Here is a 72089-nt window from a genome sequence, read left to right on the forward strand (position 1 = left end):
GAGGCTCACTAAGAGGGTTCAACTTAAATTGAGAACGACTCAGCGGGCAATGGAGCGGAAAATGATAGGTGTAATATTGAGGGACAGGAAGAGAGCTGAGTGGGTCAGGGAACAAACGCGTGTTAAGGACATGCTGGTGGAAATTAAGAAGAAATGGGCGTGGGCAGGGCATGTAATGCGCAGGCAAGATAACCGTTGTTCATTAAGGGTAACAGAGTAGATCTCTAGAGAATGCAAGCGTAGCAAGGGGCGGCAGAAAGTTAGATAGGCGGATAAAATCAAGAAGTTTGCAAGGACAAATTGGTCACAGTTTGCACAGGACCGGGGTAATTGGAGAATAATTGGAGAGGCCTTTGCCCTGCAGTGGGCGCAGATAGGCCGGTGATGACGATGATGATATATCTGTAGTTTCGCCTGCAGTGGGAACAGGAAACGACAACAAAAAAAAACTCTATTTACCTTAGCCAGTTTCTTGCATATATCGGCAATATTGGGGTCCCAGCTTAAATTTGATGAAACGTGAACGCCTAGTATTTTATTTTTATGGGCCATTTCAACAAGATGGTTATCAAGATCAATGGTATTTTGTAGGTTCACGTTTTTATTTCCAGCAAAAAAAAATGACCGCCCTAATCTTGCTGGAGTTTATTTTCACATCGTTTCACAGGGCCCAACTTGATACTTTCGAAAGAAATTCGTTGCAAGAAATAATTATATAATCTAATTTGGTTCCAGAAAGAAGCAGAATAATATCGTCCGCATACACCCCCTGTGGGCTTTGGGATCTCTCACAGCCACATCAGTTATGGAAACATTAAATAAATGTGGACCACAATACTTCCCTGAGGTGCACCACAATTCAACGACAAGGAAGATGATTTGGGGTCGTGAATACATACGCACTGGCTTCTATTTCTTAGATAACTATCAAACAATGATAAACATCAGCCACGAATGCCTGTACCGAAAGCTTCTTAATGAGAATATTGTGATTGATGCAGTCAAAAGCTTTGCTCAGGTGTATGAATACACCTACAGTATAAAGAATATTTTGTATATTTTGTAGACATTCACCTTTATAAAAACTAACGCTGTTTATGTACTTTTACCTCTCCTAAAGATAAATTGTAAATTTGTCAAGGTATTAGTTTTTGTTGGAAACGTAGTTACGCGGGTGGAAATAATCTTTTCGGGTCCTTTGGAAAAGACAAGAAGCAGCGATATTTGCCCGTAGTTGCAGGCGACAATTGCCTCTACACTTTTGAAATTACAGAAACTTTGGCTTTTTTATTGTACATGGAAATATTACTATTTCAAGAAATAAAATAAGATGTGAGCCTGTATCCGGGAAATAGAAGATAGTACATATTTTACTGGTTTTATTCCCAGGTAGTCAACATCAGTACTTGTACTATTTCTGATGTTCATAAACGTACTATATATTCCAGTTTCATCAGTTGGGGTCACAAAAATGCTCTGAGGGGGAGCATATTGAAGATATTTTCACTAGGCCTTAGAATATTGACAAAATAATCATTACAGTGTCAATTCGACGGAGTCGTGAGTTATTGCGGTGGGGCAGGAGGAAGTGCAATTTCTACCTAAAATTTTATTGATATGTTCCAAGCAGAAGGTTGGCGCTTTTGACTGCCGTCAGCAAACAAGTTTTGATAGTACGTTGCATTGGCGAGCCTCAATTTTTTTATTTATGCGTTTTCACACTTTTTTGAATTCCTTCAGGGTTACTTCTGATTGTGTAAGTTGAAAAGAATCATATAGATTGTTGTTATCTTTGATCATCTTCAAGTGTTCTAATGATACCTAGGGTTTTCTGACCTTTTTGGAACGTCTTACAGTTTTAGGAGGGAAACATTTCTCATACATACTCAAAAACATTTCCAGAAAACTGGTTTATGCATCATCCACGGTTGTTTTTTTTCAAAAACCGAAGACCAATCGTGCCTTGCAACTTCCAGTTTGAATAGAGCCAAGCCTAGCTTCGTGATTGGGTGAAAAGTGAAGCCATCGCCTAAGTCATTCTTTTTTAATGTCTGTGATGTACACACAAAAAATCGGGCAATGATCACTGATGTCATGAGAGAGGGTACCAACTATGGGAATCTTGGTTTCAACCTTTGTAAAGAAAACACCAATTGCAGATAAAGTAGTGCTCGTTATCCTGGTCGGTGTCGTGATTCGATTTACGAAGCCGCAGGGCTGTTACTGTCAGTTAAGTTCACGGTTACAGTACTTTCTTCTAAGACAGTTTTACTTATTTATTTATTTCAGATACCCTCATGGCTCATTGGGCGTTATTGAGAGAGTGGTACAAAATGAGTACATCAATAAAAATGTAAAAAGCACGGAACCATTCGCGATGAATTTTCAAAGAAAAGTTCATACAAATATACAGCCCCCCTGTGGTGCAAGAATAAAAAAGCCATCATGGCGTATTGACTTGCACGTGTAAAACATTGCACTTTGGTTCAAACAAAAATTGACTTTATTATCAATTCTAGCTAAACACACAATGTTTCGAACAAAACACAATGCAAAAAATTTTAAATTTGGCGCAGCATGTAGAAGTCAGTCAGTGGCTTGTTAAACTGTTCAACTTTCGTTACAAACATCAAGGAAGACGGCAGTTGGTTCCACTCCGCTTATGTTGTAGGATCAATGAATTGAAGTAGGAAGCAGTACGACATTGAGGCACGCAAACTTTTCGCAAATACTCTATGCGGGATGAGATATAACTTAGTGGCGTGAGAAATGCGTTCTTGTGTAAATTATTAAGCTCATATATTTCAAAGGAAAGGCACATGCGCGAAATATTTCTGCGCAATGAAAGGGGAGAAACTGATAGGGTGTTTTTGATGAGCGTTACGCTGGAAGACTGGTCGCAGTTCGAAAGAATAAAACAGGCTGCCCTGTTTCGGACTGCTTAAAAGGTTCGGTAAACAATTTAGGAAAAGGGTCCCAAGCGGAATTAGCGCATTCGAGTTTGGCACGAATTAGTCACGTAGACAAATAAAGTTTAATGTAAGGAGAATTTTTGAACATTTTATTTTCATATACCCAAGCATGTGGTTAGCACTAGCCGTGATAGTAGCGACGTGCATATCGATGACAAGTTTCATGTGAGAATGATGCCAAATATTTATACGGCGTTACCGATTGTAAAGGGAAATTTTTAAAAGGACACTGGTGTGATTTGTTAAAATTACGAGATTACTATCGCAAATTGTAGTCCGCAATCAATACGCCATCTTTTCACCACCCTGAGTGCGTTTACGCGAATTTATTTTGTAGAAAAATCAATTCGAAAAAACTGCCCTCCCCTCTGCATCTTCGCCCATTTCCTGTGGTGTTTTTGTGTGACTTCAGAAGGAGATAGCTTGCCTTGACTGCGCTATTACGCGGCTCACCGACCTTCAGACAGGGTCAGTAGGCCCACTCCAAGGCCCAGCGTTTCGTCCGCCAGCCGCCGACGGGTCGACGCAATTCGTTTGCTAACTTGAACCTAAGCCACGACACGTTTGTGAACGGAAGAATGTGTGGTCCCTTAGTTTGTTAGTTTCTACACTGTATCAAGCTCCAAGTCCTGGTCGCTCCACACAAGCGCTGCGCACATGCGACGCTTCGCTGACTGGTACGTTAGTAGGAAAATCTAAGGCCACATGAAGGCGGGAGAAGTCAGCCAAGCCAATATAGGTACAATGGAAACAAAAAGAACTGAAATGCTTACTGTACAGCGCAAAACTAGGGTGCAGGAAGCACGATTTTGCGCTGGGTGAACAAGTACAGCTGTCAGTAGCTCAAATACGCCTCTGCCAACTCTTTTACTTCTACGAAATGCAATTGCTATACGTGAGATATAGTGAACATTTGTAGGACGCTCACTGCATGAGCGCTATATACTAAAAAAGTGCCTGCGTTGCTTGAAGTTCGAAAACTAAATAACAGGGTAAACTGGTAAAAACCTCGATAATCAATTATACGACTGTCAAGGGACCGCTCGAAAGCGTTGAACGACCGGAGGGTCGTAGGACTGGGGTGCGGGTCAAGGCCCAGTTTGCAGCCCAGGGGAGTGGTTCTTTCTTCACTGGAGCCCATATGCAGTCGGCGCCGCCTGTACTCTGTCCACCAACTGAAGCTGGGTACGCAAAAGGGGGCTAGACAGCAGCATCTCCCATTTCTCATTTGGGTAGTTCACGAAAAGAGAGGTGTGGACTCGGGGTAAAGTCGCACACTCCGATTATGTGGCGGAGTGTTCTACTTCTTAGCAATAATTACATTCAGTGTCGTAGCGATTCGGGTGCATTAAGCGAAGACGCGTCGGGTGTGGGAAGGAGCCGGAATTTAAGTACCGTAGAGTAGTTTGTTTTTCTCTGGAAAGGTAAGGTAAGGCCTATGTAAGGCCTGTCTCGGAAGGCGATAATGCGTCATTATGACCCTGAACGAGACAAGCGGGTGACTGTCCTCGTGCAGCTCCATAGCACGGGGGGTAAAAGCACAGGCTTGTTTTTGGGCGTATTTGTTGCCCTCCATGAAAGCGTGAGCGGGTATCCAGATGAGCTAAATGGAACCATTTGGGGAGTGGGTTTTCAGCACACGCAGTGCATTTCGGTAAACCCAACCCGACTTGTTATTCCGGTAGGCTTGTTCGGAATCGGTTACTATCTTCCGAACCCCTGGTTAAGTGAGAGCAAGGCGATGGTTGCCTCTTCTGCTGCCACATGTCCTGGGTGTTGAGTGAGTAACACGCAACGAGGTTGGTTCTAGATCTGGGCACAATGATTGCGTACTACTGCCCTTGATGTTGGCAGGCGTCAATGTAGATCACTCAGTGATCCCCAGAGAGAGTGGTGTTGAGCGCTTGAGCCCGTGCTTGTCGGGGACCCTCGTCGTGTGAGGCTTTCATATTTCTAAGCAAAGGCAGCATCTTCAGTTCTTGTCGCTAAGAGGGCGAGAGTACATCAAGCGGGGTGACATTCTGTGCTGCCCAGCCAATCTGGAGAAGGATGCGGTGACCCAACACAGTTCTTCTCAGTTGGAGTTTCTAGTTATAAAATGGCCCTCTATCGGAGCCCCGTGCTAAGCAGCCTGACTGCGTGAGTGCTCAGGGGGAGACCAATAGCGTGCTCAACCGCCTGCTTAATCACTATATGCAGCATCCTTATGTAATCATTGCCGGGAAAAAGACAGGTGGTTGACGTAAGCTATTCTCGCGAACACAAAAGCTTAAATTATTCGAAAGGTATCAGATTCGTCGAGGCCTCGCTTCTTGGTGACAACTCGCCTGGTCATGTGTATGATTTGATTGACGCTTTGTTTGAGGTAGAGCAACGATATTTCACTTTTGGTCTTGGCCTCGAGATGTAGGCCTAAGATCTTGATTCTGGAGCTTGTAGTGATGGCCTGGTCATCAAGGAGTATTTGAATGTGTTTCTTGATGTGTCGTTTTGGGGTGTCTTTCTCACATTGGCCTTCGTTTGGGACGCTTTATCACATTGGCCTTCCAGAATTGAGATGACATGGCGTGTGAGCATCCCTTATTCGCTATCGCGTTTCATTCGGCGAGAATGCAGGGGTTAAACGCGTGGATGTGCTTGGTGAGTGCACCACTTGTCTGCCCGACTGCGCGTGGGGTCGTGGCTACATCGATAAGACCGCGAGCTCTGTCCTTGTTACTATATTAGTTCCAGGTTCGATTCCTGGCGGTGCCAGTAAGTTGTTTCAATTGTTCGCGGTGCTGACACCAACGGTCGCGAAAGATCCCTTTGGGTATCGAGGTATAAACTTTGCTTAAATATTTCAGCAAATTTCTGAGAAGTTGGTGGATCCACAGCATTTGTCGCTAGTGACGGAGGGGCAAGACCATGTAATATTAGAAAAAATAACGTCCCCGAATAGATAGATGAGAGTATGAGAAAATTTGGTATGAATGGCGCATAAGGTGTTGTGGAGGTCACTACAGAATTCCACTGGCGTGGAAGGTGTCCGATAGGACTTACAGAAGATGAGCTTCGAGAAGTTAATGGTTATTTACATGCAAATAAACTCTAGAGTACTGGGAATATTTACTTGTAAACACCGCACCAATCCGCTACAGCAATAAAAATGCCACCACCACGCCTTGAGGACCGGTCATGACGGAATATATGATAGAACTCTTGCGAAGAAAAGATTTCATGATATTGAAATCTCCCACACATACGAGTCGGAAATTGTTTTTCGCGACATTCTCTAGAAAACCTCCAAAGAAATCTAAAAATCTAACAATAATTTCATTTGGTGGAAGATATACAACACAAAAAGTTCGTTTTTGCTAAGTAGAACCAGCACTTCATAATCCTAGGTATTTTTAGTAAAATCTAAAACTAGGTTTCCATGTGTACTACATGCAACCACAGCTGCCACACCACCACCTAGTTTGTTAACACGGTTAATACACAAAGCTCCGGTAATCTAACCACGTTGCAGCTGACGTGATATCACGTTTCTGAAAGCAATAATATATCAAATTTAAAAGAAAAATGACCTAAAGAAATTGAAACTTCGTCTTTTTATTGAATGCTGATTGCGCATTAAAATGTAAGGCACAATTTGATGCTCCGCCTGCCTCTTCGATAGACCGCGGTAATGCTAGTTCCTGATAATCTGTTATTGTGTGCGTCAGATATGCTTATCACACCATGTCGGCCATGCGCTGAGAGCACATCTTTGCAAGATCGTTTTCATTTCTGATGGGCACTATAGGGGAGCCATGAGTGCGATTTGCTAACATTTTACCCTTAAATGACTACACAGAATTCCAGTTGTGCTCGTGTTTTTTTTTATTGCCATAGGTAGGAGCTTCTTGAGAGCAGGACAAAGTTGTTCGTTTACGTAGATCAGCTGGGGACTGTCGAGCGCGATGTCGTTGTTCGTACGACGCATCTTTGCATTTTTGAGTACAGTGTCCCGCTTAGCTCGGGACTTGAATGGAACAACGCTGTTCGTTTGTTAGCGTTATGCGTAGGCACAGGATGACATTTCACGAGGTTCTATTCAACAACCGGTTCACAAGTAGCTTCACTAAGCTTGGACATGATGTGAACAACAGATTAGTTTTCTTTTTGAATGACGCCTTGGATTTCTATATAACATTTCGGGAGTACTGTTATGACTAGACCAAACGCGCGCCCAGGTCACGTGCTTTGTTTTAAACATATGAGCATTGCTCACGAAACGCCTTGGTATCTGTTTCAAGCCTGGCATTGTTTGCAGTTTCCACATTGAGCCTCTTTTTAAAATGAATAATTCTGCGTGTGCAACTTGGGGACTTTAGACATGCCGGTTTGTTCATTTTTTAGGTCACGGATTTCATTTCGCAAATCTCTTTCGAGAAGCTTGCGGAATGCTTTTTGTTCTTGCTTAAGTTCATTCTTAAACGGACGCTGAAGTGATTTGTGAACATTGCGGGATTACTAGTGCAAATTGTAGTCCGAAGTTTATTGGCCATGTTTAGGCCATTTTAAACACTTTCACGCGAATTATTTAGTATTTTAATTGGAAAATCCTATCCTCCTCACTGCATCCTCGCTCAGTTTATGTGGCGTTTTCGTGTAACATCAGGAGGGGATGGCTTGGCTTGACTGGGATACTGCACGGCTCGCTGACCTTCCGGCAGAGTCAGTCAGTCCAGCGTTTAGTCCGCCGGCCGTGACGGGTCATCGCAATTCGTTCGGTCATTTGAAACGAAGCCACAACACGTCGGTGAATAAAAGAATGTGACTTTCTTTACTTTGTTAGTTTGTACACTATGTAGCTCTAAGTCAAGCTCGCTCCTCACAAGCGCTGCACAAGCGCACATGCGACACTTCGCTGACTGGAACGCTAGTAAGAAACTCTAAGGCAATTTAAAGGCAGGACAAGAGTCAGCGAAATCAATATAGGTACTTATGAAATAAAATCAACTGACACTTTTACCGTACAGCGTAAAACTAGGGAGCATGAAGCACTTTTTTGCACTGGGAGAACAAGCACAGCGTTCAGCAGCACGACCACCCATTTGCGAACGCTTTTCCGTACAAGAAATTCAATCACTAGAAGTAAGATATTGTGGAAATTTCGGGGACATTTACTGCACGAGGGCTATACAACAAATAGTCACCTAAGCTGCTTGAAATGCTAAAAGTAAATAAATGTGCAAACTCGTTATACATTATATACCTTATATTTCCAATCCTGGCAGCGCGGGTCCGTGGCCGAGTGTTCGGGAGAGCTAGGTATGTTATTTTGCAAGTCTCGAATTCGGATCACCGAGGGTACATTGTTTTTTTTTAAGTTACCTTTTTCATTTCGGGCCGATGTTTTCTATAATGAGTTTACCATTTTTGGGCCGCAACCTTCATTGCTCCCCGAACTAGTTAACCGAACGCGCGCAGGCTGAAACTGACGTGCTAGCGAGTTCTCGTTCGCGGGCTGTTGCCATAAGCACCGGCTGCTTGAGGGCAGTGGGCACAGGCCAGAATCAACAGACCCTTGGCCTGGTGCGAACACGCTTTTCACGATGCAGGGCTGAGTGAGGCAAGCTCCAAATATGGGGGAAAAGCGCATGACATTTGAGTGTCTGCGGTGGCGCGGATGGCATTCATCAACTGTGCAGGCCTGGGCTAGAGATTGCTACGATTCCAAGCCGTCCAGGGAGTCTTATCTTAGGCATTTTACAGCTGACAACATGGCAGAAGCGGTGTATGACGATTACTGCGATATCGAGAATCCCCATCCAATGATGCCGTCGGATGTCAACCATGCTGTATTACAGAACCGAAACTGAAACTTGTTTGAAACTTGTTTGAATGGTAATTTGGACATCGTCCAATCATGGTGCAGCTCCTCCCGACGTCACAGCGGTTGTTTGGTGCGGCTGCCACTTACCGCGCGTGGTATTTTTTCCTTCTTTTGCATTTTATAACATAATTAACAACTTATCAAGCGGATAAGTGATTAAAGTGTGTTAATTTGAGCCAGTCTACGCAGTGCAAGCAAAAACGGGAGCTCGACAAATTCACTTCAGTGTCCCTTGAGGCTTGGTGAACTCAGCTTTCATTTCTTCCTTTAGCTTTGTGAAGTCCTACATGCTGAAAAATACTATACACTTTTTTCAGACAACAAAAACAGCAGCAAGAAACTTGGCAGCAGTGAAAAGAGGAAATAAATTTCACTATCATCCCGTAAGGGAACCCTGAGTAGTATGCGAAGCAGCCATGGGGTCGACTCAACATCCCAGTAGTTCTCTGTTCAATCGCAGCGTTGCGGATGGAGAATTAGGGGAGCGGAGCAGGCGCATGCGTCATTTATACCGCGGAGCTACAGTGGCGCCCCGAGCGGAGTATGCAGCGGCTACCGTCGCGTCTCCAACCCTAAGCTGCTTCACATTAACGCACGCGGAACCGCAGGTGTTGCCATTCATTGCGCAATCCGGGAGAGGAGAGGAGCTTCGCCGAGGAGAGAAGGAGTGCCAGAGAGGAGAGGAGCATCGGAGAGGAGAGGAGGAATGCCTGACATACTACTCAGGGTTCACCTACAGGAAGATGACGACAGTGGTTGAACGCGAAGCTATCTCGTGATGGATACTTTGGTGGCCAATCCCTACGGGCATGCTGCCACGATCAGCATCAGCGGTGCCTGGCCAGGCAAGCGTAGTGGGGGTGCGGATGCCGCAAAGCGGCACTCACACAACGGCCGAGGGGCCAGGCTTGACCATAGGCTTGTTCGCATCTAAAACACCTAAAACAGAACACTGGGCTATGTCCTTTGCACCAACATGCAGATTCACTGGGCCGTCCGTTGGTTGTCACCACTGCCAAATGTCCTTGCCCCCGCTGCCACCGCTTGCCACTGCTGCCAAGTATAGCTCCTTGACACAACATAAACGATATCTGTAGATAGTTTGCAGAAAAGAAACTTTCCCTTTCTAAGAAAATCCCAAAGACGGGTTTGGGTCACATCCAATTTGAATGGATCACCCCAAAATTTGGAACCTTTCCTCCGTAAAACACAAAGTGGTACGCTATTCTAGCAGGTCTTTTTTTCTTTTGAGGCTACGAATACGTTTCAAAATGTTGACTTATTTATGATTTTGGTAAGAAACTTTTTAAATATACAATAGCAGCATAGCTCACCTTCAGAAAGTGCCAAAATATTAGGTTGCGTTTTTCTGTATCTTGAGGAGCTAGGGAGACTAATTGCATTATTCGCCCATAATTTTTTTATTCATCCCATTGCTAGTTTAGGCCGAATAGATGGTTTTTTTTAGAAGTTTTGCATTCCGTGTAAGTCAGAAATTTTCTTGTTAATACGAAACCGAAATAAAACGCCATCATAGATTTTTTCGAACTTTCACAATATCCAGTGTTGTTCTTTATCGTATGCCTCAAAACATGTGGCATTATATATGTACTTCGGCAGCTACAAAGCACGAGGTATGGTCTTTCTGGCTGGATGGCGATGACATAAAAGACTGGTTTGTAACAAAATTCTGACGTCAACGTAAGAGGGAAATGGGCGGTCTAAAGTTGTCGGCTCTACTCCTGCTGATCAACTAACGGTTGCACGAGCCACCGCGGCACTCGCTGCGATCGCAGTGATGGCAAGTTTTGTTATACGAATATTTGGACAAAGGAGGGAGGAACGCCTAGAGACAGGGAGAGCAATATACCCATCGATATTGTGCTTTTTCTATATTTGAAGACAGCAAAAAGGGGGCAGAAGCTGTACCTTTAGAAACTCTATGCGGAGTATTTTAAGCCTAAATGACAGGGGTTTTGCTTTTTCAGGGCGGAGCCTTTTCTCGCCCATTGGTGAACTGAGCCGCGTCGTGGTCGTATTGACTGAGCGGACGATGGCTGGACCAACGAGTGAAAGAAAAAGCGAACAATGAAAGAAAGCAGAGGAGGAGAGTCAGGAAATGGGGAGGAGAGGGTGGTTCGCCATGGAGGCGCGAGCCAGCGCTCTCCGAAGTGTGCGGTGGGGGATGGGATGGGGCAGTATGCTGTGCCCGCTCGAGGTGCTTGACCGCGAGACATTCGGCGAAAACGTCAGTGGGGCGTGCGCGTGACCGTGATGTTCGTTCGCTTAAGACGCAGTTCGCGGTTCCTTCCTGAGATGCACTTCGCACCGCCGCAGCAGAGGCTCATCATCGCTGCCGTCGAGAGAACCCCCGAGTGAGTGCTGCCTCAGCGCACTGCTGCTGCGCTCAAATATTGCATTAGGGAGTATCGTAATCCCCAGCCACTTTTTTTCGCGTACACACTTGTAAAAAATGTTGTGTGTTGGACGCCATATATCTATGCCTATGCTATGTGTCGCGTACCGTATATTGCAGGGCGGATGAAAAATCTTTACCCCCTGTGGATCTTTAACCAGTGTCGAAATATCAACATACAGACGTGTTTAGTTTTTGTCTACACCACAAAAGCAGCGGCCGGGCGTGGCCGTCGAACATACATCCTCACTAGTGGCTCTGCTATGAAATAACTCCTACCAGTAACACTTGTCAGGTATTGACACTTTTTTATATGTAGGACCGCTCCAAGCAAATATGAAATGCAACAAACAGGAACATTTGGGGTGTCAGCCTTCACCTTTGCGCAGTGCAACAATCTTGCAGCTTGAGTGCTGCTATACAATCACAGCGAAGGTTGGTAAACTGAATGTTTCATATTGCCTGCAGTCTGCCGAAACGTGTCTTGTTCAGCCTTGCACACTGCACGCGCGACCCGCAGCAGCATACAATTGAAACACCGCTGGACAAACCTTTCCCCGTGTTGCGACCACGTATATAGTGCTTATAGCGTTGCGACTTCTGCGAAGTTGAAAAGTGCGTGAGACGTTGTGAAGTTGGTCGCGCGTAAAAGAGAAAAGCCCTTAATGACAGTGGCGGCTTATTATCAACAACGGGTGGTCGAACCGTTTCACTGTGAACCGATAAGAGTTTCTTATTTCTTCTGTTCAGTTCCGGTTCCGTCTCGGAGAGCTAAAGAAATAATGATTCTGATTGGGATTCAGTTCCGGCGAAAATACCGGTTCGTTTCTGGTTTTCGGTTCGGTTCGATTCCGGTTCGACATCCCACAAAATGTTCTTCTGGGACTCTCATACACACATTCGGTGGCTGTGACAAACGTATCCTTCACCCCTCTTAATCCTCCACCATTTCACAGAGCTCTGAAAGAGAGCCTCACCAGCTCCGGCCTTGCTGTTCAGCTGCGGTTGATCCCTAGGGCGGCCGGCCTTTACTCGAGATCTGTGCTTCCTTGAAGTAGGCCACCTCTTTAAAGTCTTCCCTCGATTTAATGATTTCTATATTCTCTGTTTCTAATAAACCAATGGTAAACACTTTGTCGTTTCTTCGCACAAAGTTCGTTAAAAAACTGACACTGTGTCCGCATCTTTGTTGCTTCGACAAAATAAGCACGCAAGTGTTGCTCACCAAACAAGGTCTGGCAGCTCTGGTGTGATACTTTGCCGCGCAAACACAACCACGCTGAGTATTGGTGCACTATGGGGTGAGGAACCGGTGGGCTGACAAATCTTTGCGTGCTATGTACCCACACCGCTCACCACTCGAGGCCGCACAAAGTACTCTACCCTGCTGGGCCCTCCAACTGCACTGGATGAGGCAGTTGCTGTTGTACGAAACTCAACGCTGGGGATACCGGTGGCGCGAAGAGTACAATAGAAGGAAGAACGGGTAAATGAATTACTGCGTCGCAACCTGTGGCGCGTTTTCTATCATATTCGCTGCTTAAGAACGCAGAATTTTGCTCTTTTTAAAGTAATATTCTTTGCCACTACGAACACCCGCCCCAGGAGTGTAACGCCCTGCACTTGTACAAAACCGCACCATTGGAAGAGGTACAAAGTTTATTTTTTATAATACTAGAAATAAAGATAATTCTGGTAATGAAATTTAACGCAAACACGACCCTACAAAAAGAAGAAAGCTTGAAAAAATATTGTTTTTTCACAGTAGCCTGAAAAACAACTACAGATATGTGACGAAAAAATCATTCCTATTATATTTTGCGAGGAATAATCCGCGGACAAGCTGAGCGTAGTAGAAGTGCACAAAACGAAACACATTTTAGACTTGCAGTTGTAGATTTTAAACCTTAGCGTACTACCTTGGTAACCACGTGTAAAAAAACTTCCGAAGGATGGAGCTATATACGAATCGACAAATAAGGGGTGCCGTTTCCCTCCTGTAGAGGCCCATGTACTCACAGCGGACAGCAATTCCACAGTATACATAGTGTAAATGTAAAACAACGCCAAAATGAAATGTAGCTGAAACGTCCTGTAATGGGGGAGCCGCCTCACCGACTAATTTGTATTTCGTATCATTTTCGAACTGTTTTGATTGAAGTAGAGTGAGAGCTTATTTTGTAATCGTATTGTCTCCGTAGATGCCCTTTTATTAGTACCGGGCGGTATGCCTATAACACAACTTCACTCTGGACAAATTAGTTCTGAGAAGGAAATGAAGCATGACGTAATGACAGAGTTCTCGGGGGAGGGGGGGCGATTATGGCATGATGTTTTCAACATTTAGGGTAAAATGAGCATTTAGCGAAATTGTGAGTGTAAAAGACAGGCCTGCCCGACAACGATAGCTACGTGGCATGCCCGGAAAGCAGACGGGGCAGCCGACTTGTCTTCGCAGAAGGGCTCCCCCTAAATGTACTCCACGTTCTCTGCCCCTTACTGCACGTCGAATGTAACCACGAGAAAAGCATTTTTGGCGTCGTTTTTTGTTGCGGTGGCCGAAACCGGCTAACTCTGGCTCGTTTCCGAGGCTTGCCGGGGCCCAATTTTTTTACGGAGCGCGACAAGTTTCCTCACAGCAACATGCCTAGACAACCGTTAGGACAGATGGTGGATGAGAAAGAAATATAAATAGCGTGCGAGTTTTCTTCGCACGAAAATGTAAGAAGTTTTGACAGTGTTGGTTGGGTTGTGATCTCATCTCTGATGAGGTGCTGTGGCTGCCCACATCGAGCAGCGGGCGCAGTATCCTTGTGGTAAATGAATACTTGCTATTTGAAAACTGCAAACACAAGAGGTTTCTTTTTCATCTCAACCTATCGTTGTCATCATCACTGCCGCCGCGCTGCATGGCCGAAGCACCGGGGCAAGCAGGAGCAGCCGGAGCAACGCAGCTGCAGGGGAATCGCAGCACCGCGGCACGCAAGAGCAATACCAAGCATCATCACATTCCGCATTGAAGGATGGGGGTGGACGACAACCTGGACGAAAACAGTAGTATTGGTGGAAAATTCACAATAATTTGTCGACGAGACTTCACCTGGACGTATATTTACACTACGTAAACAATATGAAAATGACGCCATGCATTTTCCCAGAAAAGGGTAATTGGTTGATTCAGCGCATTTAATTATTCCAATGGCCTATATGAAAAGCATTGGTTGACAGAAATGAAAAGAAACATCAAATACAAAAATAAAACTGAAAAACAGTATAAAAGTGAACGTACAAAATTTTAAATATACATTCTATATACCTCCCAGAAAAAACACGACCGAAATAAAAACGTTCAAAAAGGAGCGGAGCAAACACCAACGAAAAATTTTCACGACAAAACAATCGTTAACTACACTTTGCTTCTGCGGAAAAATAAACAATTACAGGATATGGTACTTATTTGGTACATTGGTACGTGGTTGGTGAAAAGAAACAAATGTCAACTTTAAAGCATACCATGTTGTTCCGTCTATAGGATGAAAACCAGATAATTGATTCATATTTTACCTGGGTGAATACACTGCTGTTATGGGGAGAAAGGCAGCATTACAGGGCCGATTATACGAAGTGCGGAAGAGAACGAAGACCACCGTTAGGCTACACCCAACTCTGCATACCGCTACTAGTTTACATTGTCATACACCAATGTTGTGTTTATTTGCCCGTGTTTGGGTAAGTACGTCCTTTGTTCACGTAGTTTCCGTTCACGTACCTTTTGTAGTTACCCATTCTAAAGCAGCGAAGTATGCAAAATATAAACAGAATTTATTTACAGACGCTATATGTCGCGCATCATACGCAGATTACCCTCAGGTGCTACCGAAAAAAAACGTTTTTTTAAATTTCTAAATTTATATATGAAGCTCTACACCAGGAAAGCGCGTTCAGCGACAAACGGTCGTATGGAAGGCCTGCGGAATATTTTTACAAAATAGGATCGTTAAAGGGCACCAGTGTCTCGCCACACCGCCATTTTCATTTTTCGTATACATAAGAAGAACGACCCCGCAGTCGGGGTGTTTCTTATTGCCAGGAACTGTGATCTGGTTTGAAATTGGCTGCCGCGTGCGGGGCCCAGCACGTGGAAAAATAGCGGGAATCTCGGCGTGATGGCACGCGGAGGAGACAGATGAAGACGAGAAAGAAGAAGGAAGATTCTCGGTCGCCATGTTAAAGCTTGTTTTGCCCTGTACTTACTGTAAATACAGTTTGCTTTCTTTGCTTTCCGTTCGCCTTTGAGATTCTTCAACAACTGGTGCCGAAAGACCGGGAGCGGTGGAACACCCTACAGTGAAAGAGACAGCGGAAAAGCTACGGGTGTCCACCAGGAGTGGAGCGGGGCGACCGGTGTTCGGAAGCAAGGATGAACCGACTGAAGGAGACGCGTACTGCTCGGCGGCAACAGAATACTCGCCTCATCAATGAAGCAAAAGCTGTCTTGGATACGGCGGACATCGGCGAGCTGGCGTCGTTGCGTGAAAGACTGCAGGCGAACAACGACGAATTGGAAAGGCTGAAAGTTTTGTTCGAAGAGCACCTCAAGGACGAAGAGGTCGCAGCGGAAATGGAGGCTGTACTGAAGTACGAAGACGCCGCTAAAGGTATGCTCGCTCAATTAAAGTCAAGAGAAGCAATGCTTCAATCAAGCCACGTGTCACCTATCCCAAGGAACCCGTCACATACGCGGGTGGATCAACGCGAGGAACTAGCGCGAGGCAGTTCCGTCAAGCTTCCGACACTCAAACTGCAGTCCTTCGACGGGGAGATATGCCAGTGGCCTAGTTTCTGGGAGCATGACCAGGCGCCTGTTCATACCAACGACTGTCTAACTAAGGGAGAAAAGTTCCAGTACCTACGTACGCTTCTCAACGGCAAGACAGCTGCGTCTATCGCGGGCCTTCAAGCGACGAGTGAATGCTACGATGATGCCGTCGACATTCTTAAAAGGCGCTTTGGTGACACTCGACGCATCGTTCAAGAGCATCTGGCTCGCTTGAGGTCTCTGCCCTCGGTGCAAGCATCGGACGACGTGAAGGGTTTGCGCAAGCTTATGGACTACGTGCACTGCCACATGAGGGGACTTAAAGCCCTGAACATCAGTTCGGCTACCTATGCGACCATGCTGACGGACATCATACTGCAAGCTTTACCAAGCGACGTCGTCGTTGGCTATCATCGACTGATGGCGACTTCGAAGACCTCATCGAAGACCGCACCGAACAGCAAGGCGAAGGCGGGCGGTCGCTATCCCCGACAACTTGCGAAACAGGCACGGCAGAGCGTGAGCTGCAAGGTCTTCTTGAATATCTGCTGGTAGAGGTAGAGAGTCGAGAGCGAAGTGGGTTGGCTGATCGCCAAGATAAAAGAAGTCCTCGAAGTGGATTTGACCGCAAACAATTGGCGCACCTACCAACTGCAGCCGTACTGCATACTGTCGCTCCACAGGAAACAATACCTGCTTCTTTTGCTCCTCTCGGTAGCATTCTACCGAGAACTGTGATGTAACTATCACGAAAGAAGAAAAGTTGAAGAAGCTCGCCAAAGACAACCGATGCTTTCGGTGCACTATGCGTGGGCATCGTTCAAAGGATTGTCGCCGGAAAGTAAAGTGCAGCAAGTGTCAAGTGAGGCATGTTTCATCTATGTGCGATCCAACGTGGTAACCCAAGAAAGCTGAAGTCACAAAGAGTGTGAACGCTAACAGCCTTCACACAAGCACGTGTTCATACTTGACTAACGAGGTACTTCTGCAGACGTTCCGGACTTGGGTTGTCGGAAGTCAGCGCTGCGCGTACATTCGTGCAATAGCAGACGGTGGAAGCCAGACAACGTTTATTCGGGAGGATATTTCCAAGACCAAGAAAGAGCTTGGAAGTACGAGTCTCCAGTTGAATACGTTCGGACAGGAGGCTGCAACTTCACAGCGTCGGCGCCTCGTGGAAGTACGTCTGCGCAGTCAGTACGACGGTACGGAGCATCTTATACAAGCTGTTGAAGTCCCATTCATTTGCCAAGATGTTGTCCAAGTGCCGGCTGAACATGACTTCGTGAAGACACTGGAAGACAGTGGTCGCAACATCGCCGACAAACTTTATATACCGGGCATGGCAGCCGTACCTGGTATTGGGCTGGTTGTGGGCTGTGATCACCTCTGGCAGCTGATGACTGGAGAGATAAAGCGCTACTCTGGTAACGCAGGTATGGTGGCTCTTGACTCCGTCTTCGGATGGATGTTTCAAGGACCTCTCTCTTTGAGTACATCAGTTAACTTGACGATGAACACCTGCGTGCTACGAGTGAGCGCGTCAGCGGAACCAGCAGACAGCATCATGCAGAAGTTCTGGGAGCTTGAGAGCATAGGTATTGTGGACCAGGACAATACCCTAAATGAGGCCTCGGACGTTCTCTGTGAGTGCAAGCGTAAAGCCAAGTTTAAGGAGGGCCGCTACGAGGTTGCACTCCCATGGAAAGATAATGGTGGTCGCTTTGATGACAATAAGACGCAAGCTATGAAGAGACTTCTGGCTCTCGGGACGAAATTGCGGCGCCATCCCGAATTCGGGCAGCAATACGACTCCACCATTCGGTCCTACATGACTTTGGGACACGCAGAGCGGGTAAAGGAAATCGGACCGTCATCCTTTCTGGTGTATTACATGCCGCAACATGCGGTGATTCGCAGCGAGTCCTTGACTACCAAGGTCCGAGTGGTTTTCGACGCATCGTCACATGGGCCGGAGTACACGTACCTCAATGAACACTTGGAAAAAGGCCCAAGGCTTCTGGCAGACTTGACCACACTGTTGATAAAATTTCGGTTGCATCCCATCGCTCTGACCACAGATATTGAAAAGGCGTTCGTGCAAATCTGCATTCGAGAGCAAGACAGAGATGCACTGCGGTTTCTTTGGTTCAAGCAAGTTCCCTCGGACGAGAATCCTAAACCTGAAGTGGAAAAATGGAGGATGACCAGAGTACCGTTTGGTACCACAGCAAGCCCATTTTTGCTGAACGCCACCTTACAACATCACCTGAGGCTTGTCAGCGGTTCCTTTCGGGACACGGCTGCCCTACTCGCAAAGTCGTTTTACGTCGACGACTTGCTCGTGGGAGCCGACACCGACCAAGAGGCGCAACGTGTTTTCACGGAAGCTCACGCTATACTAGAGTCAGCAGGTATGCGTCTTAGGAAGTGGACCTCTAACTCGACACACCTACAGCAGCTGTTCGAGCAGGAAGAAGGCATCACTTCTACCAACGGAACACTCAAGATTCTTGGCATGGTGTGGGAGCCCCGAAAAGATCTCATGACAATAGCTTCAAAGTCTGTACTAAGTTTTTTTGACAAAGATCGAAACTCCAAAAGATCAGTGCTCCATACAGTGGCACGAATTTTCGATCATCTCGGAATTATCGCACCATTCACAGTTCAAGCCAAGATATTATTCCAAGAGATATGGAAACGGGATGTCTCTTGGGATGAGGATCTTCCACTTGACATCGGAGCGTAATGGCGACGTTGGCGATCGGACCTCCAGGAACTTGGCAGCGTCAAAATACCTCGCTGGGTACATTTATCCCCAGAGGCTACGGCAGCTCAACTGCAAATATTTTGTGACGCGAGCCCAAATGCATACGGAGCATACGCCTATTTAAGGCTTCAAGACAACAGCAATTGCGTGAAAACAGAACTGGTGATGGCCAAGTCAAGAGTCGCTCCTATGAAGACGTTGACATTGCCGCGACTCGAGCTTCTCGGCGCCGTCCTCGGGGCCCGGATGTCAAATTTCTTGGAAGCATCTCTTGCCAAAGTACCGTGCAACGTCGAAACTATATTTTGGACAGACTCCCGCATCACTCTGCATTGGATTACGGGTAATACATCACAATGGAAAGAATTTGTCAAAAATCGAGTCACTGAAATTCAAAGACTGAGGGCTAGGACACAGTGGCGGAATTGTCCCGGAAATTGCAATCCTGCCGATCATCTCACTCGCGGGGTGTCATTGCACTTTCTGAAAACCGATGAACGATGGTGGCATGGACCCACGTGGTTACTGAAAGACCCTACAGATTGGCCTACAGAAGAGTCAGAGATTGGGTTGAAAGGCGTCAACGAAGAAAGGGAGAGATGTGTGCAAATCTGCTTTGTGAGTACTGTGAATCCCATCTTGGACTTGGCGCGGTATTCCAACCTGTTGCGAATTCTCCGAATCACCGCTTGGATTCTGCGATTTATCAGAAATTGTAGAAATGTTGCCAACCGGATATCTACATCCATCTCAGCGGAAGAGATTAAGGACGCGGAATTGTACTGGATCTGCGTTGTTCAACAAGACAGTTACGGTGAGGAGCTCGAGTTCCGATCAAGCATTTCGATGCTCAGTCCGTTCCTTGACTCAACGGGATTGATGCGTGTACGAAGCAGGCTAGAGTTCTCTCAAGAAGAACAGGAAGTCAAGCACCCTCTCTTACTGCGACCTTCTCACGCGTTCACCGAACTTGTCATTCGCGATTGCCACCAACGAACCCTTCATGGCGGGACTCAAGACACATTGACCGAACTACGACAGAGATTCTGGGTCCAACGCGGAAGACAAATAGTAAAAAAGGTAATCGGCAGATGCAATGCTTGCATAAGGACACGACTAAGGCCAGCCAGTGCACCTGTAGCCCCTTTACCTGGTGATAGAGTGCGCCGCTCGGATCCCTTCGAGGTAGTAGAGATAGACTTCGCTGGACCTCTTTATACTCGCACTGAAGGCTCATCTGCGAAAGTTTACATGCCTTGTTTTCATGTGCAGTTACGAGAGCCCTGCATTTGAAGTTGGTTTCGAGACTGTCGAGTGAAGCGTTTCTTCTAGCGCTACGAAGATTCACGTCTCGCCGTGGACTCCCGGCTGTCATCTGCACGGACAACGCACGAACTTTCAAAAAGGCATCCAAAGATATTGCATCGTTGGAAAAGGCGTTCCTGGACGTAAAGTTTCAAGATTACTGTGCTCAAACACGCGTGCAATGGAAGTTTATTGTAGAAAGAGCGGCGTGGTGGGGCGGATTTTGGGAGCGTATGGTGCGAACCGTAAAATCGTGCTTACGGCGAGTCCTGGGGAAAGCTGCACTGACGACTGAAGAACTGACGACTGTACTTCAAGAGGCAGAGGCGGAAATTAATTCCCGTCCGCTCACGTACCTTTCTGTAGCACCAAATGACCTAGAGGTACTCACGCCCGCGCACTTCCTAATAGGAAGAAGGCTTGTTGCGATACCTGCGGGTCAACCACCAACAGCGGAATCAACAAGAAGCGAAGTCACGCGAAGGTGGCTCCATCGTAAACGGCTTGCGGAACAGTTGTGGAGGAGATGGCGTAAGGAATATTTGTTGCAGTTGCGCTCTTTCCACCAGGCGAAAAATGTGCCCACCCACGAGCTCAAAGTTGGAGATTTGGTGCTTGTGCACGAAGAAAAAGCTCCTCGACAAATGTGGAAAAGTGCTCGGGTTATACAAGTTATCATGGGACGCGCCCACAACGTCCGAGCCTGCATTGTGAGGATTCCTAGCGGAGCTACATTGCGACGACCGGTGCAGCTACTGTACCCAATAGAGCTTACTGCAGCGTAGACGGAGATTACAACTCTCAGTGCTGGGGCCGGGAGAGTGTTTCGTATTGCCAGGAACTGTGATCTGGTTGGAAATTGGCGCCCGCGTGCGGGGCCCAGCACGTGGAAAAATAGCGGGAATCTCGGCGTGATGGCACGCGGAGGAGACAGACGAAGACGAGAAAGAAGAAGGAAGATTCTCGGTCGCCATGTTAAAGCTTGTTTTGCCCTGTACTTACTGTAAATACAGTTTGCTTTCTTTGCTTTCCGTTCGCCTTTGAGAATCTTCAACACGGGGTGTTAAATTCAGATAACTGCCGCCATAGGACACTGGCATGTTCGCGTGACAAAGTACCGTTCAGCAACCTTGTGAAAACTTTGAAATAATTTATGTCATCAGGTGCTACTTGAAATGATACTACTAATTAATTGTATGGTTTCACAATGACGCTGAAAGGTGTTCGAAAAACTGGGGGTTAATAACAAGTTACAGATTCCCAGCAGCGGTTTTGTAAGGCTGTGAGGTTTGCGGAAGCGTAAAGTTGTTTTGAGAGCTGCAATTTTTATTCGAAATATTTGTACATAATTATATTATTATCCTTTAGTATAGTATAATAATATTATTTACTATATTATGTCATTGATATAGGAATGTTAAAGCATAAGATGAGCTACCAGACATCAATTCAGGTAACTTATCGTTTTGTAACCTCTAATAAAATAAAGGGGTCAATAAGGCCAATGACAAGCTTGGAGAACTGTAGACCTACTGTCACCTAGTAAAATTGGTCTTTTCTCAACCCTTTTGCACTCGCAATGGCTGATGATTTGAAGACGTGTGGCTAACAAGCGCGCAGGCTATAAAAACATTCAACCATTATTTTGCTCACCGTCGACATTTTTATGGCATTCGACCTGATTATGATGTTGGGATTTTAATAGTGCCAGGCCAACAAAGGGCAAAGAGCGCCAAACAAACGTCATTTTATGAGAGTGAAATAAAGGTAAAAGTAAAGCATTTCAGTAAAATAAAGAGTAAAACACAAGGTAAGGAAGATGACCGCAGTGAAGGGCGAGGCTGTCCCCATGCTAATAAGAAATGAGATGTAAACACTTGACATCAGTGAGAACCCTAAAAACACGCCTAAAAACTTAAAAGCATGGGGTCGTCTCCTTAAAAGTATGATGGGTGCAGTAGGATGTGTTGTCTATATTATTGCGGGAAGTGTTTGCGTCGTGTTGTGTCAAATGTATTGCACTGGACGAGTATGTGCATTACGAATAGGCCCTCTCCACCCAAACTGCACAGGGGTCTTGAAGATCCCGTCAGCAGGTGGGCGTGTTACATTCATGTGGCCTATCCGTAACCTTGATAAGACAAGCGTTGGGTCTGTTGTGTAAATCGGTTTGGTACCGTCCCAGGTGTGGCTTTATTACATGTAATTTGTTGTCTGTCTGCTCGCTTTAGTGTGTTGGCCATGTTCTACTCAAGTGTTGTCTTATGTGTGCCTTTTGGTTTGTATAGGGTACCACCGTTGTGTCTACAGTGTTCTCGAACGCAGCAGCAGCGTCCCTCTCTTTTACCACCTTGTTGCCGGCGATCCCAGCGACTGTTAGGACCCAGCAAAATACCAGTTCATGCTTTTGTGCATAGACATACATGACAGTGTTGAAAATGATATTAACTAAGTGGTTTTTCAAAAGCTTAAGGGGTGGCAATGCTCGAACAACACTCAAGGAATCTATAGATGATGGAATTAGGCATTTGATTTTCAAGAATGGGTTGCGCAATGAGCAGAATTCAATATGCTTCTTCTGAAAAAATGCTAGCGTGTAGACTCGTGGTTTTGGAGCCAATAAAGTTGGGACCATGAGCAGCACAAGGCCGTATTGTGGAGGTTTTCAAAGCATGTTTGTAAGAATCGGCACACGTGTATTTATATTCGAGATACAGAAAGTGCTGCAATACCGTGAGTTGTCGTACCCGATTTTTATCAACTTGCATAAAAGAAAAGTCACAAGACACAGAACGAACTTGCCAAGCGGGTAAAATCAGAGAAGAAGAAATGTACACGTGTTAAAACGCCACGCTAAGAACCGAAGCTTGTCTCTAACTCTAAGTGAAAAGGGCAGAGGAACGAATGGGCGGTTTAAAAACAATTAAGATCGGGTTGTATCGTTAAAGACAGGATTAAAAGGACGGTTATTCAGCGATGAAATTTTAAAAGCATAGAGAAATTCCACGTACGTCTGTTGGTTCTCACGGCTCCACTTGTTACATTCAACACACAGACTCTGGACTGGGGTCATGCGGAAAGCACCAGACGCAAGACGAAGCCCCAAGTGTAGCACTGGGTCACGCATTCGTAATGCTGTTTAATTTGCTGACCGATACACCACACTGCCACAGTCCAAACGAGACATAGCCAAAGCAGTATACAGGCGCAGCACGAGTTCTTTGTCGGCACCATACGATTAGTGTGAGAGGCCCTTAACGATATTCATTGTTTTGAGACATTTATGCTTGAGTTGCTTGATTTCAGGAAGGAGTGTGAGTTTCTGGTCAAACACAACATCTAAAAACTTGTGCTCCTTATTTACAGGAATGGCCGCGCTCTTAACAGTAATGTCTGGGCCCGGATGGACCGGGTCTAGGCAAAGTCGTTACAAGTCCACTCGTCGTAGGCCAACTCGTCACAGGTAAACTGGTCCGGAATACCAACTCGACAAAGGGCATTTCGTAGACGAATTATCGTATCACCGGAATATTCGTCACACGGAAAACTATCATTACGAGGTTGTTTTGGAATCTTAAAGCGATGTTTCCGCCCGACATACGTCGGCCATATAAAATGATGTAGGTGAGCGAATGTTCTTTCAACGTTTTTGACGTAGGAAGTTAGGTGAACATGCCGTCATACGTATCAAAAAACTTGCGCTAAATTGACATTCAGACAGGCGAAGGGAGACGGACGATGCGCAACTCACAACTATTTATTTGCAGGAAAAGAAGTTGCCTTATATAGGCTTCTACAAGACAGAAAAAAACACATAAAAGCAGATAGTAAAATTGTTGGCAACACCACAATACTCACAGCCTGCCAACCGCTTGCGGTCTGAAAAGCCGAAACTCATTGCTAAAAAGTGATAATGATGGTTCACGGATGCACCCCTCGGGATTTTTTTTAATGAAGTACGATTCTGAAAGCTCGCGCGCCACAGTCATGGCTTCTGTCACTGATAATGGTTTCTTTGAGGCGCGGCTTACAACCACAATCACGGCAATGCATGGACAAGTGTGATCCAGTGCCTTTCTTGATTGATAAATCGTGCTCCCTGAGGCGATCATTTATGCAACGTCCGCTTTTCCCAAAATATACCTTGTGACAAGTGAGCGGTATCTGGTAACCTATGCCAACTTTGTATCCGACGTACTTCTTGGCGTGCTTCTTACCACATGGATTAGGCTTCTTTTTTCCGCCAATACGGCTGCACAACCCACCTAGCTTGCGTAGTGCAGAAAATACAATCGGAACCCGATACTTCGTAGCGACCCGCTTAAGGTAGTGAGCTACGTTTTGGGAATACGGCACCACCTCAGGCCTCGTTTTCTTTTCGGCTACAACCTCAGGTTTGACCCGCTTACGCTTTAGTTTTTGAAGCAACGCCTTAGAAACAGCCGCCAGTAGCGACCGAGGGTACCCGGCATTCAATAGTCGAGTAACCTGGGCGTCAGAACTGGTTTGCATACGATGACTACAAGACTTTTGTACAGAGGACTCAAAGTACATCAAGGCTAACGCACGTTTTACAGTTTTTGAGTGAGCTGATTCAAAGGGCAGGAGCCCTTTGGTCGCGCGGGGTCAAAACATCCAACACACATGTTTTTCTGCTACGCAGAAGTCAATATCTAAAAACCTCAGGTTACGCCCATTTTGCATTTCGTGCGTAAACTTCAAACTTCGCCCAATTTGCTGAACGTCTCTAAAACATCTGCAACGCTTTCTTGGTAACTCAGACCCTCCCGCCTTTTCAAAACGATCAAGTAGTCGTCCACGTATCTAAAGATCCTTTGGAACATTCCATTGTCCATATCACGTAGTAAATTACGGTCTAACCGCAAAATAAAAATGCTTTACAGAACTGGGGCAACGCACGAACCGATACTGATCCCTTTTTTCTGTACGTATAGCTTATCGTCATGCTTCACGACCATGGCGGAAAGGTAGAACTCAAACAGGGACAAGAAACCACTAACTGTAATACCCGCAGCATTTTGAAACCTTGTTGTGCCATTCTCCTCAATACATTCTTGTACGCTTGTGAATAATTCACCGTGTGGAATTGAAAAGAAGAACTCTTCTACATCTACGGAAAACAATCCACCCAATGGTGATGTGAGTGGATTGTTGTGATGTGGGTGGATCCAGCAGAGAATGGGTATGGGCTGGGGACTACTCGCTAAGCACTTCCGAATATTCAAAGTAAGCTACCTCCATAATACCAAAGAAAAATATACAACCAGTGCATGCTGGCGGTCATGATGTACAGAGCCGAAACTTGGAGACCTATTAAACAACAAAAAAAGGAACTTAGATCGCCTCAACGGCCATAGAACGAATTATGATAAGTGTTATACGTAGGGTCAGGGAACGAACTCGAGTAGACGATATCTAAGTTGAAGTAAACAAAAAAATGTGTTTGGGCTGGACATGTGGTGAGACGAACCGGCCACCGTGGGACCATTAGGGTAACGGAGTGGATACCTAGAAGACGGGTCTAGAAGAAGGGAAAGGCCAATAACAGGATGAAGGGATCAAATACGAAAATTTGGTGGCCAACACTGTACTCGAGCGTCGCAGGACAGGAGCTGTAACAAGTAATGAGTGGCCTTCGCCCTGCAGTGGGTCCGAGTAGGCTGTTCATGATTAGGATGAAAGCGCTTGGAGAATCGCTCCCAGAATCAGCCCTATGACATCTCATCAGTAAAGTGCATTGAGTGTAGAATGTATCTCTAAGAAACCTTGAAGAATCTGGGAAGACTTTTTCTTTGAAGTAAATGATATACAATGTACCTGAGTGTTATGTGGAGTGCAAAATTCTTGCATAAAGTATTTAATATAGAAAAACAGCGCTAAAACGGGACAAAAACGTGACAAGGCTGGTCGCTGCGTCAGGTTCTTTTGTCCCGTTTTAGCGCTGTTTTTCTATATTCAGTTATGTACCAACAAGACCGCACCAACACAATTTTCATTGCATAAAGGCATGCGTGCAGGTTTGATATACAACTATGCCATTCAGGAAACTGTTCTAAAATATGTGGTTTCGTCAGAGAGGGCACGCCATAACGAAGGCTGTCCTAAGGAAATTAGTTAAAAGCGACCCTTTCTTCTGTCTGAAACTCAACCCATTAATTTTACCGCCCCTCCCCTCCATTTTTTACGGCTGGGCCGCAGAGATGACATGAAGACCTAGACAGTACACTTATTGCAGCTGTATAAATTATTGAATATGTTCTGAACCAACAAGCAACAAAGCAGGCACACGCAATAAAGTGACGACAAATTATAAGGAATGTTTAATAAATTAATTTTGCATTCAACTAAGGCTGACCAATAAGCAGGGCTGCGGCCAAGGCTCGACGGCTGGCGGTGTCTTGCGGGCCCATGTCGTGTGGTTTCAGAGGACCCAAAGAGGTGGGCTTGAATCCGCTGCGGTGTGCCTGAGTCATCTCGTTGAGCTGTAGGGGCCGGCCATCCGACTGACTACAGTGACCATGTGTGGCTGAAGTCGAATGCCCCACGCATGGCCAAACTCAGGCGGCGTTTGTGAGCCGCCTTCCGGTAGCTGTAGTCCGGCTGGAGTCCGACCACCGTGCAGGCTGACCTTCCGTGGCCTTAGCCCGCCCGCGCAATGGGGGCTGCCGAATAACGGGAGCCGTACAGTTTGAGCCTGGCTGCATGTATATTAGCAGGTAGAGTGGCCCACAGGGACTGCCTGTTGGCTGTTGTTGGGTAAGGCAGCACGCAGCGAAGAGACCGACAGTTGAACGCAGGCCTAACGCGCCTGCCCGAATAAGGTCGAATTGAAATTCCTTGGTCCAAGTACTTAAGCTTGAGTTATGCGGGAGAGTCCTCTGCTTCCTGAGCGGTGTTGCATATTGGCCTGATATAACATCCAGGAAGACAGACGACGTGGCAAGCGCATATATATACTTGGCCCGAGAAGTGATCTCGGATCAGGACCATAGGGCACAGACCATTAGAAGGATAAGAATGGGGTAGAGTGCATTCAGCAGGCATTCTAAGATAATGAAAGTTAGCTTACAATTGCCCCGGAAGAGGAAAGTGTATAACAGCTGCATCTTTCCAGTACTCAGCTACGGGGCAGAAACTTGGAGGTTTATGAAAAGGTTTCAACTTAAATTGAGCACGGGAGAAATTAAGGTTGGTAGGTGAGATCAATAATTCTGCGAATTTCAGTTGGCCGCACATAGCCACGCACTGGGATAATCGGGGATGAATGGGAGAGGCCTTTGTCCTGCAGGGGTTGTAGAGAGGAGGATGATGACGATGATGATGACAACTTCTGAAACATTCCAAAATCTAAAGAATGCGCGATCAGTTTTACCCATATCTCAAATAAAGGGAAGAAAGGGGCCGCCATCTCTGACTGGTATAACGCTACATCGAAGTTCGGCAAGACCTAGGTAAAGCTTGCGACTCTGAACGCTAATCACATGATATGTAGCCATGACGGCTGACTGGAATGGCTGTAGCCAGGACGGCTGACATGATCTGTAGCCATGACCGCTTACCGGCTGAGTGGAACTTTTGATTTCCCTAACAACTCACAGAATAGACAGGCGGCCAAGCAGCACTCAACCAAGTGACGCGCGGAGGCGAGCGTCGCGGTTACAATGCCGCGGCCTCTGCTCTGTGGTAATTTATCTCTCGGCGCTATGGCTTCTCGAACAGTAGAATTGCATCCAGAACACTGTAGATCTTAGAAGATTGTTCTAGGCTTGTGGGGTTAGTTAACGGCACTCTCTGTATCAAAGGAGATAACACGTGCAGCATAATGAATAGAACATACGCTTCACCTGGTCCACGGATAACACACGCAGATAACATAGCCCGGCGCCGCCGGTCGGCAAAAGCGAAACATAAAGAAAGAAACCCAAGATATGGTTCGTGGCAATATTCAGATAACCAAGTCAGGGGAGAAATCATTAGGCGCATATCTGAACCCACATTCTGCGGATGACCCTGGAGGCATGTCAAATTAAGTTTTAAAACGCTGCGCAGGGAATATCGCTCCTTTTTTGTTATATATTTAGACTACCTTGAAATCGCACGACATTCCCCAGAGACTTGAAGACGGCGAACGCCACACCCCTACATAAAACCGGTTCAAGGACAAACCTTGCAACTACAGGCCAGTTTCAAACACTTGCGTTTGCTGTGAAACTGTACACCTTAATATATTATCATGTGTAATCAAGCACCTTCTCGACGATAAACTTTTTATGCTTGGGCAACATGGTTTCCGGCCAGGTTGATCTTGTGTTAAACAACTTACTGAGTAAATTCGGAATTGCTGTAGGCTTTGACAGGGGCCTGCAGGTAGATGCTATTTTCTTAGATTTACAAAAGCGTTTCATGTTGTTCCACACCATCTTTTATTTTACAAGATGTCATATTTAGGCCTCCACAAATATCCTCTAATCAGGGTGCAAGAATACTTAAGTGATCGCCAGCAGCATGTCCTTGTCAATGGTGTTTTATGATTTCCTGTTAGTGTTTTATCGGGAGTCCCGCTTGGCGCCGTCCTTGCACCACTATTTTTTTTTTATTTTCCCCAATGATCTTCCCATCCGTCTTCAATGGACTGATGGTTATATTCTGACAAATGCATCTTATATCACCCTGTGAAATGTGCCGAAGGAGTCGGTGTTATACAGAATGACCTTTACAGAATTATCACTCGGTATGCAAAATTGCAGACGAAATTAATATTTCCAAATGCCATCACGTCCAATTTACAACCAAGAAAAACAAAGTCCGCTGTTGATTGCCGTTGCAAAATTGTAAAATACAGACTGTAGGCACGGTAACATACCTTGTTGTGACGCTTACAGAAATATTAGACTGGGTCACCCACATCGACGCAATAACCAGTAAGGCGTATTGTCTTCTTTACTTCTTTCAGAAGATTAAGGATGCCCACTAACATTAAAGGAAATTATGTATTTCACAAATATAAAACCCGTACTTCAATATGCAAGCAACAGCATGCGACCCCTTACTGGAGGCAACTGCATGGGAACCCTCAACTCGAAAACTACAGAGAGTTCAAAAGCGAGCTGCTCGATTTGTAACCAGAAAGTATCATTTTTATGTCGGGAGCTCAGAAATTATGAACAGTTTTGAATGGTACTCATTACATCAGCAAAGAAAACTGCTAATATTAAAATTTCGAAACAACATTTATAATAGCAGAACCGGAATAGATAAATATTTGTTTTTAAAACAGCCAGAATATGTATCCGCACGCAGAGACAAGGCGCGAAAGATTAGAGGATACAAATGCAGCAACAATGTGCAGAAACATTCATATTTTCTAACAGTATTCTTGACTGAACACGAATTGTTTCTTGCCCCGAATTTCGCTGAGGCTATCGAGCATGCTGTATAACTTTCTTAACTGACCGTTGGCTCATCTATTGTTCAAAGAAGTGTTTCATTGTTATTGCTCTAACACTGACACATGTATGTACTGTATAGTGTCGGAAAACAACCCTACAATAATAGTTTACGGGCGTTGTAGGAACCTGTTGTATTAATAAATAGGTTTAATTATACGGCCTGATATTGCTAAACCGCGACTTTTTGTGTTGGGATTTGTATTGCGGTAACGTAGAACAATTGAATTCAAATCTCGATTGAGGGGGTGCATTGAGAACACGTTAGAGCACCCAAAAAGTCGTTTTCTACATTTTGCGCAGTGTTAAAATTGACCACAAATTTTCATGAACCATGTGGATGATATTGTGACGTCAAACCAAACAGATCGATCTGAGTTTTATAAAACTGAGGCAATGTTGAGCAAAGGGACCGCATTAAATACACGATGGGAGAAAGAACGTTGGGAGTTATAGAGGAGCCCACGCAGTTCGTCTTGCGTCGGCGGTGGCCATGCACCCCGCGGTTGATTCTGGAGGCGTACACGCATACAGAAAGACATAGACGTTCGCATTTATGTCTCGTGGTTTATGTCGCGTTTACGTTTCGCGTTGATGTATCTTACAAAAACAGCATTTGCAACCCATTTAGAAAACGTTCCCCTATATGAAAGACGCCCAGCAAACCACTAACATCTCTGCGACGTCCCAAAAAGATCCGCACGTCTATGTTCCAGCAGTATCTCTATTAGACATCCGTACAACGTGCGATATTTTTCTGAAAATTTTTGGATGTTGAGATAACGTTGCTGGTACCTTAATGTGGGAGGTTATTTCAACTATGCTGAAGACGTACTCTAGATGTTGCTGCTGCTTCATTTGTGGACGGTATTTAAACATATTTATCTGACGTTGTTCAGATGTTGCTGGTATGTCTGCTTGTTACTTTGTACATGTCTATCACAGTTACATATTTTTAGCTATATCTGCTATACCTTATTTTCAAACTCTCCGCAGCCGTAACCTTTCAATATACCGAGGGGTTTCGAATGTGTTTTCTTTGGGTTTTGTACCGAGGGGTTTTGTGCAAGTTTTGTAATCCGCCAATATTGCTTTTACAGAAATATAAATGCAGAGGACATAATAAATAAATTAGCTTCAACATATGCCTGAACAAAATTTGACGCTCAAAGAAGTTTTCATTCACTGAAACCACCATTTTACTTGGTCCTTGTGCTCGCTCTCTCCGATATTTCTTTGCGCGCGGTTGAGATTTTGTGCTTTTCCGCAGCAGATCTCGCGTATGCGCAACGTTTTTCGTAACAAAAGACTTAAAACAGCGTAAACTAGCTCAAGGCAAGATTTTAAGTATAGATTGTAATACTGCTCCGGAAAAAAAGCATTGCCGGCGTCGCCCATGCATTGCTGCGAAGCTGGCCCTGTGAGCAGCGCGAAGAGTTTGAGCTAGGCGTCAGCCTTTGTATTCAGCAGTCTTTCGAACAAACGTAACAGCCGGACGCTGACAACCGACAACAGCGAAAATTGAAGACCAAAACAATTTAAATCCTTCAGGGCTGTCGGCTTTGGCAGAAGGCATTACGATTCCAGCTAATCGTATATGTAAGGTAAAACAGATTTGGCAACCTTGCCTAACGCTCAAAACTATTGTATAAAGTCACTTTACGTTGTCACGGCATGAGAGTGTGCTGACATGCACTATGAGGCACAAATAATGTAGGTTGGTTTTCAAACAACCTTCTGTGTGTATAGGCGCGTGCTGGTTTTATACCAGGCAGTATGCAGGCTTTTTGAGTATGCAGTATGCAGGCTTATTGAGCAAAACGAGTAACCTGTATTGCAAACATACAGTAAGGTAATGTTTGTTCAAATTTGGAGGGATATTTTGGTACATTTGCCAAAGCCATATTATCCCAATATTCAGGTAGGCGTTATAGTAGAACTGCACTTAGAGAGGTGGAGGACCAGCCGGATGAGAAAACTTTAACAGTAAAATCGAGCTGATTAGTGGGCAGGCTCCTCAGTCCCAGACGAGAGAGAAAGATTCATTCTTCAAGTCACCGAACGTCACCGCGAGTAGACCAGGATTTGTTCTTTACGACTGAAGTGGTTGCAAAACAATAAAGAGTTGGAAAGTTGGAAACAATAAAGTTGGAAAGCCTGGACATGTTCATTGGTTTCGAATTGTGTTATACTGAAAATTGGCATGTACTCTATTTATGGCGTTCGTTTGCGAATATATCAAGTTTTCAAAGCCGTAATCATGGCATAACTGTTCGGGTTGACATTGAGTTCGTAACGATAACGATGGTTCGATAGAAATTAGGTGCACGAAAGCCGCCTTCGAGTACTGTGGACAACATAATCTGCGGCGTAGCACAAATCTCATTGCATTGCATATCCACACGAACTTCGTGAGCTTTGAAAACATCTCCAAACCTCCTAGGACGTTTGGGACGGTGCAGAAAAATGAATGCGCTGGGCACAGAAAAAAAACATTCATCTAACACAAGTCAACAAAAACGAAAGAAATTGAAAACACCCGTTTTATTTCCTGCCGTGCGCCCCGCTGCTTTATGCGTAGCATTACACTGTTGAGTCTTCGTAAGTGCATCTCAGAAATAGTTCGGGGAAGCTTACGCATTTTCAATACTTATCAAGGAGCTCTGAGCACTGAAACTTGCAAATACGCTAGAAAGGACGCGTTACGCACGATCGTCTGAGCAGTGCTCTCTGAAAGACGTTATCGCTCTCCTCGTGTGTTGTACAATTGTGCGGGATAAAGCTTGAAATTATTCAGAGCTGTCGGAATCTGAATAAAAACACGCTTTTTAAGCCCGAAAGCATCAAAGCGGGCGATTTCTAGCAAAGGCACATCTGCCAGTCACAACCGGACGTCCGCGGCACGAATGTAGCCGATGACAGAGGAGCGGGTCTCTCCCGACGTCACATCCAGAGGGCGCCACTCAAATATTTCACCGCCAATTCCCGCAGTGCCCAAAGTTGAGTATGAATTCCTCCCGCTAAGATAAAAACTACACAAAATACACTAAATGTGTACTAACGCTACAGTTTGAACTATGCGGTTTTGAGACCGCGAAATAACGACGGTGCTATGAAGCCAGATCATATGAGCCAATCCAATCCACTAGTCATGACCTTCGGCGTTCAACGAGTGCAACTGTCAGACGCGTGCTGCGCCGTTCAGTTTAAACGTGTTAGAGAATGAGAGCCTTGAATGTTACTCAAATGTCTACTGTTACTACTGTGAATGAAAGAAGACTGTGTGCAGCCGTGTGAATTGTGTTCTGAACTCAATTTGTCTGGAAAAGCTCAGCGAGCCGAAAGCGCGACGACCGTTGTCACCGATGCAACGCTATTTAGACGGTTCCAGTTGCGACCTTCTTCATCGCCATCCCCTCGTGAGTATTGTGCATTTCAACGTCATTACTAATGAAATATCACGCTTTAGTAGTGTTGCCAGCATATCTGTGAAAAGGCATATGGGTTGTACTTTGTTGCTGCGTTGTGGGAAACGTGCCTTCGAAATAAAACGGTGGCGTTACAGACGGGGCGGAGCGATAAGCAGATAAACACTTGCGCTTTGTTCACCGCAGAAGCACAACGTCGCATCTCATCGCGAACGCGGCCACAACACACACACACACGCACACCACTTCGTTCCCTGGCCTGGCTACAAAGCTTTGTTTGGACAGTCAGCGATGTCACGACGATACAGAGCTGTGCGAGGGAGATGTGCTAAGCACTCGTATAGCAAGGAACTTTCTCCATCGGAAGCAAATTACTGTCGACAGAAAGGCGGAACCATGGATGCTTGTCGCGCTACATGCCGCCTGTTGGAAACGCAAGCGGCCTTACGTAAGCACGCTATTTCACTTCCGTCCGCCAAATGCAGAAGCGGGTTAACATGCGGCGCATGCGCAGTAAGAAAGACGCAAAGAAATAGCGTTCGCTACCTTTTTGCATACGGTTGCATACGTTATTCTAAAACTCTCTAGTTTCCGCCCCGTCCGCTCCGTTGGCTTACGCCTTCCCTCGAACCTACCACTCGAAGTTCAAACTCCTGTGAAGCATGCCTCAACAAAAACAGTTGTTGGTGACGCGATCTTGAATGGATTAACAGCGCACGTAGACGAGAACATAACTAGAGAAAATAGGACAAAGCGGTGAACTCTGAGTTTTATTCAGACACGAAAGACATAAACCGGGACACATCCGATAGGAATGGCAACACCACCTGACGTAAACATCATCTTGCGCCCTGCCAGCTACACCCGTTGCTCCTACTGCCTCCGCAATGCTGATTTGCCCCAGGGGACTAGCTGTGTGGAGGTTTGGTTCACATTCTTTAGCACAGCCTCGTTTCCCACTCGTGCGTGAAGGCACAACGCCTCAGAAGTGTCATCGGGATTTGTTTGCGTTCGCAGCGTAGAAGGCCCCTTTTGTACAGTCACTAAAAAAAACAGGACGAGAGATTGTGCACCTGAACGGGAAAACTCTGATGTGCGGCAGTGATGTAATGAACACGAGTGGCAGGAAGTTCCATTGTTATATCATGTGTGGACATATTTCTGCGATTTGGGCGGAGAAACTGTAGAATGACAAAATTTGTGCGATGATACTCAGCACGCAATGAAACGGAAGCGCCCAACCACTAAGTGCGCAATCGAACGGAAGATGATAGGTATAACATTAAGCGACAAGAAGAGAACGGAATGGATCAGGGAACGAACGCGTGTTAATGACACATTAGTAGAAATTAAGAAGAAATGGAGGTGGGCAAGCTATGTAATGCGAAAGAAAGATAACCGTTGGTCATTAAGCGTAACAGAGTGAATCCCTAGAAAAGGCAAGCGTGGCAGGGGGCGGCAGAAATTAAGTTAGATGGGCAGATGAGGTGAAGCTTGCGGGGGTAAATTGATCGCAGTTAGCGGAGGACCGGGATAATTGACTATCTATAGGAAAGGCCTTTGCCTTACACTGGGCGTAGATCAGTGGATGAAGATGATTAATCACTCCTAAAAGAAGGCACATAAAGCTCAGCTCAGCCTCAAAGAATGCAATTGTAACGTTTGTATTTTTAGCACCCGGTTCTGCTGAATATAGCAACCTTGTGTTCGCGCAAGTTGGCGTCTCTTTTATGTCTAGCGCTGAACTGCAAATGCGACACCGAACTCTTAACAAGACTGACTGCCAACTTTTACTTAGGGAAGGCTTACCCCGAATAGCATTGCAGTACAGTCAATTCATCCCACCTATGCAGCAAACAAAGCCTGCTGTATGCCGTAAAATTGAGCCAGTATCAATTGCAGATTGCGTGTATCATGTTTTACTTCACGTGCATCTTGTTTGCGTCCTGATTATCCCGTCTGCCAGTCATGTCTGTTGGTTGCCTAAATGCCACCTAAGTCTTTATATTTTGCATGTGCTTCATTGCTGAGACGAATATTTTAAAACTTGTTTGTCTCCTTGTGCAAGCCAATGCCATCCATGCCCCACCCTTCACTGCATTGTAGGATTATAGGGTGTGGCCTCAATAACTGTATATTGAGGCAAAGTTGAATTGTAAAAATATTCGGCTGGCTTGTGTTCAGGGCATAGTAGGTGCAGTAATAACCAAAGTGAGTCGGGGGATCTATTATTTTGGTTTCATTCCTACCTTTTTTTAAGCAATGCCGCAGCCACCACTGTCATATGTTCGTGTTTAAACGCAAACGCCACTGAAAGAACATAAGCAAAATGCACTTCATTTAATGAAAGCCTGCCAAAACAACTTACTACAATTGAATTCTAACCTCAGAAATTCGAATACAGTGGCCACTGTAAGTTATACATAGAGTTTAAATTAAGGGATGGCTAAGTTTAAATTTGAGTGTGCAGTCAATATTTCTTGCACTACCTTGATGTTTCCTGCTGTACAGCGTATAATTCAAATCAAAATGTAGGCAAGCGAACAGGACAACAGGACGAGATTTTTATTGATGTGGTTTTTGAAGGTTTAGTTATGCATATACAACAACTAGCCCACCTCGCCATTCTGCTGCAGGATGTATACGTCCATGGCAGTGACGCTGTCCGGGTTTGTGCATGTTTCCTTTTGGCACATTTTGTGGAGATGGATTCATCCGTGTATATATTGTCACTTCACTAAAAAAAGTGGTTAAAATAGACACGGAAAATACTTTTCAAGTTCAGGTGGGACCCGTAGCTGGGCTAAAATGTCCTCAGAGTCCCGATTCACGAAATATAGTTCGTATAAATAGTGGTACCTCACATTAGCAGTCATAATTTTAAGGTTGCCTTTGTAGTGACAATGCTGGCATTAAATTACATCGAATCCGCTCTCTTCCTTTAATGTTACACCCATCATCTAGCGTTCTGCTGCCTGCTAAGTAGTCCCTAATTTCAGTTAGACCCTTTTATTGACCCTGGAAATATCTGCCCCGTAGGTGAGTACCGGTAAGGTGCAGCTGTCATACACTGCAGTTTTCAGGGACAATGGTAGGCGGCAATTCTGTATTATACCAGCCTTAAAAGCTGTATTAACAACATAGGTTGTCCTGTACCCATGCCTAGATTGAAGAACTGGATTGCAAGGAAGGTGCTACTGCAACAGTGCATAAGGCGCCTGCTCAAGCTACTGTTGGCGGTCAACTTGGCGCAGGAGTTCTTCTGGTTTGGGTAAAAGAGAAGCACGCTTTTTTCCACCTGCGAGTGACATCGTGAACTGTGTGTGACTAGATATCTTCGTGTTGTTACAGACATCAAATTCTTTCATTAAACAATGTATAGGGCCCAGATTTTTATTGTCAGTCACATCCTGCGCAAATATCAACATTGTAGACAACCTGCGGCTTCTTAGTTTTTTATTGCTAGAAGAAGCATTTATTTCCTTCAGCCTTTGGATCTTGAAATTTCTACTGACTTTCCGACCAATCCGGTCTGCAACAATTTTGACAGTTTCTGGCACCACAGCGACGAATGCAAACTGTTCAAGAATCCCTACCATACCTGATGATGGAGGCATGCACCATAGAACCACCATTGAATTATTTCCCTGCTTCGATGCATTTTTAATTTGTGTTATTATTCTTTGAGCGTATCACTTGGTGTGAATCATGTAGTCGTGTATATCGGTCTTGTAACTATTATTCTATCATTTCCGCGTTCCCCGTTTTTTCCTTTGTTGCCAAATCATATCACTTTGTGTGAAATATTGAAATAGTGTACCCTTGTATTGTTTTCCTAACCAGACTTGAATAAGTTGTTGCTTAAGTTTTTTGTTGTTTTATTGTTGTCCTGCCATTTCGCTAAGTGTGAATTATTTCATCACGTAAATTACTACTGCTCTTGTAACTGCCGTACACTCATTTCTGTATACTCACCTTTTCTAGTGTCTATAACCATTTCCCTAGATGTTGGTTTGTGTAAACTATCTTAAATTTGTATGGCACTCACACCCACCACTCAACACCACGTTTGTGTTTCCAAGGTGCTTTTGGTGTATTGTTCTACAAATTGCTCACTAAATTTGAACTATTTAGTTCAGTAAATTTGCTTTGTTTTTGTAACCACCATTCAATATTCTTTTTTGTTTCCACACTTTTTTTTCCACACTGCTGTTGTTTACCCATTTCACTTGATGTGAGATATTTCAAGTTGCATAACTATCTTGTGCTTGTACGCTGGGTTTACATGTTTGTTTGTTTTTCTATTTTTGTCAACCTTTTTCCTGTGTTTGACTTATTTAGTCATGAATATTTGTACTATTCTTGTAATTATACAATGTGTCCCCTGTGGGCCAGGGCAAATAGGAATGAAAATAAGGTGGTTGTGTTGCGAAAGCATATTACATAATTTGGTGAAGTCAACATAAACTGTGTTACTGAACTCTTGTGTTTTATGTGTACATTGAAAGCTTTCTTACTACCCAGCTGCACTTACTTACATCTAGTTTGGCAAGGCTGTAATTTTACAGTTTAATTTTTTAATTGTTTATCTGGTAGTGTATTTGCTGAAGGCCTGTACAGCCGTGCTGGTGGTACAATTCGATGACGCTACTGTGGTTGCCTTAGTGTCAAGGTCGCTTGTGCTGACCAGGACTGGTTTGCTGTTACTTACTGCCACCTGTTTTCGATGCGACATTTCTTGTTTAGAGCAGTGCTTCGTGTGCTTCTGCCAGAGTGTGTGGCCAGCTGGTTACTTCACATATAAGACTTCATGCAGTATGCAGCACTTCAAAAGTGGAAACATTAATCTAGAAACCAGGTGACAAGTAGCAGCAATCAGTGCTAAATAGCTAGTAAGACATGTATTTGAAATAATAATGCCTACAACACGTAGGAAGCTTTGAAAAGGGAGCTGGCCAAACATCCAGATAATGTGTAAAGAATGTAAATTTCAAGCATTCAGGTTCATCTCTACAATATCATACTAACGTACACTAGTCATGAATATAACAAATTAATGCTTGTGCCGAAGACAGAAAAACAATGTAGAACCGACATCTATAAACGTCTTGCATGCGTACCACTACAATATCCATACGACGTACCACTAAGGTAACGTCCCGCAAAGAGCGTATAAAAGTACCATGAGACGTCTACAGTACGTGATCCTTCGTGTTATTTGGATGGGGTTTTTTTTAGTTCTGGGGACGTTGAATATATGTAATTGTGATCTCAACGGTACGTCTACTGGACTTCTGCAATGTCTATTGCTGACGTCTCCTGGATATCTGCACGACGTAACGTGGTTTGCTGGGACATTTTTTAGCACAAAATCTACACGGGCGCTATAGCGCGCCACTAACGACCCGTAATAATAAGGCGGATTTCTTTAAAGGGGCCCTGAAAGGTGTTTTGAGCACACTAAATGAACTCGCGCAAATGTAAGAGTGGGTCGTCAACATCATCTGTGCCGAGTATTGCTCTTTTACGCCCAGCGGAAAGCTCACACTTTTGTTGCAAAGTTTCTCACTTTTTTCTCACCCTTCCCTTCGTGTTTTTTGACGCCGCCATCTTCACATGTTTACGTCATCGATTCCCAGATGTTCTTCATGAGCTAGGCATCCAGGTATTGGGCGGCTTTTTCACGCACTTCCGGCAGAGATGAGTCGTCTGCTCTGCGACGGCTCGCCGGCTGATCTGCAGCGGAGTGCCGGAGTGCTTGGACATTTTACCACAAACGAAACAAATATAAAGAAGCGCTTGACTGTTTGTATTGAATGCAACGCGGCCATAAAACGACATGAATGTTCTCTTACCTGAGTGCGCTCTATAAAGAAAGCGTTGAAGCCCCGAGGCACTTCTTTCGTGCAATCGCAGAGAACGCCCTGAGCCGAATGCCGGGTTTGACGCATACGTTTTATTCAACTTCAAAACAACCCAGAGATGCTTTTCGAACGAACACAACATAACAACATCAGTTGCAAGTATGAACCGCGATTAACAGACGATGGGTTGCCTTCTCCTGTCCGACCCGCCGCGGTTGCTCAGTGGCTAAGGCGTTGCGCTGCTGTGCACGAGGTCGCGGGTTCGATTCCCGGCCGCGGCGGCCGCTTTTCTGATGGAGGCGAAAAGCAAAAACGCACGTGTGTACGAGATTTCGGCGCACGTTAAAGATCCCCAGGTGGTCAAAATTAATCCGGAGCCCTCCACTACGGCGCGCCTCATCGCCTGCGTTGCGTCGGCGCGTTAAACCCTACAGTCAAGTCAAGTCAAGCCTTCTCCTGCCCGAAGTAAATTCCGCACTCACCTCGCGCGCGGTTTGCGGGGCGGAACAGCAAGTCACTTAACTCTGGCGCACAAGCCGAGATGGCTTTTACCCAAGCACACTGCTAATACCCCATGCGAGGATGAGTCGTACGCGGCTCGAGAAAGATAATCCAGACCATGGAAAGCACTATCCACCCGCAGAAGCACAACGTAGCATTTCATCGCAAAACAAAGGCGTACACAACACACACCCCATCGCCTCCTGTAATGCCAAACGCATCTCGCACTTCCCAATGGGAGTGAGTGGTACGCCTGCAGTGCCCACACGTCGCGAGGTGGGGCCCCAAGCTGAACCGGGATCACGGAACCGTAACTGACTTCCAGAGTGGTTTGTGCCTTGTTGCCAAGGCAACTGATTTTTGAGATTGTCAAAGAAATGGTGTTTGCTCCAGCGCTAGAAAGCTCACAGCCGCGGCGGAGCATGTTTTGCAAACGTTGCCGCTCTCCACAACGCATCGCCCCAAGCTGAACTGGTCACATGATTGAAGCGTTTTGTGCACGGGTTCTGTATCGGTTTCAAATATCTTTTTCACATGCTGCCGGCAGGAATTACTACCGCCGCAAAACAATACCCGGTACCAGCGGGGCCACATGTTATACGGCGCTTTTTGGATAAACAGTGCACGGTGCACCAAAGGGAACGAGCGCACGATCCTCCCCGTGCTGCTGCGAGTTCGCCGCCGATAAAAAGTCACATGCCGCCTATAGCAACTAAAGGAACGTACACCGAGAAAGGGCAATGCCAGGCCAGCGCACACATGTGGCCAGAGTTTTCGTTTGCTTTTCCAGCCTTGAGCGGAGTGTGGGATTCATGCTGTCAACAAAGCTTGATCGTAGCATACGGCCATCTGAGGAGCACAATCGCGGAAGTACGTCACCGCTGAGGAGCGCATCATCATAGAAGAGAAGGCTCGCCCACCGTCAACAGCGAAGAATCAGTTGAAAGGAGGAGGAAACGCGGCGCGATGATAATGGGCGATTTTTCATTTACGATTTCTCACCTAATACTCATCGCCTTAACAAAATTGTTCGGGAAAAGATTGCTAATACATTGCTTTATTTGCTTACGTGTCCATCCATGCATCGGCGGGAGGTATTTCGGAGCCACTTTAACTGCTCCAGAATCTTGTACAGATAACTTTTTTTCGTACTTAAGTGCTAGCCTGCAGCATGTCCTTGTCAATGATGTTTCATCATCTCCTGTTTGTGTTTTATCGGGAGTCCCTCTGGGCTATATCCTTGCACCACTAATTTTCCCTATTTTCTTCAATGATCTTCCCATCGGTTATATGCACTGACGGTTATATTCTGACAATTGCATCTTATATCACCCTGTGAAATGTGCCGAAGGGGTCGGTGTAATACAGAAGGACCTTTACAGAATTATCACTCGGTATAAAACACGGACATAGACGTTCGCGTTTATGTCTCGTGATGTATGTCGCGTTTACGTCTCGCGTTTATGTATACCACGAAAACAACTTTTTGAAACCCGTTTAGTAACCGTTCCTCTATATGGAAGACATTTTTGCGCACAGAATCTACACGGGCGCTATAGTGCGTGCCACTAACAACCCATAATAATAAAAGCAGATTTTCAAACTACTCCAGAATCTTGTACAGATCACATCTTTTTTTTATGACTTTCATCGACGGCATCACAGCGTACCCTGAAATTTGCGTCAGTACACTGCCCTCTAAACAACGAACGAATAGTTCGCACTGAGATTTAAGACAATTATTCCTTTGAAATGCGTTAGCATTCAGAGATAGAAGATATACTACTCTAAGCGTTTAAAAAGTCGTGGGTTTTACATTTTTACAATGGAATTGCAATATGTATGTATTTGTTGCTTCTTGTTAATTATTATTCCACTCTACCAAATATAATGGGGCTATTACACTACGGCAGCTTTTCGCAACAAGACAACGTTGTGCTAAAGCTACATCATTGTTTAAGCATTTTCATTTGTGTATTCAGGATAAAAATATCTGCTGGCCGCCTATATATCATCAGCAGCCAACACTGTGAAGGCCCATATTTAAGGTTTATTCTTGGTATGTTTTCTTACTTTTAAAGAACAATACATAAGTTGGACATGACGCGCCTTTGCCCGCATTAGCAAGCGGTCGGGCAATTCACGGAAACAATGCAAATAAATATTGCCAGAAGGTATCCTAATATAGGTCATGACGTAGAGCTGTAACAAGACGCACTTGCGGCCAGAACCTTGTCTCCAGGGCTCTCATTCTATATGTGTCGCGCCGTGGAACAATGGTTCACATTGTGCAAAGGACAATATTATTTAGAATACTTTTGTTGTTAAAACGGGTGCCCTTTTTTGATACAGTATAAACGGTGAAAATGTGGGTCTTAACGTTTGACTTGTTAACCTTACCGTCTGTACACTACAACTGGTCTCCAACGCGCTTTTGGGGCCAGCGGCTTTTTTAAGTACGTTTTTTATATTTTCTTCAATAATATTTTGACGACAATTTTTCTGCCTTCCAAGATGGTACAATAAAGCCTGGTGTGAATATGAAACAAAAAAAATTTGATATTTCGCCCTCTACAACCTCGCCAGATCGCAGAAGGCTGAAATAACCGGTATTTAAAGTTCAACACTTCCTCCAACGAGTGCGAAAATTGTCGACTGGGAATCCAAAATGGTTCATTATTGAACAACTGATCTATGCATTGTATGTTCAATATTAGAACGTCACAATATACGAGTAGTTTTGAGTGTTTGTGAACATGGGATGAATGAAACCACTTCCATTTTTTAAGGTGCAAATGTTACTTCCCTTGCCAAAATAAATCATTGGGGATTTGTTTGTCATTCAGATGTGGCTAATTGGGCAACGGCTAGGGCACAGCCAGATCAATGCATTGCACATTGTTCCTGCTAAATATCGGCGTCCTACGTCTGGGTAACGCGTATGAAAAAGAGATTATCCAAGACATTAAAACACTAGCATATTCAGGCCGAATACAGAAACCTCCGTCGTTACAAAACCGTGGCAGCCACAACAATCGTAGAAACGAAGTTCGGCAGCTATTATTCATGCGCACTCTTCATACAAAGATATCTTAGATACCCAGATATCTATTACAACCCACGCCATCCGCTTTATACCAACCCAGGTTTCTCTGGTAGTCGGAAAAGAGCCATTTATACAATCCTCTGGCCTTCCTAGCCTTGAGGCAGCGGTGTTTGCCCCGCTTTCAGCTTTTGCCGGCCTTCATTTACGAAAACTGGTGACAAAGTGTTCTGCAGAAAAGTCCGCCAAAGGAATTTGCAAATTGAGAAGCGGGAAGCCTAGTTAGACCAACTTATGACCTGCTCTTCATCTTTCTGTTCACCACTGCTGTCGAAATCGAAACCACGTCGCCCTCCAAGGCAGCGTAACATCTAATACGTGCGCACTTCGGCAAACCTTCTTTCTCCTAGCTATTTCACTTGCCCGGTGGGCCTTGAATTGCTATTACCCAGACTTTTCTTGTTCCCTCTTTTGCATTGGTATTTTCCCTTCCTGGAGCGCGATCCGACGGTAACGATTTTCAGCTCTCTCAAGTGTAACCCCAAATTTTTAGATGCGAACCAGCTTATGGTCGAGCCTGTTCCTTCCACCGTTGTGTGGGCGCCGTTGTGCGTCGCCGTTCGCGTTCACCCACCGTCGTCATCTTCCCGTAGGAGAACCCTCAGTACCATACCCCAACTGCGCATTCCTTGCCAGGCACCGCTGATGATGATTGTGGTAGAATGACACTAAGGATTGGCCAACCAAACAATCCATCGCGAGATAGCTTCGCGTTCAACCACCGTCGTCATCTTCATGTAGGAGATCCCTCAGTGAAATGCGAGGCATTCATCCTCTCCAACGCTCCTCTCTCCTCTTCAGTATTCCTCCATTCCTCACCGAAGCTCCTGTCCTTTCCGGGATTACGCGGAGGCCGATCCCATGGCGGAGGCCATGGCGGAAGCCGATCGCGCGAAAACGGCGTTCATCACTCCTGACGCCTGTATGAATTCAACGTCATGCCGTTTGGCCTGTGCAACGCTCCTGCCACGTTGGAGAGGATGATGGACACCATTTTGCGCAGCCTGAAGTGAAAAATGTGGCTCTGTTATCTCGATGACATAGTCGTTTTTTCTCCCGACTTCGACACTCATTTGAGGCGCCTGGAGCAGGTTTTGACTTGCCTGGCCAATGCCAGATTGCAACTCAACATGAAGAAATGCCACTTTGTGGCTCGAAACTTGACAATACTGGGCCTCGTTGTGTCGAAGGAAGGAATTCTTCCGACGCCACCAAACTTCGCGCGGTCGCCGAGTTCTCTAAACCGACCACCATGAAGACTCTACGGAGGTTTAGTGGACTATGTTCGCATTTCCGCCGCTTCATTCGCAACTTTACCACGATGATTGCGCCCTTGACAGCGCTTCTCGGCAAGAAAAGCGGTATTGGCGCTTGGTCGAAGCATCATCTATATCCTATGAAGCCTTCGCAAGGTTACGGCGACTGCTTACTTCCCCGCCTATTCTGCGAGACTTTGACCCAACCGCGCCAACAGAAATCCACACGGATGCCAGCGGCTCCGGAATCGGTGCAGTGCTTGCCCAACGAAAACTTGGTTTTGACAATTATATCGCGCTTATGCAAGTCGTACGGTCACAAAAGCTGAGATAAATTAAGTGGTCACGGAAAAGGAGTGCTTGGCCATCGTATGGCGCTTACAAAATTTCGACCATATTTGTACGGTCGTCCTTTTGATGTTGTGACGGACCACCACGCATTGTTTTGGTTTTCGTCGCTCAAAGACGCGTCTGGCCGGCTTGGTCGCGGGGCTCTGCGACTTCAAGAGCAGGATATCAGTGTGCTGTACCGTTCCGGCTCGAAGAATTCAGACGCTGATGCTCTGTCACGCTCCCCGTCCCCACCCCCACCACCGGAAGACTCGTGTTCCGTTTCTGTTGATGCCGGCCTGTCGTCCCTCGACATCACGGACATGCCAGCCGAGCAGCGCAAAGACCCCTGGATTGCTTCGCTTATTGACTTCCTCTCTTGCGTGCCCTCTGCTCAAGAATCTCTTGCGCTGCGCCTACAAACTACCCACTTTGCTGTCCGTGACGAAATGCTCTTCAGGCTCAACTACCAATCAGGAGGTCGCAAATGGTTATTGGTAATATCTCGCCATTTGCGCACGGGCATATGCGCATCCTTTTACGCTGACCCCAGCTGCGCTCACGCCGGTGTGTTAAAAACGTATGAGTGGCATCGCCTACGGTATAACTGGCGCGGAATGTACACGTTCGCCCGCAAGTACATCCGGTCACGCACCAACTGTCAGCGGCGCAAATGCCCTTCTACTCCCGCGGCGGGCCCGCTGCAGCCATTGCCGTGCCCAGAAAGACCGTTCAACCGCATTGGGATAGACGTTTACAGTCCCCTACCGTGCACAGCTGCTGGCAACCGTTGGGTCATTGTGGCAGTGGATGACCTTACGCGCTATGCAGAAACCGCTGCTCTAGCAACTGCCACGGCACGTGACGTCGCTTCGTTCCTGTTACGCCGCTTCATACTTCGCCATGGTGCTCCTCGAGAGCTGCTCAGTGACTGAGGTCGCGTGCTCCTGTCGGAAGTCATCGAAGCCCTCATGCGGGAATGTCGAATTGTTCACCGAACTACGTCGTCCTACCCCCCGCAGACGAATGGTCTCACAGAACAATATTAACCGCACCTTGAGTGACATGCTTTCGGTGTACGTGGCGTCGGACCATTCTGACTAGATACTTTCCTTTGTCACGTACGCCTACAACACGGCCACGCAGACGACGACGGGATTCTCACCTTTTTTCCTGCTCTACAGACGGGAGCCGGCATGCACTCTTGACAAAATTTTGCCGTATCGCCCAGATCAGACTCAGTTCGCACCCATTTCCGAAATAGTCAAGCATGCCGAAGAGTGCCGTCAGCTCGCCCGCTCGCCCGCATCTGAACACCAGCAACGTCAGAAGCATAATCTCGACGCTTCTACCGTAGCTCCCACCTATAGGCCTGATTCACTTGTCTGGCTTTGGGTCCCATGCGCTACACCCGGTCTCTCACCGAAGCTTGTTGCAAAATATCATGGACCCTACAGAGTCGTCAAGCAAACTTCACCAGTGAATTACCTCATCAAACCGGTTCCGCCTGCACCCGACCGTCGACGCCGTGGACGCGAGATTGTTCACGCCAACCGGCTGAACTACCTTATTACGATTCTTTGGTCTCCTCGTCACCTTGAGTCGCCAGTATGGCTCCTTTTTCACAGGGGGCGAATATTGTGGCGTTGATTATGGACGCGATTGATGTAATTGTCACAGGCGTTCATGCAAGGACAATTCCCCGTTGGCGCTGTTGGGCTTGGTACACGCCCGACGACGGGGAGGCAGAAGCATCGCTTGGTGCACGGGCCGATAGAGTATCGCGTCGGACATAGCTTGCTTAGCACGAAGAACCTCGGCTTCGCCGCAGCTAAAACTGTATATATATATATATATATATATATATATATATATATATATATATATAGTTAAGAGAAAAGGTTCCTGGCTATGAGGTTAGCTGTACGATAGAGAAGTCAAACTGAAAAACATAACAACATTTATTCTAACTTTTCGACCGGGGGCCGGTCTTTTTCAAAGATACAAATAGTGCAGATCAGTTGGGTTTAAATACATTTCAGTTGTGGGCGGGGCAAGAAAAACGTAGGCTCTACGCGACACAAAAAAGCCGCAGAACGCAAAAGGTGGACAAAAAAAAAGGGGGGGGGGATAGAGGGCTGTTGGAGTGCTGCCGGGGAACAGGGGGGAAAGGGGCCTAATGAAGGCAGGCGAAGCTATAGGATAAGAGGAAGGCATTGCAAGGTACCTTGCAATGCCTTCCTCTTATCATATAGCTTCGCCTGCCTTCATCTTGCAATGCCTTCCTCTTATCCTATAGCTTCGCCTGCCTTCATTAGGCCCCTTTCCCCCCTGTTCCCCGGCAGCACTCCAACAGCCCTCTATCCCCCCCCCTTTTTTTTTTTGTCCACCTTTTGCGATCTGCGGCTTTTTTGTGTCGCGTAGAGCCTACGTTTTTCTTGCCCCGCCCACAACTGAAATGTATTTAAACCCAACTGATCTGCACTATTTGTATCTTTGAAAAAGACCGGCCCCCGGTCGAAACGTTAGAATAAATGTTGTTATGTTTTTCAGTTTGACTTCTCTATCGTGTATATATATATATATATATATATATATATATATATATATATATATATATATATATATATATATATATTGTGGTTAGGTTCTACCAAAACCGGAGCTTCGGAACGGCCGTCGCATTCCTGAAGAAACGACTTTGACCTCTGGAGCCTCAGGATCCGCACCAGCGTTCGTCATTATCCTCCGCCCTCGCGATCCCGGCTTCCTCACGGATGGCGTCGATGTCGAGGATTGGCTGAAGATGTATGAGCGCGTCAGTGGCCAAAACAGGTGGGGACCGACAATAATGCTGGACAACGTAGGATATTACTTGAGCGGGACACCCCAGGTCTCGTGTTAAACGACCGAGCACGACCTTATGTATAGGGACGATTGCAAATCCCGATTGTGGGAAATATTTGGCCACCCAGAAAGACGTCAGCCAGCGGAACAAGAGCAACTGTCGACGTGTGCACACACAACCACCGAGTCTTACGTGCTGTCCCCCTGCATGAAGGTGGACGCCCAGATAACAGAGGCCAACAAAGTAGGCCATGTGCCCGAAGAAATTGCGGACGACGCCTTTCATTTGGCTGCTCGGCAAAGGCTGCACCACTGTCAGTGCTATTATAAAAAATGCCAGACGTTGTGCAGGCCAAAAGCCGCGGCATCGCAGCGCCGTTCACTCGACTACCGAACAACGCTCCGACATCTTCGTGCGAGGACCCCGTACCCTCTCGCCGACATATCCAATCTGACGTTGGCCGAGATGCTCCTGAGGGTCTGACGCGCGTCTTACGACACGACCTATTTCAGCACGCATCTGAGAGCAACCGCCCGTGTATCCCACCTATACAAGCCTAGGTACGTCAGGAGATAAAAAACCTGGGCATACGGTTCTTCTGCGGTGCGAACCATTTTCGCAGCCACGAAGCCTCTTTCCCAACACCAAGCCGAAATACTTATCGCCCGCACAGTTACGGGAATCCAGCTGAATGCAGGACGCGGGACGAAAGGCACATTTGCTTCAACCGCCATCGGGGTGGCCATGTGGCCGCACTTCCGGTACGCAAACGAAGCCCACCGCTCGTTTTCGCCTCGACGCCAGCCACACGATACCGCCCGAATTTCGACCTCTCTCCTCGACCGCTCACGGTCCCTGCAGCGTCTTCAGTCGCGTTCCCCGCCGTCACGCCGCTCGACCTCTCCGACCCTTTACGCCACTTCGCCGAAAAACTAAGAGATGCAGCGCCTGGAGGTGACGATCCATTAACGACCAGGCCACAAAATACTCTAATGCCGTTACCTGCAGGAAGAATATTCTCGACGTTTATGTAGATGGCGTCCCTGTATGTGCCCTTACTGACACTGGTACCCAATTTCTGTAATGAACTATAATCTCCTCCGCCAACTGCGAAAAGTTCTCACACAAGTGTTATACGTGCTGCCGAAGGAAGCATGGCGGTCGTATTTGGGCTGTGAACTGCTCGCGTAGTATATTCCGGCCACCAATTCCCCGTTCAGTTCACTGTGGTTAAAAAGTGTCCCCACGACTCTATACTCGGTCTTGACATCTTATCAGAATATGCGGCCCTCAAAGACTGCTCCTTTGGTTACCTCGATTTAGAGCTGCCTCTTTTTTCAACAGCAGGCGACGAAGCTGGGCTAAGCTTTTATTGCGAAAGAAACGCACGTCTGCCGGTAAAAGCAGGGACATTGGCGCCCTCGTCATCGCGGCCGCCCGTACCTAACGGACACTACGTCGTTACGCCGATACGCTGAGTACAACTCAAGCGCGACGTCACTCTTCCCCACACCGTAGTGACAATTACTGATAACGTTATCGCTTTTGTGATCTTTGGCCAGTCAACGCAACTCCTGCCCTAGGGTATTTCAAGGACAACCCTTTACCCTTTGGACGGGGATCAAGTTTCCCCTCTGGTGGCGGACGCACCATCGAGACCTCCTAAAGAGATTCCAGTGGATCCTAGCCAGGCCGACGCGCTAGTGGACGTCATTGCCTCCTGACTTCCTGCAGCACGCTGAATGACTCTACTGCCTTTTGAAGTCCTCTAAAAGATATTTGACTTCGGGCAACGCTCGTGGGCCAGGCTTCTGCCGTCAAGCACCGGATAAACACTGGTGATGCAAACCCAATCTGCAGGTGGCAGTACAATGTGTCGCACGCTGAACAGCAGCAGGAAATCGCCAAGATCCTCGACAAGGACATCATTGATCCTTCTTACAGCCCGTGGGCATCACCCGTCGTACTGGTAAAAAAGTAAGATCGCTCCTCGAGCTTTGTGCCAATTACGGACACCTAAGCACGATAACAAAGAAAGGAGTTTATCCTCTACCCCGCATTGACAATGCCTTTGATTTCTGCATGGACCTAATTATTTTTCATAAACATACCTACGATGATTTCATAAGGACCTAGCCCGGTCCTTCGTGGTACACGACACAGTCTTATAACGGCGCAAGTGTTGTCGCGCCTCCTGATGAATCCTCTAAAAAGGTGGGTGAGGGTGGTGGGAGAGGACACGGGAGCACTTTCTTGCTCGTTGTTCGCTTGCTTCTGTTAATGGTTTTATTTGCTAGGGTCAAAAAGGAAGAGGTGAGCGCCGGGGGAAACACGCGGCGGCAGTCCCCTCCGCTATTTCAAATGAGTTGTCAATGGAACTGGCTCAGTGACGCCCGTTTAGATTGAATAATCACCGCGATATGAGATAGATTGTGTAAAAATTCAAACAGTAGTCGCTAAGTCGTGTAACGTTTAAAGTTATTGGTCCCGATTATGAAATCACGTGAGGTAACTTAAAAAATGTTTCCTGTGTATAGTCATTAGTCATATAAGGCCATAGATTAGATTAAAATTAAAAATGATGGCCCGAGGGCGCGTGGGGAATCATATTCATGGCCCAAATGAGGGCCATAACGTGGTACGAAAATGCTTTATGGTTATGGCCGCGCCACCACACTCTGGGTGCCACGCTACCCTTCCACGTTTTCACAGTCACTGTCACTGGCCATCTTAGGTCTCCTGTTGCCGGGCTGGACTAATGTGGCACTCGTGCTACATGCACGTCGATGGAGTGCTCATCCTGCTGGCATCTCACGAGAACCGGTGGAATGCGGCGCATCTACGAGCCAACTGCAAGCATGGCTGCCAATAATGGCGGTAACTACCCAATTCACCTAGCAACATGGGACTGCGTCACATGACTGGACCGAACACAACGGCGCGCACTTTAACGCTGTGTCCGAACGCGCCACCGCACTCGGCATGCCACGCTCACCCTTCACGTTTGCACAAGTCAGTCACTTAAAAACGTGCTGTTATCGAGGAAATAATGTATGTCTTTATGCTGTGTCGTGGCCCCCCGATTGTTTGAAGCGTATCAGTTCATCTGCTTTGTATGTTTGGCGCCTACTACTACTTGGCAGTGATGCGGAAGCAAATGCAGGACCGATGACTCAAGCACAAGAAGAAAAACTGGACTTGGTTTTCACTGTTGTCACATGCCTTCAAACAAACAATGCGAGCCTTCTCGAAGCAGTCAACAAAGTGTTGCTGATTCATATCGGTATCAAGAATGACTTAGAAGCATTGAATAAACGTGTCAAAAAACTGGAGGCCAACTCCGTTGTGGCTGCTAAAACTGAAACCGTCGTTCGTCACTATGCAAATTAAGCTTCTGTGCAGGAAAAAATGGATTATTTAGAAAACCATTCGCGAAGGTCGAATATCCTGTTTTTCGGCATCGCGGACACTGACCAATCGGAATGATGGGAATCTTTGAAAACACATGTTCGTGAGTTTTGCTCAAATAAGTTTGGCGTGACAGCGGCTTCAATGGCCAGGGTTCACAGAGTTGGCTGCTGAAAAAACGGGTCTCATTATCGTCAATGTATGCAACAAAAAAGATAGCGAAACTATTTGATGTAAAGGGTTAAAGTTTAAAAATACAACGGTCAGTATTTCACGCGATTTTTCTGAGGTTATGCGCGGAACACGTCGCAAGCTATTTAAGATGTCGAGAGCAATCAAAAAAGAAGGAGACCGCGTGCGCCTCGTGTTCAACAAGCTGATGGTGAATGACAAAATTTAGATATGGGATGCAGCGGCAAATCGCGCAACTTGTGTATATCAACCTGTTGCTCCAGAGATGAATGCTTCGCCCGTGCCAGAAGTTGTGCCGCGACAAATCAACTCTGCTTGCTCTGGACGGCCATACAAGCCCTGCTTCGCAGTGGCGAAGCAGCCTACTTCAGTTAACAATCTTTCTTACGTCTTCACTAATATCAAGAGCGTAATTTCTAAAAGTGCTGTACTATCATAGCTTGTTGACTGATGTTCTTCGTCAATAATGATTTTAAGAGAGACTTGGCTCAATATTACGGTTTGTGATGGCAATAATTTTGTCTCTGGGGAAACATTTAACATCTTTTGTTGCGACAGAAAACGTCGCGAAGGTGGTGGTTTACTTATAGCAATAAAACAGGAATTCATCTGTGTTCCTTTAAATATACCTTCGTTTTTGGAATGCGTGTGGGTTTTGCTGCAATGTAAAACTACTGACGTAGTAGTCTGTACCGTTTATCTCCCGCCGGATATAAATAGCATTTTTTCTGACGAGTTTAACCATGTTTTCAGTGAAGTGTATAATCTGTACCCAAAGTGTTCACTAATTATCTTTGGCAATTTCAACATACCTAATATAATTTTGCCATTTCTTTTATTCACTTCCAGTGACAAGGAAGCACATACATTCTTGGAGACATGCCTTGATTTCTCGTTAGCCCAAACAGTTAGGGAACCTACACGGCATGCTGAATCTACCTCTAAGATATTAGACCCTATTCTAACAAATGATCAACACATTTGCCAAGACAAAACTCACCTTGAGTAACTTTCTGATCACGACATTATAACCGGAGTGATTATTCATACCGCTACTAAAAAGTGTTCAGTAAGACAATAGCATATCACAAGAGAGCAAACTTTTATGCGTTTATTTCCGAGGTATTTATTTTGAGGGAAAGGTTTTCTGAAAATTACCAAAATCGCGCTGTCAACGAAACCTGAGTTATATTGAAAGATGCACTAACTAGTTTCATTAGCATATTTGTACCTACCATATGCATAAAAACAAACAACAGCACTTCTTGGTTTAACCGATAGCTTCAATGCCTTAATAATAAAAACAAAAGATTATACAGCTTACCTGCTAAAGACCTACTTTCAACTTCCTGGCTTAAATCCAAGAAATGTGAGGAAGAATACCAGTCTACTTAAAACCACCTCCGTATTTTTATAACCATGACTGGTCTTCCAAGCTTTTAAATAACCCCCATATATTCTGGCGTGTAAATGGTCCAAGAAACAATCCTTATATAATCCTTAGTGGTTTTAATTGCGCAACAATCCCGAATCTCAGTGTGCACAGATTTTAAACAACGTGTTACTCAGTTTTTATTCAGGAAGATGCCTGTCCTTCCCCTGCTTTACCTTGAATATATCACCAGATAGTCGTATGCTAGAAATAATAACTGAAGAAGCCGGTATTTACTTGCTATTGGAAATATTTAAGACTTCCTCGGCATCCGATAACTTGGGGTTCAACAAGAAGCTTCTGAAAACATATGTTGCATCGTGTTTGTGATTTAAACAACACTTTTTGCACAGTCGTTAATTCATGCTTCAATTCCTGAATGACTGGTGTATTGCTTAATTTGTCCCATTTTTTTCAAATCAGACGACTGCACATCACCGTAATCTACCGACCCATTTTATAAACTAATACGATCTGTAAAACGTTAGAACACACCATACACTCCCAAATCATCCAATACCTTGAAAAACACAACATTATTTACATATATTAACACGGTTTTCGCAGGGGTTACTCATGTGACACACAGCTCACCAGTTGTACTCACGACTCACACTCATCTCTTGATGCTAGTGATCAAGTCGACGCCATTTTTCTGGATATTTCTAAAGCCTTCGACCCTGTTCCTCACCACCGACGCTTACTCAAACTAAGACGTCCTCACCGTCATACTAATTTTCTTGTCTGGATAACAGATTTTCAATCCTCCCGAGCTCAGTTTACATTCGTTAACAACTTAAATTCTTCTTTCGTACAGGTATTGTGTTGCATTCCCCAGGGCAGTGTGCTTGGCCCTTTGCTCTTTCTTGTTTATATTATAGACTTACCTAACGGCCCAACATCTAGAGCAAGGCTTTTGGGCGATGGCTGCGTAATATATCGTAACATTTCAAGTGACACTGACCACCAGGCACTTCAGACTGATCTTGACACATTAAAGGCATGGTTTTCAGGTTGGCTAATGACTCTTAACCTTTTTAAAACAAAAAGCATGTCATTCATTCGTTCCTCAACTAGAATTTAAACTACATATTTCCTAAACAACAATACACTTGAACTGGTTTCTACTTCCAAATACCTTGGAGTGCCTTTTCAATGACATTTAACATTGCATAACCATAATAATCAAACGCTCGCATCTGCCAATCGTACAGAAAGCGCAATAAAACATAAAATAACCCAGGTACCATCACACACTGTAAAGCCTGCATACCTCACTCTCATTCCCCGTAAATTTATTACGCATCTGCCATCTGGGATCCAAATCAAGAATACATTATGCGTGATATTGAACTCCCGAAAAACTGTGCTGCTCATTTTATTTTGTTTATTATTCACCATACGCAAGCGTCACGGCGCTGAAAAATCGTCCGGAGTTGGTTTCATTATCACTTTGCCACCGACATTCTCGCCTAACATTTTTTTTTTCAACTGTATCACCATGAGCGCCTTTGTAACGACTTTTTTTACTCATCCACTGTTACACTTCTACGGTACAATCATTCTTGTAAAGTTAAGCTCATCACTTGCAATTCATTTGCGTTCGAACACTCATTCATTCCACGCACGAAAACAGACTAGAATAACCTACCACAGCACATTGTCAGAGAGGCTAACCTAACAAAATTTCAAGACTTATTTTTAAAAAAAGTGGCCTAATCCTGTTATTGCTTGCGTATATTGACCTTTTTATTGGTATGATTATTTATTTTTTGTTGTCTTGTACTTGTCTTGTGGGTTTTTGTTTTTGAGTTATGTGTTTAAAAAGTTCTTATTGCTTGTATTTTTTTCTATGTTTATAATTTGTCTTTCTGTTAGCACCCATTCATGTTATGTCCGATCTATGCGCATGCTCCCCCATATGTAATGGCCTCTTACGGAGGCCTTTAGGGGTACATGAATGGCTAGGGCGTGTGGCGTATGAAAGTAAAGGTTTCGATTAGGGGAATCCCGTGGAATAAATGCAGAAATCGTTTCTAAATGTTCGATATGACATAGTCATAATGGGTCCTAAATTCGGTTATAATTCAAAATGATGCCACTAGGGTGTGTGGGGCATCCATTTGAAGGTTCCGATGAGGAAAAACACATGGGACAAAAATGCTGTATGGCTTTATTATGTGATAGTCATGGTTAGTCATTGTTTCTGTTATCATAAAAATTGGTGCTACTTGGTATCGATGCTACTCGGTTTTCGGTATCAAATTAATGGTATCGATGAGGGGAATCACGTAGGCAAAATACAAAAGTGCTTCCTGCCTATAGTTATGAGATAGTCTTGTCGAGTCTTAGATTCGGTTAAAATTCTAAGACCGCTAGGAAGTGGAGGGTGTCTAATTGGTGATATTGCTGAGGTAAAGCAGGTGATACAAATAAAAAAGTTTTGTGGTGCTAATCATGAGATAGTCATGGTGAGTCATAGATTGGGTTAAAACTCAGGTGGGGCGTCTCAAGCAAATATGGTATCGAATTGAAGGTTTCGATTAGGGGAATCACAAGGGGCATATAAATATTGCGCCTTGCTTACAGTCATGAGTTCCCTGTGATGTAAGGTACCTTCCAGGGACCCTTGGCGAAAATAATATAAATAAAAATAAATGAGGTCATGGTTAGTCAGATTTGTATAAAATTCCAAATGATCCTGCTAGGGTGTGTGGGATATCAAATTCAATGTCTTGTTGAGGGTAATCACTTAGAAGTAATATAAAAATTCTTTCTGGTTATAGTTATGAAATTGTCGTGTTGTATCATATGTTCAGTGAAAATTTAAGGTGACGCCAAAAGGGCTCGTTGGGTATCAAGTTAAAGGTCTCTATGAGAAAAATGAATGTGAAATAAATAAAGGAATGCGTCCTCCTTATTATGATGATTTAGTCAAGGCTAGTCACTAATTGGGTTAAAATTCAAAAGTGATGCCGATAGGGAGTGTAGGGTATTAAAAAACTTGTCTCCGGTAAGGAACGTGGATCGGATGCAACCATCCGAAATCATGGCACTGAATAATGACCAGCTAAGTAAAAAAGGTTCATTCAGTGCCCCATAGATACAACTGTACTTAATAATTGTTGGCACGCCATCTTAAAAGCGTGGTTGGTTTGACACATTGGAGCACTCAACACCCGTCAACAAGCCTGCGTTCCCGTGAAACAGATTAGGAACTATTGGGCTGATATGCCGCCTACGTATACGTCAAGAAATAAGCGTGTTGGCGCAATCAGCAAATGCATCACGCACGTGATAGTGCAAATCTGAAAGCATGGGTTTCTGCAGTCGGTGAGCGAGCGTGTTGACATTTATTAGGCGCTCGCAAACTTCATACTGACTTGGTTTTTAAACAATGCCCTGAAATCTTCCTTCAACTGGGCAGAACATTGGCATGCATGCTGATAAAAGTAAATATTTGACGCCTCATAATACTATTTTCTGCTGCCAAACAGGGGCAACGTATTTGATACACCAATATTTCACAGCCGTTTGCTTGCCTAAATGAACTTTAGTATTTCAGTGGCGGGTGGGAACCCCCAACAGCTATTCCCTGACGCGAGCGGGAGTTCTACGCCGTGGCGACGCTTTTGTTTCGCTTTCGGCTCAACTTTTTCGCATACCCGAGCTGCACCATAGGTGTCCAGATGAGTTGCGTCGGCTTTCCGTAGGTGAGATGAACAGCACATATCTCCAGAGAACAGAAACGTGCGATAGGGATTGAATGTGTGAGCTACTAAAAAACGGTTCTAGAAGCAGCGTACGACCGTACGTATTCTGCAAAATTTGCTTGGGTCGAATTCTATCTGTTTCAGCACGATGTCCAATTCGCGGCGGCACTCAAGGGGCGCAGGAAATTCGTGCTGCGAATAGATTCCCCACATGCAGACGCTTCTTTTTCCGTGGCGCACTTCACACGTTTGTTGTATGAGCACTTTGCCCTAACACAGTTTGTTGGTGCAGCCAACAACGTCCTAATAATGCCGGGACGAGTAGCTTCTGTACATCGCCAAGTAAAGGCAATGACGGCAACCTGCCCACAATTAAGAAAACAAACATTAATTGGGGATGAAAAGTCGGGCGTCCGGCAGGCACGGCGAAACGTAGCGTCACAGTTAACCCCCGCCAGGAAAACGCGCTTGTGAGGTGGCCCGCTGCCTCAACGACTTGGGGACGGAATTTATGGGCAAATCAGACAGCTCTGGGACGCTTTGAACGTTCTCTTTAAAGCCCTGTTGAAATAATCGCTGCTGACGTAATGAATAAAAGACACCGATTTTCGATGCCGCCTGGACGTCTGATATCCACGCGCGGCACAGAGCGACAGCGTGGGACTACGACGTCATCTGCTCGCCCTGCAGTCCCCAAGAAATGCCCGCCAGGTGGTGCCTCGATCGTTAGAAAATGGCTGATGCGGCAAAAGTCTGGTCTATACAAGTTAAAGAAGCGCGGTACACTGAAAAAAGGGTGGCTGCGGATGTTGACCCTTTCCGAGATAAAAAAAAAGTTTCCCCGATTTCCATTTCCATCTTGTCCCTGTGGCTGTTCACCAGAGTTGTTTTGGTGGCTACGTGGCCTTTTTTCTAGCCACGTTTTAAATATGGCCTGGTCAAATGCTGCAAGCACCTTTGATCCCTCTGAAGCACCAAATGAGGGTTTCTGAATATTTTAAGGGCCTTGGGTACTTGGTGAAATAGGACGTTTATTCTACGACACAGCGTCTGCGAACACCGGTCCAGGACCCAAGGATGATGATAAACAGTCTAGAAGAGGACGAAGTGTTCCTCTAAGCGTTTGATGATGATAGCCATATTGTGGAAGTAAAATGAATGAAGTTTCGCGCTTAGGGGGTTCGCGCTAACAATATTGCCATCGTTCAAAACTCAACTTGCCATTACTAAGTAGCATGTGTTCGCTTTCGCTACACGTGAATCCCGACACGGAAAGAACAATAGTAAAGCCCCGATGAGCTCAACACACAATTTTGAATTTTTACTTGTGAAATGAGTGCACATAATGATCTTACGGGAAGGTCATTGCCTGTTTGAATTTTGTTCCTCAAACCCACCTCCTTGACACCACTATTCCTTTTATGCTACCGTTCTACCATATACGATGAACTTGCGTGATTTATTCCTAACTAATAGTGATCAGCGAGATGCCCTTTTTATCTGCCCAAATGATTTTTTTCTTTTTGATCGAAGCCCTTATTTTAATTTCCCACACACTCGGACGGAATTTCTTTGAATTTTAACATAATGCCTAACTATTACCATTGCATAAGGATAAAGAGGAAGCATTTTTCATTTGTCCCAACGAATTCCACTCATCAAGACTTTAAATTTGATTCCTATATCTATTACTCACCACGAGTATGTCACGATTATAACCAGGTAGCATTTTTGTGTCACACGCGAATTCTCTCACCGAGGTCTTCAATGCGATAGTTCACATACACTAGCTACATCTGAAGAAATTTTAAACCATGGTATGACTTACCATGACTATCTCATTATTACTACCAGGATGTATTTCTTTGGTCGACGTTATTTCCCTAATCAAAACCTTTAATCTAAGACCCCCCACATCTATTATGAACTACAACCCTTAATATGACCCACCATAACTAAGTCGTGATTATGAGCACGAAGCATTTTTGTTCGTCCCACGTAATTTCCCTCCTCGAGACCTTCAATTTTCTATCCCACATGCTCTGGCAGCATATCACATTGAATTGTTGTTGCACTGAAATGTGGGTAGCTGACCGAGTCAAAGAAAAGGTTTGACGTTTCGGTACCCCTACGGGTACCTTGATCACAATGAGCATGTGCGTGAAAAACAAAGCTATATATTGGGCTTGAGGCGTCGATATTAGGTGGCATAGATACGGTGCAGATTGCCGTCTGTTCTCTTGATAGTGTCGGCCGTCGTCTGAATGATAAGGAATTCGAGCAGCAATCGAGAAGAAAGATTGCGCTCGGTTGTCAGAACTTTCCCCTTGTGCCAGTCGACCACGTGTCCCGTTTTCTCACAGTGCTCCGCCAGTGCGCTTGTTCTTGCATGGCCCTTGGTTACGTCGTTCCGGTGCTGAGTTATTCTTCTTTCAATATTGCCCGTTTCGCCAATGTACACTGATTTGCATTCGGCAAAAGGAATCTTGTAAACAACACCTGGAAACTTGAAGCGTGAGAGGGGGTCTTTTACGTTGACGGGGTCCGAGCGCAGTTTGCTAGTGGGCACGTGCGCGATGTGCACACCTCGGTTCTTGAAAATGCGTGCGAGAGCTTCACTGATATGTGGGACGTAGGGAATCGCAGCACGCTTTGGCACGCTTCTTGCGGACGTTTTTGCCTGCTCATCTCAATAATCTCTGCTCATTTCTCGGTCACGACCGCAAATTTGACGACGGAAGCGATTGAGGAAAGAGCCTTTGAATCATTCCAACCACAGCCGAAGCTCTTCGTACGGTAAGTCGACGATTGCCTCTGCGACTTGAACAAGGAGCATATCCGGCGCTTCCTACAGCATCTGAATGATGCAGAGGCTTCTGCAACTTTACTGTGGGAGAGGAATCCAATGGCTGTATTCTTTTTCTGGACACGCTAGTAAAACACTCCCCGAGTGGACTATCGTTCAGCGTATACAGGAAGCCCACCTGGGCTTCCTGAGCTTTCAGTCGGTGCACCTCATGTCCCATAAACGTTCAGTGGTGTCGTCAGTTGTCAACAGAGCAAAACGGACGTGCTCTGACCCCGAAAGCCTGAGAAGAAATGAAGACAATTGAAAGAGACCTGCGGTGGAATGGCTACCCAAAGCACTTCATCCGAAAAGAGGCAAACAGGGCGGCAAGCACGACTCCACATCCAGATGAGCAGGCAGAAGCGTCTGCAAGAAGCTCGCCAAAGCGTGCTGCGCTTCCCTACGTACCACATATCAGTGAAGGTCTCGCACGCATTCTCAAAAAACGCGGTGTGCACATCGCGCACGTACCCACTAGCAAACTGCGCTCTGACCTCGTCAACGTAAAAGACCCCCTCTCACCCTCCAAGTTTTCAGGTGTTGTTTAAAAGATTTCCTGTGTCGAATGCAAATCAGTGTACATTGGCGAAACGGGCAACCTTCAAAGAAGATTAACGCAGCACCGGAACGACGTAAACAAGGGTTGTGCAAGAAGAAGCGCACTGGCGGAGCAGTGTGAGAAAATGGGACACGTTGTCGACTAGGACGAGGCGAAAGTTCTGGCAACCGAGCGCAATCAGTCTTCTGAATCGCTGCTCGAATCTCTCATCATTCAGACGATGGCCGAATCTGTGCCACCTCATATATGGATTGCAATCTATGCCACCTCATTGAGACGCCTCATACCCAATATATAGCTTCGTTTTCCACGAACATGCTCATTGTGATCAAGGTACCCGTAGGGGTACCAAAACCTCAAACCCCTTCTTTGTCCTGGTCAGTGACACACGTTTCATCGTCACAACCATGCTTTTACCTGACCAGACGGTACTCCGTCAAACTCTGGATTATATCACATTGAATTTTAAACCAATCTGTGACTATCCATGACTCCTGCATTACATGGTTTGCCATTGTCGATATTTTTGTTTATTTTTTTCTTTGAGTTTTTGAAATTTTGTTTGATCAAGTATCTACATTTACGCTTTTATAATGATTACAGGTTGAAATTCCGTGATACTTGCCTTTTTGTGGAAATGCAGGGCGTTACACAATCCTGGCCAAGATGGAGGGCGGGAACGGGCAGTACGCTCCAAAGAATGCTACGCATAAAAAAGCAAAGGCATGTCCATGAACACCTCGCGCTTCAGCGATTCGAGGGGACTGCTCGCTTTGATACAAGGCATTTTTTCAGGATGCAGAGCAAGAATGCATGGTACCGCAACCCTAAGCAGCTACGACTTAAATGAACTGAGCAGTGAGCTCCGGTCCCCTCGCCCCATGGCCCCAGCACACCATCGAGTCTTGACCTGCTTTTTCATGAGCACGAACACGGTACCTACATCAAGAGTTTGGTATCCAATAAATACGTACAATTATTTGAAGCAGCGCTAATCATCACGGCCCGCAGATATAGCTGTACTATATCGGCAACGAAGATTGTTTCCGACCTCACAGGAGTTACGTGTCATGTCGTACCGAATGCAAGAATTTGAGCTCAGAAATTTCCACCAGTAATATTTTTACCACGCGTGTATTTTAAATGTTTGTATGCTAATAAAATCAAAGTCCATCTGAGCCCGAGTATATTCCTAGCACGAGAGAATTGTGAGTCACCCGCAGCAGTGGCTCAGTGGCTAAGGCATTGCGCTGCTCACCACGAGGTTGCGGGTTCGGTTCGCTGCCTCGGCGGCCGTTTTTCTGGTGGAGGGGAAAAGCAAAAATTCCCGTGTGCACGAGATTTCGGCGCACGTAAAGATCCCAAGTGGTCAAAATTAACACGGAGCCCTCAACTATGGCGCGCCTCATCGAGTGCGTTGCGTGGGCGCGTTAATCCTAGAATCAATCAGAGTTGGGAGTCCATTTGAGTCCTAAATTCATTTCCACCTTTCAGACCATTTTAAGTTGTGATTTCATTTTGAGTTTTCTGTACATTTTGATTTTCAGTACATTTTGAGTACTGAGTAAATTTTGAGTTTGAGCACATTTTCAATTCGAGTACATTTTGAGTTTTTAGTACATTCTGTGCTTGATTACATTTTGAGTACTGAGTAGATTTTTAGTTTTGAGTACATTTTGAGTACTGAGTACGTTTTGAGTTTGAGTACATTTTGAGTTCTGAGTACATATAAAGCTTCAGTACATTTTGAGTTCTGAGTACATCTTGTGTTTGAGTACATTTTGAGTACACAGGACATTTTGAGTATGAGTACATTTTGAGCTTTGTGTACATTTTGAGTTTTGAGTCCGAGTGAGTTCTGAGTTTGGCGGTCACTTTGAGTTTGAGTTTGAGTGAGCACAGATATCCTGCTCAGCAATGATTCTGAGTTTGGGTGAGTGGAGATTCGAAAAGAAAATTTGTGAGTGAGTTTGAGTAAGTAGCGCGAAGTTTGCCGAGGTATGGTAGAGATGGCCTATCTGTGATCCGCATCCTTATACAATGCAACTCACTAGAAACAAAACGAGACAGACATTTCTCACAACTAAAGAGACAACACTTTCCACTACACCCATTGACTTCTAAGGGGACGACCCCATAGTCACCCCGAAGCGTGATTTTAGGTTTCTTTGCGACGTCAAGTTTTTACACCTGATTACTTACCATGCATGTTGAAGCTCTCGCCCTCTACAACAATCATCTTCAGTGCCTTTTACGTCATTTCACGTATATTCAGTTGAATGTTTTACATTTTTTATAACTTCGTTCTCATAAAACAACATTTCCGTGGCGCTCTTTGCTCTTAGTGAGCTTTCCACCATAAAACCCCACCATCACCATCATCAAGTGAAGGCATGAGCGGTACCAGGTGTTCCTAAAATACCTACCTAAAATATTTCCAAAAAAACTCGACATCCGAAGTTAATAACACATGAAAGAAGTTTGCGAATACAAGAAAGAAACCCCAAAGAAAAGATGCGACTCGAGAACACAGTTGCGGCTTCCACCCTCGCTGTACTTATATCACCAGCCAAGACATTCGTCGGTCGGGCATCACCCCCTTCAAAGGAAAATGACCTAGCGCACCATGCGGCAATGATGCGTGCTAGGGTTATCCTTACAACGCTCTCCTCGAGCTCAGAGGCAAGACTTCAGCTGGCTGATTGTTTGTCTAATAACTGAACACGTTATCGCAGGGTCACAAAATCCTCATGTGGCGTCTCCCTTCTGAAGGGTCATGCTGCATGTTGATGTATCTAACAACCTTGGAGCCACACTTCATTTAGCGACCAAATGTACGTGTGTAAAAAAGAACCCTAGATCTTTTAAGAGCGATGCTGTTTTGCAAGTAATAATTTTTCGTGTCCGCAGCTTGAAATACCATAAAATTGCTGTGCGGGAGCACGTAGGCGCGAGCCTTACGCCGACCGCCTTGCAGTTAACGAAACCAAGAAAATGCCCAGGGGTCGTATGTGCATGCCTCAAGACGACCTGCCGGCATGTCGCACACATGTTTGTCAAGCCAAGCATGCCCACTTTGAGAGATAGGCCAAGAATGCATCTGTTATGAATAGGCCGAGGACCACGCAGGCAGAAAGAAGAATACTGGTTAGCACGTCGAAGACTATTATAGAGGACTAAGGACAAGCACAGGACAGTAGACGCTGGGATGTTATAGACAGGACGAGCTTGTGCCCCACGGACGCGCAGCCCGTAGTTAGAAGGTACACAAAATAGCCTCGTAGTTGGGCAGGTCCCAGAGCAATGCCCAATAGGCAAGTTAGCTCACGCTCAGTTGCGACGCGTTTCGAACGGCTCCAACAGCAGGAACGGCAGCGCCCAACAGCCTGACCGGAACGTCAGCAGTCGGCACACCAGCGCCACGATGACGGCGTCCAGACGCGCTCTCTAGCCTTGGCGGAGAGCAGCGACGGTTGTGCTCCAGGTGGCCCGTGGACCAAGCGTCCCACGGGGTAGTTCCCACGCAACCGCGCCCTGTTCCGCCGCTTGGCTTCCAGCCGTGCGCGTACCAGCTGGTGGTGGTGGTGCCAAAAGAGATGGCTCATACCCACTCAGGGGGATTGGCCAGGAAAGGGGCGCTCACAGAGAGAAATTACAAGGTAATTAAAGAAAGACATTTAAGGAGGTAAATGAAATATTAGGGAAATATGTACAGAAAAAAAAACTGCTCAAACATGAGACGTAGCAACAGGAAGTGTTGAAACCAACATAAAATAAAATAAAAAAATAAAGGAAAGAAAACATGAAAAGTACGTAGAGAAATAAAACAAGAAGGGAAGCTGGCGAAGGAGAGGCAGTGGGCGGGAAGGCACTGATAGTAGCGATCATACACGCAGGGATCTTTTTGAGGGAAGCCCGGCATGGCCTGGGGCTAGCACGGGAGACGGCCAGATTCCGAAATGAACAAGTGCACGGCGGAGCAAAGATCTGCGCGGCTAAAACCCAGTGCCTTCGCCCCGAACGATAAGATCAGAGGAACAGACAGTGGGAAGGCCAATTTGTTAAAGCTGTTTTCCAAGTATCTTTTTCGTATGGAGGAGTACCGTCGGCAGGAGAGGAAAAAATGTTCAGCTGTTTCTAATTCGTTACAAAATGCACAGAGTGGTGAAGGGGCCAGATTGCAGCGATACAAGTAATAATTTAAGTTTGGGACACCACACCGAAAGCTGGTGAGGGTAACTTCACAAGCTCGTGACTGACTAATCCGGCACTTCCATGAGTGCCGAAGGTGCTCGAGGTCATAACTTGCGTACGCAGATTCCTCCATGCTTTGTAGCAGGCCTAATCTTCGAAAGCGTGCCGAGGTGACAAAATTTATGGGTGGTAGAACCTCCATCACTGGGCCATCCACTGCAATGCCCGCCAGAGTGTCGGCCGCTTCGTTGAGCCAGATACCTGCGTGGCCAGGCACCCATACCAAACGAAGTTTTTGTAAAGACGGAGGCAGTAAATACCCAAGGGCCCGACGTAGGGGAGAAGACTTTGAGCCCGATAGGGCAGTGCAAACAGAAAGAGAATCTGTAAGCACAATTGCGTGATTTGTATCCGAATGTAGCTTTCTAAGGGCCAGAATAATCGCTAGATATTCAGCATGAAAAGATGTAGTGAAGTCAGGCAATCGGAGGGAAAACGCCCAATCCAAACCAGGAGAAAAAATTCCCACTCCTGCCTTCTCATTCCGCACAGAGGCGTCGGTTGCAATGATTACATGGGAGGGGAAACCGGTAAGGTGATCTTGCAAAAGGCCCGTTAAAAGGCTCAATGGGAGTAATTTAGCATTCGTGGGAAAAATTTCATCAAAGGCTATCTCTAAAGATGATACTGAATGATTAGGAACAGGGACAGACAAAAGGGCCACATGTAAGGGGTCTAGTAAAGACTGTACAACTATAACCTGCGGGCGTTTGAATCGGGGCCATGGACTGCTGAAAAACAGCGAAGGCCATGTTACGAAGGCAGTTTGCGGTCTAGATATGGGAGACGCCATTACCCTTATGAATGCGTCAACAGTGAGGACATGCATGCGGAAACGTAAAGGGGGAATTCTGGCTTCCATATACAAAACGTTGATCGGTACATATCGGGGAAGACCCAGGCATAGTCTTAGGGCTTGACGTTCCAGCATTACTAGCGGCCGAAGTTTGTACTGAGGGCTTCCTGAAAAAAGCACACATCCAAATTCTAGGATTGGCCGGACGTACATTCGGTAGATCATTATTAAAGTGTCACGGCGCATTCCAAATCTCTTATTACTTAATCTTCTCAAAACAGAGACAGACCGTGCTCCTTTGGTAGAAATATAATCAATGTGTGGGCGCCAATCCAGATTGTACTCATATATTATTCCCAGGTATTTTAAAGAATCGACCTGGGGAATGTTTTGTTGGCGGTAGCTGAGAGAAAAGGAGACTGGGCCCCCAGCCGGAAATACAAGGAGAGCACTTTTTTGCACATTTAGGGTGAAGCAGAGGCCATCCAGCCAAATCTCTAAGGCGCATAAATAGGCCTGCAGGCGTACGTACAACGTGTGGATGTCCTTTCCTGACGCGAAAAAAGCAATGTCGTCAGCGTAAACGTACACCTGAATGTCTGGACTTATAGGAACAGAGCTCATCAAAATATTAAAAAGCACGGGAGACAAAACAGAGCCCTGGGGAACACCTCGGGTTTGAGAGTATACTGGAGAGGAGAGGCCCTGCTGAGAACAAAAGAATTTTCTACCTGACAGAAAATTACCGATCCATGATATGATATAGTTTGGGAAAGGAAAACGCTTAAGTGCGTTAAAAAGAATTCTATACTCAACACTGTCATAAGCTTTAGCGACATCCAAGGTAACTAGCACTGCAACTTCTTTTCGTGAGCGTGCCAATTGAATGCGGCTCTCCAGATCAATATGAGCAGACCATATAGAACAGCCCTGCCTGAAACCTACCTGCTTGGGGCTCAAGAGGTTTTCGCATTCTAAGATATTTTCAATTCTACTGAGCAGAATTCGTTCTACCAATTTTACTACATTGGAAGTGAGGGATATAGGCCTAATGTTATCTATCACGAACCCCAACCTTTTGTTTTTAAGTAGGGGAACAATCTTTGCCAGTCGCCACTCAGGTGGGACCCACGAATGACGTAAGGAGTAGTTAATTACATGCAAAAGAGAGGCGGGGGACTCACTGAACAGAAGTTTTAGCATTTTGACTGTGATGCCATCAGGACCTGGAGCCGCGTCGGGGGCTCGACGTAATCCCTCCTCGAGCTCTTCCAGAGTTACTTCTACAAAGTTGTCCTGTCCATATCCGGTAAGGATGGATGGCGCCACCGATGTGAAACGCTGTTGTAATCCCTGTGCAATCCCGTTGAGAAAATCCTGGGTTTCATCCGGGGAAATGATAACCGACTCAACGTTCTGATCTGGGGGAGCTACTTTCCAACTACGTAGCACCTTAAACAAGGTGCTTTTTTTCCGTGGGTCCGATAGAAAAGAAAATCGTTGTGTCTTATATTCTTCCTTGGCCTTAGCAATAGTTCTTTTGAAAATTGCGCGAATGAATTTAAAACTACTCCAATTATCGGGGCACTGGTTGCGAAGCAGCCTCTTCCACGCAGCATTTCTGCGTCTCAACTCACGCGTGCACTCATCGTTCCACCAGAAACTGCAAGGGCCATCCCTAACCGATGACACTGTGAATTTTGAACGTTCTGTTGCTTCGCTAATCAAATTTAAAACTTCCGTAGCTGTACTCTCTTCGTCAACTGGGGCCATTGAAGAAAGAGCTGAGCGTAATGCTTTACCAAAGCGCGTCATATCTACGAATGATTGAACTTTCCGGTTCGGAGTTCGCACGGAGCATAAGATTTCGAAAAACACTGGAACGTGATCACTGTTGGTGGCATCAGAAACTGTGTCCCACTCTCTTACCAGACCTGGCGTAGAAAGAGTCAAGTCCACGACTGAGCGGGACTGGCCCCTTATGCAAGTTGTCACCCCGGAGTTATGACAGGAAAGGTTGTGATCTCCAATCCATTCCCATAATCTCCTACCGCATGCATCCGTGCGGTAGCCCCAGGATACGTGGTGAGAGTTGAAATCACCTGCTAAAACACTGTGGGGTTTGCTTGAGGCGAGAGCGGTATCTAATGGTTTCGTCGATGCAACACCAGATGGGAAGTATGCATTAATCACTGTGAAGGGAGTAGAGTTTGGAAGACAGATGTCAACGCCCAAAATTTCGCATTCACTTGATAACAGTGTAAAAGAAATAGATGCCCTGTGGCAGAAAGCCGTGGAAACTAATGTAAGCAAGCCTCCGCCCCTACCTTGCCGGTCCAAGCGGAACGAGCGAAAGTTACGGACGGTAAAAAATTTAGAGGGAGATAGCCATGTTTCCTGGAGCAGAATAATATCCGGGGAGAGCTTAGATATTTGATAGGAGAGGTCAGGAGAAGCACTAATTGCGGAGCGGCAATTCCACTGCAAAACCCGGATCCGCCCTATAGCGACTCGAGCTGTGCAGAATCAATTGCCTGTTTTACAATGTCTCCAGACTTAGAAAAGCGAGCCATACCTTTTTTCGTTTTTGACTTAGGTCCCTTGTCTGTTTTTACATCTGTGGGAGAGCGAGTCCTCTTGCTTTTGAGTGGAGACGAAGGAAAAGCAGTCTCCATCTCAGAAGAGCTATCCTCAGTGGATGAGGAGACCGGTAGGGCATACATGCTTTCAGGGGGCTGGGAAGCAGCGAGGTTTGTATGCGATGCCAAAGGCACTCCAGTGGTTGTCATGGAGGAGCTGGATGTAGACGCACTCATCTCCTGAATACCCTGAGCTGATGATGAAGCAGAAGTTAACGGGAGAGCAGTGTCTGCAATGATTTCCGGATGCTGAGGGCGAAGAGAAGCAGGAAGAAGGGGAACCGCCTGAATAAACTCCGAAAGCTTCGCTGTCAGCAGCTGCATCTGGGCAAGGCACTGGGACATCGTGAGCACCAGCGGCTCCACATGCTTCGCAACTGCCTTCTCTGCTGCCGCGTCCATCATGCTTTTCAAAGCCGTCTCCGTAAGAGGGATCTGTTTAGACGTAGCACCTGCATAGCTAACGGCCCGTTCCTTGACAGTAGCTATAGCTTCACCGCGCGAGCACCGGCGTTTCTCGATTACTTCCATAATCCTCTCCTCCTGCGCACGAGCGGTGCAGCTGATTGAGTCCGCCGGGTGATCCTCGCCACAAAGGCAACATTTCACATCACCGCTGCACTGGGAATCCGCGTGCTCTTCACCGCAAGTACAGCATCGAGCTACTGACTTACAGCCTCCCTGACTGTGGCCATAGCGCCGGCATTTGTGACACTGCAACGGTCTTGGTTTGAGGGGTTCGACTCGAAACAAAAGTGGCCACACTTTAATTTCTGATGGGCAGGAGCGGCCAATGAACGTGGCAATCACCGATTCAGTTGGTACTCTGGTCTCATTTACTACACGATTACATCGGTAGACGGAGATTGCGCCAGCCTTTGCAAATTGCTCGAGCACCTCCGGGGGAGTCAGGGCAGTGCTGACACCGCGAAACAATCCTTTCGAGCAAGCTAGATGCGGGGGGATAAAGGCGCTTACCGGAACCGACGCAAACGTCGAGCAGGCAAGCAGGTCCACAAGGCATTCTTTATCTGAAGACCGACACAAGATTCCTCCCCTGCCGAAAGGCCTTACCTCCGTGATCTTTTTGAAATGGGCGGTGGCCGCCCTCAAGTCGTTTTGGATGGAGCTCGGGTTGTTCCGGCGAATGAAACCGCCGTTGGAAGGCACCAGGGCCACGGGGATGCTCGTCACACCGCCACTTGTAAACTCATCCAACGGGAGTTTCTGGGTAGGGAGGGACGCCGAACAGGGCGATGTGCCCCGGCCGGGAGAGTTGCCATTCATCTCTTCCGAAGTCACTGCCTCACCTGCGCGAACAAAACACAGAGAAAAGGGCAAAGGGGAGATACAAGCAAAGCCAAAAATCTAAAGAAAAAACTCTCAGATGAGCAGCCCAGAACCTGGCCAAGCACCCAAGACGGAGCCTGTTGGGAGGAATAAAAAAAAGTAGGAAGAAGGAAAAACCAGCTTCCGCGATCGCTTACGCGCGGCTCCTCTGCCTCGTCATCGTCGCTGTCGTTCTGCTGGCTCAGTTTCGCGGCCAATGACACTAGTGGCCATTCATCACATCACCCCCACCTTAAGAAAGTTGTTAGGGGAGCCAACAACTATTCTACTAGTCGCGGCCCGGGTCACGGCCACGGCACACTCACGCACAGTATGCAGACAGAAATAGTCAGTTACACGATGGCTTGTCTCTGCCTCTGTTTCCAAACAGAGAGTTTGAAAACATACAGAAGAATAAACGAAATCCACATTTCCTGCGAGCCACCAGGGGAAAGGAAAATAATTGTACAGCCTTATGCGGCTTAGATTACATCGGTTGGCTGCCGTTTGCTACTTCGCGGGGAGCGGCAAATTCGAATAAAAATATTGTTACTGCTTGCGTGAATATTGAAGTGAAGAATTTTCCTCACGGCTCAAACACTCATTGCGATCGTGTGATATTTAATAAAAGGGAGATGACTTTTTTTGTATGGACATATATTTCCAGGAATAAACTTGGTCGAGCCACATTTCAGGATGCTCGTCATCTTTATTTGTACGTGCCCAACAAGACACATGGCCTTAAGCGCGGATGGAATGAATGAAACATTCAAAGTGTTAGGGAAATTTTGTATGTTGTCTGAAGCGATAGAACTGAAATAAAAATAAAAATAAAACTGAAGTCAGTGGGCTTAAAGGGACAGACAACAAATTTTTGTCGCGTATATGTTCCCTAGCTCAGAAGAAAGTCAGCGTTTTATATAGCCCGGAAACCACAAGCAATTTGTAAACAAATTGGCGGAAATAATTTTAATTTGGCAGCAAGCTTTCTGATATCGGAAGGGTGGCCGTTCGTCAAGTCAAAACTTGCCACTAGAATATGTGTCCTTATCACGTGACCTGCAAATCTTAGAGCTACTGTAACTGCCGAAACGTTTATTTAAGTATTGAAAACCTTTTACACAAGTATTTGTACAAGGTAAATTGTATATCTATTAAGGAATATTATTTTAAAGACACGCAACCCGCCGTCGCTGGGTGGCTCTCAGTGCTGCTAACAGAGCCTCCATGCCCAGAATCAACGGCAGCGTTCAGTGAACAGAGCCAGCGAAGGAGGTTTGACGATTCGGCTGGAGTCAGGGGCGTTTGTTATGTCAAAATATTTGATTTCAGGCTCTAAATACGCCAACAGCAGCATTACAAAAAAAAATGTCGCGCCCGGGGAGAAACAAATTTTCCACATCCGCAACCTTAAGGTGGCTAGAATGGGGAGGTGTGGGTACCGGCGGGGGAAACGTAACTCCAGAGCGCGCCGATGGCACGGGCGGTGCTGTTGACCACGGCGCGGTTGGGGGCGGTAAGGCGCACGGCTGGAAACAGCGCACCACCGGCATCGCGTGGGCTGCATTTCTACCAAGAAGGTGAAAATGAACCCGCTGCGGTATCGCACGCTTTCTGGAAGAGTAAAAGAGCGAATATTTATCACTAAAAAAATTTGTTAGCCCATTTTATTACAACCGTGAAATGTAGTTGGATGGGTCCAGTTCGCATTGCACTTTCAAAAGCGTTTGCGCATCATATGAAGTGGCTCCGGGTTCTGTTAAAAAAAACTTGTGCTTGTATACTATGCACTCACACCACCCGGTACACGGGCGCCATGCAGTTCGCCTCCCTGCGAATACAGCCGGCGTCTTCCAGATCGCCATTACCATAGAGCCTGCGAACTGTCATTAACTGGAGGCGTCTTGACGGACATTGCAGCGCTTTCTGCTACCCGACCGTAACAAACTGTCAGCCCGCACGCAGTTTTCCCGCTCACACCAGAAATTATAGTACACTTTGAAGCAACACATCTGGTATCGTTCCGAAATCATTTATTTACAATAAAAAAACGCTTTATCTGCGGGTGAAGAAGCACACTATATTTACAGATGGTGAAAAAACACAAAAAAAGCATGTGCAGGTGAAAAAAAAAACAAAGGTATTTAGAGGGGAATAACTATTTGCAGGTGAAAAAACAAAAACTCTTTACATTAAGGAATAAAAAAAAGTAGGAAGAAGGAAAAACAAACTAGAAAAACAAACTTCTAACAGCTGATGAAGAAATAAAAGGTATATAAAGGCGAAGAGAGAACAAAGCATATTTAGAGGGGAAAAATTACAAAGTATGAACAGCGGAGCTGTTGTACAAGCCGTAAGTTCGCCTTTGCAGAAAAAAGATACAAAGAAAATGCCAAGCCCTCGTGAGTGCGTGCCCCGCGGCGACCACTGAGCGCCTTCGGCAGGAGCGGTGGCTTTCATATTAATAATTATTAAACAGCGCTGTAGTCAAGCGCTACCGCATATGTAAAAAAAAGATAAAAGCTTTATCGCAATGTCAACCTCAAAGATCCTGTTAAGAGAAGTCACCGGGGCCGCCGCATAAGCCATTATGGATAATTGGACACATGGATTGGAGTGGGCCGCTCCTTCCCGTGACGGCTTGCAGATCCCGCAACCGCTGCATGAGAAGAGCATGGTGGAAGTCTGCAATGCTGAGGATGACTTTGCATGGATTACTCGCTGCGAAGAAGAAGACGACCTCTTGAATGCACATGGCGACGATTACTAGCTCCTCAACTATGCAAATAAACAATGATAATGAAACTTAACTACGGGTCCGGCAATGCCCACCTACAAAAGTTTCGCTATTGAAGTACTGCGCGTAAAAGGAAGCTTCCCTTAATTTTTTTACAGGTGAAGAATTAAAAAAAATAATTTGTAGAATTCAGCCTACATCACGCAATTCTCCACTGCATGTAGTTTCTTCTAATTACCTTGCTGGTTCACGCCCTAAGTAAAATGTGCATCCTCGTAATGCAATAAAGCCCTACAACAGTTGCCGTCAGGGCAGCAGAACGCCCTAGGCAGGCAATCTGCGGCTCATTAGCCGTTGACACGCACATTTCTGCCGCCGCTTTAACATGCAAACGTGTTACGCTGGATGCGCGAGTTAGCTGGTTTTCTCCGTCTTCTTTGCGGTCGACTGCATCGCGACAAGAATGGGAGAACGACGCGAGACAGTCCACAACGCACGACGAAGCTGGCCTCGGCGAGAGTAGGTCGAGCGCGCTCACGACAGCGCGGCCGGCTCCAGCTACCGCACCTGGACGGGTAGCGCCACATTTTCCCTGGTGTCATCGGTGCGCAAGGGAGTCATGCGTAGCCGAAGAAAGACGCCGCAGTACTCGTACCTCCCCATTCTAGCCACCTTAACAACGTGAAGGCAATTTCTACCTATCGTCTATCCCAACAGAAGGCGCATTTGTGCAAAATAGACCGTCGCAATAAAAACACACACACAAAGGAACGGGAGAGCCTGCGATTCAAACTTTTTGGGCGGGGGGCAAGTTTTTAAATATCGTCTTTTATTTCACATACAGACAAAAGTATGTTGCCGAGCTACTCTATGTCATATTTGCCAGCATTATTTTTGAGAGGGACACATACGGCTCGTAGATCTCAAAATTTTGATTTAAAAAGTTCTAGGGTGTTATCAGAAAAACCGTTCCTTGTCAAGGTGCTTTAAGTGATGCCCTTTCATTTGGGATAGAGAACATAAACTCGACAAAAATCGGTTGTCCGTTCCTTTAAGTCAAAGTCGGAAAAAAACGCAAATTGCTACAAATGTCATGGTGACTATTGTTATCATTGTACAATCTACACAATCTTTGCAAACGGGAAATTGTTAAACTAATGCGAAAGAAAAGAAAGTAAAAAAAAAACTCTGAACGAAACCTTTACACCACAGATGGAACACGGTCCCCGCCGTCGATTAT

General features: G+C 45.8%; 1 protein-coding gene across 1 annotated transcript; it reads left to right on the forward strand.

Annotated features, from left to right (window-relative positions):
- Positions 1-15671: 15671 nt before the first annotated feature.
- On the forward strand, positions 15672-49814 carry LOC144166051 (uncharacterized). The gene is made up of 4 exons (XM_077695714.1): positions 15672-16589; positions 17062-18632; positions 48803-48911; positions 49677-49814. Exons 1-4 carry the CDS (start codon positions 15672-15674, stop codon positions 49812-49814), a joined length of 2736 nt encoding a protein of 911 aa, XP_077551840.1.
- Positions 49815-72089: the final 22275 nt, after the last annotated feature.

Source organism: Haemaphysalis longicornis, unplaced genomic scaffold (genome assembly GCF_048455015.1).
Source record: "Haemaphysalis longicornis isolate Haplotype H1 unplaced genomic scaffold, Haemaphysalis longicornis Haplotype H1 scaffold_16, whole genome shotgun sequence".
NCBI lineage: Eukaryota > Metazoa > Arthropoda > Arachnida > Ixodida > Ixodidae > Haemaphysalis > Haemaphysalis longicornis.

Excerpts from the sequence above, each read along its gene's own strand:
- LOC144166051 (XM_077695714.1), top strand. The coding sequence starts at position 15,672 with ATGAACCGACTGAAGGAGACGCGTACTGCTCGGCGGCAACAGAATACT. Across the intron at positions 16,590-17,061 it reads CGAAACAGGCACGGCAGAGC|ACGTTCCGGACTTGGGTTGT; the intron begins GTGAGCTGCAAG and ends GTACTTCTGCAG. Across the intron at positions 18,633-48,802 it reads CTCATGACAATAGCTTCAAA|GTGGCAGTACAATGTGTCGC; the intron begins GTCTGTACTAAG and ends CCCAATCTGCAG.